Source organism: Monodelphis domestica, chromosome 1, assembly GCF_027887165.1.
Source record: "Monodelphis domestica isolate mMonDom1 chromosome 1, mMonDom1.pri, whole genome shotgun sequence".
NCBI lineage: Eukaryota > Metazoa > Chordata > Mammalia > Didelphimorphia > Didelphidae > Monodelphis > Monodelphis domestica.
Window position 1 is genome coordinate 673,461,089 of NC_077227.1, and position 69,964 is coordinate 673,531,052.

Below are 69,964 nucleotides of genomic sequence, written 5' to 3' on the forward strand. Positions count from 1 at the left end.
CAAGTTGCATCCAACTCTGTGACTTCCTTTAGGGTTTTCTTGGCAAAGATACTGGAATGTTTGCTATTTCCTTCTCTGGTTTATTTTACAGATGAAGAAACTGAGGTAAACAGGGTTAAGTGACTTGCCCAGGGTCACACAGCTAGGAAGTATCTGAGGCCAGATTTGAAGCTAGGAAAATGATCCTGCCTGATTCTCAACTAGGTATTCTATCCACTGGGCCACCAAGTATATAAATGGATTTTAAGCCTGACTCACAACTTGAAATGGGACCAAGTTAGGGCTCAAGGACTAATATTTATGACAAAGGAACCAAAGAATTTTATAACACCTATGATTACCCATCTTCTCTTAGAAACAACCTCAGATTCAGGATTGGCTTCCCAGAGTAACTCTGCCTTGTTTTTCTTATCCTTAAAATAAGGAGGTTGGACTCCATGGTTTCTAAGGTCTCTTTCTGCTCTTGGGCCTTATAATTCTATTTTGGCTGGAACTATTAATAATTGGAATATTAAAAAGGCCTCTAGAAGAAAGCAGTTGGGCTGAGTCTTCAAGAAGTTAGAGATTAAAAGTGGAGGAAGTGAGGAAGGAATATATTCATCATTTATTTTCATCAAAGGCCCTTGATCCCCCACCACCCATCTCATAGCCCTCACTTTTTTCAACTAAGCTTAGCCTTTTCCTTTCCTGTTTAAGAGAACTCAATCTTTCTATTTTATGGTGTGTCCCATCATCTTTCCAAAGTTGCATCCTCAAAGTCATCCTGGATTCTTCTCTCTTCCTCACTGAATCAGCCGCCTTCCCTAATAAATTACCTTTATAACATCTTTCACATCTGTTTGCTTCTCCCTATTCCTATCACCAAGGCAGAGTTCTGGGCTGAAGGCCAGAAGATTCATCTTCCTGAGTTCAAATCTGACCCCAGACACCACCTAGCTATGTGATCCTGAGCAAATCCACCTTATTTGTCTCAGTTTTCTCATCTGTAAAATGAGGTAGAGAAGGAAATGGCAAACTGATCCAGTATCTTTACCCAAAAAATCCCAAATTGAGTCACCAAGAATTGAACAATTGAACAACAACAAAAATGGTTTGTAGGGAAGTTTTATTCAAGGTTTTCTAAGTGGTTAAGGCTCATACATTTGAGTTTTCTGACTTTTTGTGAAAGCTCCCTTCATTTCCTCTAGGCTTCCATATTTATATTTACTTTCTATGGATTTGTATAGACTTATCTATGCACTTTTCATTCTCAACCCCAGTAGAATACAAAATCCTTGAGGGCAGGAACTATTTTGTTTTTCAGTCTTTGTTTGCTTCTTTATCATTAGTTGATAACACCAAGCTTCTAGGAAGCTCAAAGTCACACTTATTTCCCCAACATTCCAGAGAGGTAAGAACATGACTCACTCTGAAGGAATCTAATGGTCTCTGGAACTTAGCAGGCATTTTAAAAATGCTTAGTAATTGAAAATGAATGCAGCAAAATTACAACGAATAAGCTAGGCCCCAAAGAGGGGACCAGTCTCCTTTGCAGAGATAAGAGTGGAAGGCTGGAGTGAGGAATCACCTGTTTGGAGGATTGGATATAACATCAGATTTTTAGGTTTTGCAGATTTTTTTTCCTTTAAAAAAACTTCATCACATGGGTTAGTTCTTTGGAAGGGAAGGGAGGGAGGCCTGTTGGAAGAAATTTAGGAAATATTAAAAAAAAAAAGATAAAATTTATTTTTTAAAAAATGTTTGAATTGACTAGAGAAACTCCTTTTACAATCATACCTTTGCCTGATGTTTTTGATGTCACTTCTGGCCTTCTAAATCATATTTGCTTTTTTCTGTAATCAAAAAAATCAGACAGAAGAACTTTATATCACTATGCCTCTCAATTTTGTGAGTTTGAAGGAATGACCTGCTGTAGAAAATTATCTACAAAAACCTGTCAATTTATTTTTTTCTTGTTTCCTTTAAGGACACCATCAATGCATATGGGAAAGATCTCATTAAGATCATTTAGAGATGATAAAGTAGATAAAAAAGAAAGTAGATGCTTTTTTTATAAATCAGTCTGGTTTTGTGTTTTTTGGATATTAGTGCCAGATATTATTTTATCTTATTTTGGGATCTCAAACTCTGAAATTATTCTGCAAAATATGATCCTCAAATAATCCTTGAAAGTCTTTAAAATTACATCATGTAAAATAGATTTTTTTTCTTGTAGGTATTTAGTCAGTTCTAACTGCTTTTCTTAGATTCATCTTCATGATAATATTGTCACTTTCTCACAGAGTATTTTGGGAACTGTGGGGATATAATACAGATACACTGGTTCTGCTATTGTGTATACAAACAGATAATAGTGAAATACTGGCAGCTCTGTTTCATTTTGTAGGTATTTGTTATCCTTCCAGTTTCATCTACAAATACTCTTGGGTTGAATTAGCTCAAATATGTTTCATGTTAAAGCCCCTGCAGGCTGATTTTTTCAACAACTTTTGAGTATTTGAGGAAACCATTTATTTTATCATTTTCTCATTCTCCTCTGTAATGCTTTGTATATGAACTTACACTCTAAACCAGAGTTGACTTAGGCTACTTTGCCTCTTGATTGGGAAGAAGATCAAGTATATCATGGCAAAGGTGATCTTTTGAGCTGTTGGATCTTCTCAATGTAACTGTATTCTGTCAGTTAAATATCTCCAAGAAATAGTGGTAGTCAGCAAATACATCACTTGCTATTTTTTAATTTAACTTGTTTAATCAGAATGTATTGTCACTGCAATGCTTGCAAGTCTTCTTTTCTCTATTTTGTCTTCTACCTTGGTATTCATTTTGAGCTTTATTTTAACTAACTGATCATCTGACCACTAGACAAATGATTCCGAAATAATTTCTAATTGAGTACCAAATTATTTCATATATGTTAAGATTGTGACAGAGGCTGATACTAGAGAAAAGTGCCAGGCTGAAGAGTATGTGAAATTGATCACCTTGATGTAGGAGGGACCCCAGGAGTGAAATCTGGAGAAGGAGTAGACTTTGGCTGGGAAAGCACTGAGGCTCTCAGTCTTGAGAAGCCAAAGAGAGAAGTTGGGAAAAAGACTTTCTCCTGAGGGTTAGCCACTTTTCCTGCTGGTGACTGGAAATCGTTCCCCCCAACATTTCCCAATTGAAGGGACTTTCTGAAGAGAAACCTGAACAGACTTTTCCTCAGCTCCTATTTCCCAGGGGGGGATCAACCTGACTTTCTCTTAAATTGTTTTGCAGTCTCTGGTTCAGGGAAGAGAAAATCATTGGAAGTTTGGTATTGATCTATGCTAAACCCAGGACTGGTATCTTTGAGTGTTATAGGATTTAATGGGTAAAAATCTTTGGCTTTTGAATTTAAGTTAGTTCTCCCCTTTTTTGTCTTTCTTTCCCCTTGTAAAAAATATACTCGAATACAGGACTACAGTCCCCACAGGCCTTTGCTCCACTTCCCCAAAATGCTTTGTAATCTCACAGAAATTCTAAGGTGGGCTGAGATCGAGGAAGGATTTAAGCTGGTAGCGAAGGTTTTGGGGGCTCTTTTCGACTTCCGTTTTGGAGCAGAGGCGACTCTTCCATGATGTGAGGTTATTTTGTCTAGGCCTCTGGCCTAGGCACATGTTTCTTACTTGTATATTCAATCCTTAATCCTTAATAAACCTCTAAAAATATAATACTCCTTGCAGAGAGAAACTAATTTCTACATGCCTCAGTCTCCCCATATTCCTAACTTTCAATCATTACAGTTGGCGACCTAATGGGAAAAAAAAACAAACCTCTCAATCTTCTGATTTAATCTTTAATAGCTAGTGCCTAGAATTTTTTTTAAGCCAGTTTCTCCAAGATGCCTTTTTAGAAAACTATCTTGATCAGCTCCTGCCTGCGGCCCTCTCCGGCTCCTGCTTCTGCTCCTGGCCTCTCACCTGGTGCCCAAGCTCCCGGCCCTGTTTGTCTGCGCTCTGGCTTCTGGCCCTGCCCACCCCCTTGGTCTTTCTCTTGCTCACCTGGCCCACCTGATTCAACCAAGATTTCAATCACCTTGTGACCTGCCTGCCCAACAAACCCAGTTCCTTGGAGCAGATCGCTCGGGACTCATTTCTATCAGCTGGTAACAAAACGGGGGTATTGGCTCCACGTAGGCGGCCTGGGCTCCAAGTGGACTGGGGCAGGAGGAGGGGTGATATCAGGGGAGAGAGGAAGGGGAGAGGAGAAGAAACAGATTTTTCAAACAGAAACTTGTTATCAATGGGCTATTTAAAAGGATACCTTTTACTTTTCTGGTAATAGCATTGACTTCACCTTCACAGGGAGAAGATTCAACTAACTTTGAAGGGGAAAATGGGTGGATAAGCAAACTAAGAGCCAGGCCTACAGACATGAGGTCCTGGGTTAAAATCTGGCCTCATATACTTCCCAGCTGTGGGGCCCCGAGAAGATCGCTCAGACCCCATTGCCTAGCCCTTACCACTCTGCCTTCAGACAATAGACATTTAAATGGATAAGATCCCAAGGAATTTAAAGACTGGAAATTTTGAGGCATTTCAAACTCCAATGGTTTATACAAATCTCTGTACTCTATTGCATTTTTCCTGATTGTTTTAAGATATAACTTTGTGATGTTAAATTCATATATTACTGGATTGAATATTATTATGTTACACTGAAGGTTGATTGAATTTATTTTGAATGTACTGAGTTTTGAAATTCTGTTGTTTTTCCCCTATAACTATTGAACAAATATTATTGTAATTAAGCCCATATATGAAAAAATAGCCTTTCAATTTTTGCCTTTGTAAGATTGTCATAGAGATAGATGGACTTCATCAGAACTGGTTATAATTATAGAACAACCTTTGGAAACTTAATGTGCTAAATATCTCAAATGATTTTAAGGGTTTTTTACATATGATTTTGTAATTTTTTAAACAATCTCTGGTTATTTTTGCCTGCCCCTACCACGAGGTGTAAGGCCCATTCTAGTAGCTGAAGTGAAATACATTTTATAACCCCCAACCTTCCCGCATTTCTAAATATGTGAATGGAAGTTGGGGCAGTTAATCTCAGGGCATTTGTAGCCCTATAAGCCTCCAAGAAAAAGGAGCACCCCTTTATTTATACTCTTCAGCTCACTACTTTACTTCTACCAGAATGATATATAGATTTCTTGATTATGTTCTTAACCCAAGATGAGTTTTACTTTGTTTAAAAATATGTTTAAATACCAAGGTTGAAAGATTTGCTATGATTGTAAAAATTGTGACAAATATCCATCAATTCATAGGCTTTTAAAAAAATGTCATACAGCAACTTATGTGAAATATGAAAGTGTGTTTGTTTGCTATTGTAATTAATTGGGCTATTGAGAATTTTGGGGATTTTGGTAACTACATATTTGTACTACTGTATTTTTAAAGATGAAAAAATTGTTAACCTTGTTCAATTCATTTGCCTTCTACTCACAGTGATCATGGCCAGATACAAAGAGGAAATGGATCTCATTTTTGGTAAGAAAGCCTTGCATTTTATATTTTCTTAGCTGAAACAGAGTGTCAATGATTATAAGCTATATTTTTAAATTTTTTAAAGCTCTTTTATTATTATATTTTTCTTGCATGTGCAATATACTATTTGTTTTTTTTCTCTCTTTTTTATATTTAAATCACATGTCACCAGCATTAAGATCTTCTTTAACTTTTTGACTTTGTAGTACTATAAGTTTGAAATACATTTGTCAGAGAATGCCCAAAAGGCTTGTGACTATAAAAATGATGCCACTAATTATTTAAAAAATTATGGGACTTTGCGTAATGATTCTATATGATTCCAGGACAAGGTATACACACAAGAGCCATTGCACAGAGCCAAAGAAAACCCAATCCAGGATGGATTGATGCACTTCTAGGCCAATACAAAGGTCTTGAACCTAGTGTGAAGACTGGAGGTTACTATGTTTATCATTGCTAGACATAGGCTTTCCTTGTATCCACGCTCACTCTGAAGATACTCACAGATGAGTATCCCCAAACTTGGCTCCTACTTGGCTTCTATAATCTGGTCCCTTTCTTTTCTGCCTCATAGTGTGGTACCTTTCTGTAGTCCTGGCTACTGACTGGGTAAATGCATCATTGCTTTGATCATTTTGATTGGGCCTTGATTCAAGGACCTGTTATAAATTTATTTTTCTTTTACTTGGAATTTTTACACATAAGACTTTGATAGTCTATATTTTCATTCAGAAATTTTTCTTTTCTTTTGGATTTTTCTGATGTTTTTGTTCATTTCTCTCTCTTACCAATTGATTCATATACCTCATACCTCAGCCATGCATCCCTAAGTGATCCTATATTTGTCAACCACCCTCTTAATGGGGGGAATGTAAAAAATATCATTATTTAAATTGCAAAGTTTAAATTCCTTTTGAGAAGAATTTTAGGTAAAGAAGATGCTACCTCTCTGAATCCAGAACTGAACTGTTGGAGAAGCCACCATGAAGAAGCCTCCAGACCACAAGTTGCACAAAATTGAACTTTGGGTACGGTTGATTGAACATTTATTTGTATGTATACTTTCATACCAAAAGGGGACTGCCCCCTAACTGGCTTTCTGTCAATGCGTCCAGTAATTATTGTTTTTTTTCTCTTATCCTCAAATTATTGTAATCTTTAAATTGATTATGTTTTTATGATCCTTTGGGGAAGGACTTCTTCCCAGAGGATCAAATGGAGAATTGTAAAAAATAGACTCGAATACAGGACTACAATCCCCACAAGCCTTTGCTCCACTTCCCCAAAATGCTTTGTAATCTCACTGGAATTCTGAGGTGGGCTGAGATCGAGGAAGGATTTAAGCTGGTGGCAAAGGTTTTGGGGGCTCTTTTGAACTTCCGTTTTGGAGCAGAGGAGTCTCTTCCATGATGTGAGGTTATTTTGTCTAGGCCTCTGGCCTAGGCACATGTTTCTTACTTGTATATTCTTTAATCCTTAATCCTTAATAAACCTCTAAAAAATATAATACTCCTTGCAGAGAGAAACTAATTTCTACCTGCCTCAGTCTCCCCATATTCCTAAATTTTAATCTTTACACCCTCTTATTTGTATAAATGTATCAGCTCCAAAGCCTCTTGTAACAATGTCTCATTTAATCATCTTGTCAGAATGGTCTGGATACTTAATTTTCTGTTTGAAAGATTTGCTAGTGCCATTTTATTTTCCACTGCCTAGATCCATTCTGCAAGCTAAAACATTTTCCAAAGAGGATTTAATCTGTTCTTTGCATTTTTCCATGCAGTTTTGTGTACCCATAGATTGTGAACCATAAATGTCATGTTTCATTTCTGCTATTATCTGTGCAACTTCATTTTCCACCTCAATTATAGCTTTTTGTTTTGTACTTAAGTTGCTTCCTTAGGCATCTTGCCCAACTATCTGTTTCTCCACCACCAAAATTTTAAAGTTTTCTTTTTCCTTTCTACCATCTCCCTTTTTTCCCTTTATGCGTATGCCCTCATGTTTCCACCCTGAGGTACCTCCCAAATTCATCTCTTTTTCACTAGATAATGTTAGAGCCTGGCATCATGTGTTATAATGTTTATTTCTCACTACAACTTCTGAATAACAGGGTTTTGCTCCAGAAGTTATTGCTGCTTCTATAGATTTCATTTCTGGGGTCTCCTGTTCTCTAAGTCTGCAGTGAGAGCAACACTGCTTGCTATTAGAGTACTGTCTCCCATAGTTTTTGTTATTATATACTTTTCCCTGATAATATGCATTTTGACCTTTCCCATCTCACTTATTTTGGCCCTGTTCATAGCGATATTTCAGGCAGTTTCTTACTATGTGTCCTTGACAAGAACACAAAAAGCAAGTCCTGGTATCTCTTTTCACCCTCTGTTGGCTTTTGGGTGTCCGTCTATATGGTTAGGTTTGTCTGTTAAATGTCTTAATTGTAGACAAGTTCTTAAGCTCCTCTAATTCTTTCTGCCTTAATATTTCAGAAGTCTCTTGGAGCTTTTTCTTTAGATTGTCCTTTTCTTTTTCTTGATCTACTTGGTTATCATGAAGTTAGGTGGCAGTGTCTCTAAGTTCATTAAATGAGATGGTGTCAAACTTAGGGTAATAATTCCTGAAGAGATCCCTCAAGTGCTTATCACAGCCCTTGAGAAATTGTCTCCTCATGTGTGCATCTGATTCTTTTGAATTAGGGTTAAAACCTAACAGTCCCTTGGTTTTTTTTAATAAGGCAATCAATAAATGTGCTTGAGTATTCACTTTTTTCTTGGGATAATCTGTCAAATTTCCCCCATGCATTGGGTCTTTCTGACAATTGCTTCATTCCCTTCAATAGATCCTCACAGCATTTTCTTAGATAAGCCATTGATCTTGGATTAGAAAAATCCAGATCCTCAAAAACTTCTGGCCAGCTCGTGAGTGAAGAATCTTTTCTAGTTTGCTCAATAAAGTTTTATGTTCCTGGTGTGTAAAAAGTTCAGATAAAAGAATTTCTATATCCTCAAAATCTGGTTCATAGAGGCAAAATGCTCTCTTTAGTTCTTTAATTGCAAGATGAGGTTCTAATAAAAATTTAGGCATATGTTTACATAAAGAGTCTAAGTAATGGGTGGTGAATGACTTATGAACCTTTGCATGTAAAATGCCAGAGTTATCAGTGACCTTAGATACATCATGCAAAAGCATTATCTTTTGAGCCTTTGATGCATTTGTAAGGTTGTTCAGCAGATGTATTCATTGGTGTCTGTATGTTGTTGGCAAGGTCATTTCCCCCTACTGCTCCTAATGGTGTCCCAGTATTAGTATTAGTAACTACATTGTCCTTATTAGTCTGTTCCATCACGTTCCCCATCTCCTCATTGGTTCCCTTCCCCCTGCCTTATTTCATGTAATCCTGGTACATCTCAGTTATAATAGGGATCTGACCAAGCAATGTCTCTAATCTATTATCAATTATTATACAATTTAAAAAATGATAAAAGGGAAGTTTTGTGCCCCAATGGAAGTTTGGACTTTTGGTGTGGAGAGGGGGAAAGAGAGGAGAACCCCCCCCTTCTCAAAGTAGGGTTCAGGGGAGACAGCAAATGTAATGTTGGCTCAGAGAGAGGAGAAAGGGTTTGAAGATTTCCCCTCTTCTGCCTTCCCTCATTAGCTAAAGCTTCTCTCCCCAATTCACTCTTGTCCCTCTTGTCCCCCCTCCACTACTCAAAACCGAAAGGTCTCCCCTTGATCTGTTAACTAACACTCAGCTTGGGGAACAGATAACTTTTAATGTTTACTCAATCAGGTAATACAAAAGGAATAATGGACAGGGAAGAATGGGAAAAGGAATGTGGGGAAAGGGGGTCCCCATCTCTACCTAAACCCTTTCCCCTCCCTCCTCGAGTTTGGAGGGAACTCAGGGCTTGGCAGCCTGAGCCCCTGAGAGAAAGTCAAGTTGACTCACCCCTGGGCAATAGGAGCTGAGGTAAAGTCTGTTCAGGTTTCTCTTCAGAAAGTCCCTTCAATTGGGAAGTGTTGCGGGGAACGATTTCCAGTCACCAGCAGGAAAAGTGGCTAACCCTCAGGAGAAAGTCTTTTTCCCAATTTCTCTCTTTGGCTTCTCAAGACTGAGAGCCTCAGTGCTCTCCCAGCCAGAGTCTACTCCTTCTCCAGATTTCACTCCTGGGGTCCCTCCTACATCAAGGTGATCAATTTCACATACTCTTCAGCCTGGCACTTTTCTCTAGTGTCAGCCTCTGTCACAAGATGTAACTGTTTTCTTTTTTTTTTGTATGTTATTCAGTATTTGACACATCAACAACTGTAGATAATCAAAGGAAACAATGGGATTAAACTGATTGCCTTATTATATAAGGTGATAACTAAGATACTGTGAAGATTAAAATTAACTCTCCCCTGATTGTGAAGATTAATATTGTAACCCCTGCCTAGTTTTAGATTTTAATCACCAAAAGAGTAAATACCCTACTTAAAAGTTGAGTATGGAGATTTGCCCAATTTTATATCTAATCACCAAAAGTATAAACACCCCACTTAATCATTAAGTGGGAGGTCTGTGACCCATGTGTGTGATAGTGGATGATGAATCAGAATCGACTGACTGTCTCCTGGGCAGTCCTAAAGCAGGATTTGAACTATGATTGGTAGGCATAGAATTAGGGGAAGGCATAGGAAGTGACACAAGAGAAAGTATCTTTAAAAGGGAGTTACAACTTCCTAAATGCTAGAAAAAAGCTAAAAAAAAGACAAAATGATGGTATAAGAAAGAGAAAAGAATACATTAGGAAAAGAAAAAGTGAACAAATTTTGGGTAAATTATCTCCCATAAGGAGGTGCATAAGAATCAATACAGTGAAGAGAAAGATGGGAATTTGATGAGCAATGCTTGAACCTTATTTTCATTGGAATTGTTGCAAAGTGGGAATAACATTTTCATTCAATTAGCTATAGAAACCTATCTTACCCTATAGGGAATGGAAAGGAGAATGAGAAAAGGGGATACAGACAAAACAGAAGGTAAATAGTCAGAAGCTACTAGGGGAATGAGAGTGAAAAATCTCCCAACCCCTTACATGAGGATTAGATTTTAAGTTTAGCAGTAGTTTTGAGTTAATCATAATTGTAATTCTAGGATATTTAAATAATGTTAGCATCAGTGATGATTTTAGAAGGCCTTTTGTGATTATTTTAGAAAAAGTATTAAGGTTTTGAATTAAGTAAATAAATACGTTAGCATAGGCCTTATTGTCAGCCTCACCCTTCAAATTTGCTATATCATGCACAATCAGCAATAATTATGATATTGAACTAGGCTTGACTTGGGTTTGAAGCTTGGTACCACCCAACACCACCCAACACCACCCACTCTTATCTTTATGTCACTTACTCCAGACTTACCTACTCCCCTCCTTTTCCATTAAGTAACTTGTAAGTCATTGTCAAATGACTTCTATCACCAATAAGAAGTATTTCCTAGTTGCCCTAACCAATGAACATTGCTTTCATCTGCCTCTATTTTTAGATGGTATAACTATTGTCTTGGTCTATTTTTGTACTTCTATAAAAATTGTCTAATCCTTTAGTGATAAAAGAAGTCCTCTCACAATGGTTGGGGTCTTTTGGTCTTGACCAGAAGTCTGGCTTTATTGGGAGACCAGCCCCCTCTGAATAAACCTATTTCTTCATGGCTTGGAGACTTAGTTTCCTTTATTTGCATTCCTATGGTTATAAATTATGCAACAGAAGACAGTAGTCAGGAACAAAAATATTTCTAAACAGGGAAAGAGTGAAAGGAGAGAAAGAAAAGGATAAATGGGGGGGGGGAGGAAGAAATAAGATTAAAGGAAATAGTTTGTAATCATAACTGTGAATATGAACAGGATAAACTTGTCCATAAAAAGGAAGAGGAGCACAAAGTGAATTAAAAGTCAGAATCTTACAATGTTCTATTTACATGAAACACAGGGAAACACAAAGTAAAGGGTTAGAACAGAATCTATTATGTTTTAGTCAAAGTTTAAAAAAAAAGCAGGGGTGGCAATTATGATCTCAGATTGATTGTAATGGAATATTATTTCACCATAAGAAAAAAATAGATAAGATGATCACAAAAAATCCTTAAAGACTTATATGAAGTGATTGAAAGTAAAGTGAGCAAAACAAGGAGAATGTTGTACATAGTAACAACAAAAAGTACAATGAATGGTTAACTGTGAATGACTTATCTATTATCAGTAATGAAAGGATCCAGGACAACTGCAAGGGACTCTTGACAAAAAAGGCACTCCACAGTCATAGATGGAACTGATGGAATCTGAATATATATTGAAGCATGTCATTCTTCACTTTATTTCCTCCATGAATTTTTCTCTAGTGTGATATGTCTTCTTTCCCAATATGATAAATATGGAAATATGCATTGTATGATAACACATGTACAATCTATATTATATTTCTTGCCATCTAGAGGAAGGGGCAGAGATGGCAGAGAGGGAAATAACATCTATTGCAAAATGTCAGAAAATGATTATTGAAAATTATACTAAAATGTAATCTGGAAACATTTTGTTAAAAACAGATAAAAAAGGAATTCCAAGTGTCAAATATGAAGGAATGAATTATGAATATGTGAGACAATTTGTCAAAGGTATAAAAACAGTAGAATGTCAAATTGTATGTAGAAAAATCAAGAAAGCTAAGTTCCTGGGGGAACAACTGAACAAGTTGTGGTATATGGAATACATTTGTATTATAAGGAATTATAAGTAGTAAGATTTCAGAAAAGATTGGAAAAGATGGAAAGATTTACATGAACTGATGCAGAGTTAAGTGAACAGAACCAGAAGAACATTGTACATAATAATTGCAATAATGTATGATGAACAATTGTGAATGACAGCTATTCCCATCAGTACAAGAATCCAAAACAATCCCAAAAGACTCATAATGAAAAATGTCATCTGCTCCCAGAGGAAGAACTGATATAATCTAAATGAAAATAGAAATGTACTATTTTCACTTTCTTCACTTTTTTGTTTTTTGTTTTCTTATTTTGTTCAAGTTTTCTTCATAAAATGACTAATACAGAATTTGTTTTTCATGATTGCTCATGTAAAAGCTAAAAAAAGAAACAACTGTGATTTCATTGGTGTGAGAACTCATTCACCTACACAGAAGACAACCTACCTTTAACTTAGAGTTTTAGAGAGTTGCCTGAAGCTCAGAGTGACCTAGCTATCTTCACATAAGTAGTGAACAACAGAATCAGGATTTGAACCTGGGTCTTTCTGACTCCAAGCCAAGTATCTCATGCTGTCTCAGAACGAAGTAAATTAAAATAAAGACAGATTAAAACTATTACCTCAACCTGCCTGCTCCTCCATCTATTTATGAAACTCTAAATGTAGGTCCTCACCCAGTCATGTGGAAATAAAGTGCTCTAACAGCAGCTAACAATAGAGGATGAACATATATATATATATGTATATATATATATACATATATATACACACACATATACATATATATATATATAAATCTTTGCACGAAGACATGTGTGTAAAGAATGTTTTTGTGTGAGTACAAGGAATTTTTTTCATATGGCATTTTATAAGTATATACATACATAACATTTGTACTTATAAAAATACCATATGTAATGAAAACTATGTGTAAATATTTATAAAAATACCTTCATCTAAGTAGGCCTGTAACATTTAATATTTTCAATAAATTCAAGTATAAAACGTGTACGTTAGTGCCAAATAGAACATATAGTTTGAAAAATGAACCCTGAGTAAAACTGTCAGGAGTCTGGTGTTAAATTCAGGTATCAGCCAAAGGAAACTCTGAAGCAGTTGTCATTTAAAGAAGGGAAACACTGCTAGAGTCTTATCTTCATTATCTGCTTTCCTTGTAAAATTTCTAGCAAGAGTTCAGCATAGTTTCTCACTTGACTTTCAACCTTATGGCCATTTGCCTTGCTATTATTTTCTTTGAAGCTTTTCACACTCCACCCACAAATTTTGTTTAGAAAAGTTGTCCCATGCTTCTTGTCACTTAGTCTGCAGCTCTGATGTTTTTTAAAAGGACTCTGGTCAACAGGCCAGAAGTACCTAGAAGAGTAAAGCACGTTCAGTGATGTGATGCTAAATAGGCTGTTGCAGCCCAAGTATCCGTGTGGATGTTTTCCCATATAATCTTATTTTTTTTCTTTAATCTTTGCTTTCTATTTAGTATCAATAGTGTTTATTAGTTCCAAGGCAGAAGTGCCAAGGTAAGGGCTAAGCAATGGGGGAAAGTGACTATTGTTCAGGTTCACCCTATTAGGAAGTATCTGAGGCAATATTTAATCCCAAAACCTCCAGAGCTATCAATCCACTGAGTTACCTGGCTGCTCCCTTTCTCATGCAATCTTGTAGGACAAAATGTCTGTCCAGTCTGAATGTTGAAGGCAGTGATTATCTTTTGCTTCTTTTTGTATTCCCAGTATTTAGCACAGTACTTGGCACAATGGTTGTTCTTTTTCACTGGTGTCCAATCCTTTGTGACTACCTTTGGGAACTTTCTAGGCAAAAATAATACAATAGTTTGCCATTTCTTTCCCTAGCTCATTTTACAGGTGAGGTAGAGTGGCTTGCCCAAGTTCAGGCATTTAGTGTCTGAGTCCTCATTTGAACCCAGATCTTCTTGATTCCAGGACCAGCACTTTCTCCCCTGTGCCATCTAGCTGCCTTCTGGTACTTACAAAAATTATTTGATTGTATTGATTGATTATCTCAGGGCTCAAAGGCTAGACCATGACAATTCCCTTCTCTGGTCTTGCTTCCTCCCAAGTACAGCCCCAGAATAGCAGGGACTGCTAACCTAGATTTACTACCCATCACAGATTAATTTGGCAGGCATAGATAAGAACTGAAAATCTTTCCCTTTCCTCTCCTTTATCCCCTTGTCAGATAAAGGAAAGGGGAGAGTTGGCTCAAGCAATTGCTATGGTTATAAAGTTCATACACTGGGAGTAGCTTGTTTCCTCTAGAAGTGGGGGTGGTAATAAGGGGAATAAGCAGGAGTTTGAAAGTGATAGGAGGGCACAGGTGCTCCGGCTTCAACGGCTTCGCATACCCGTAAAACCACCCATTCGAGACCAGCTGCAACTCCTTCCGGAGTAATCATTACCCACGAACAGCCCCCGTCCACCATGTCCTCAGCCTAGGTGCAGGAGGGAGGAAGGTTCTTCGTGCCCGAGGGTGCTACCATGCTGGGAGAAAACGCTTTCTCTTTGAAACTCACAAACCTAGCAGGAAAGAATAGGAGCTTTTCCAGTTGCCCAGGCTCCACCAGCCCTAACCCTGAAAAATCCACCTCTCCGGGTTTTCATGGCCTCTTGAAGGGGAAGGCTCGAGAAACTGACAGAATAAGGGCTTCCACGCGGGAACTAAACCTGGAAAAGGGATGGGAGAGTGTGCGCAAGAGAGGAAGGGAAGACGGATAGGGGCCAAGCCAAGCAGGGAGGCGATAGTTTGAGTCTCCCTGGCATTACTGAAGTTGTGTCCTTGCTCTCCAGCACTCCGTTTTCCCTGGTAGGTTCACCCACCTCATTGAGATCCTACATGAAATTAATGACAGGTTTGGTTTGTTGAGAGAGACAGACAACCCGGGGCCCTCTAGGAGGCGGCTTTTGTATAATGATGGTAATATCCTAGCTTTTTTTTTTTTTAAGAGATTTAAGGTTTGCAGAGCGGAGGGGTGGCGGGGGGGGCGTAACACACACCACTAACAAGGTGATCAGATGCCTTGCAATCATTATCTTGGGGGACAGTCAGACCAACTCCCTGGAGACCACTCCTTAAATAAAGCCATTTTTACTACCACTCCTTTGGATGTGAGGAAACGTGTGCGGGGAGGGTGGGGAAAAGGAATGGAGAATTGTAGCTTTTCCTCCCAGCTAGGTGTTTCGTTCTAAAGGGATCCTCCAGTGTTGGGGATACAACGGAACCGCGAGGGACTAACAATAGAGCCCCATTGTTCTCAAGGAGTGCGCCCTTTTCGGTATAAATGAACTCCCTCTAGCTCTGGGACCAAACCTGCTGCGCCCTCTCTTTTCAACCAGGGTCAGTGGGGGAAGGGAGGGTCGGTACTTGACCCTGGCAGCCGCAGGACTCAGCCCAGGTGAAGTGGGTTTGGCTCAGAAGCCGCTTTCCCCAGGGCTCCTCCCATCTTCGCTTTGGCTCCTCCCCTTCCCCGCGTTTCTTCCACTCATTTCAGGTTCTGTCCCCGGCGTTGGAAGCGAAGCTCTCTCACTCTCCCTCCCACCTTTTCCCTCTTGGCCTCGGCGAAAACGACCAGAGGGCTGTGCAGTCAGCCTGTAGTCCGCGCGGCTTGTTGGGAGTGGGCGACCCTAGCCAGCTTCGGAGGACAACACAAAACTCAGTGCCAACTACCACCGTTCAGTACCTCCACCTTTCGCTCCGTGCCTTTCTCCTCAAGGGTGAAAGGAAACAAGACAGCGGCACCGGTTCTCTATAGCAACTGGGGCTGCAGGCAGAGAGAGCTCTACAACCCAGCGGGGGAGTAAGGTTGGGAGCTGCCAGACCCAAGGGACCGCGGCAGCTTGGGCGGGGCAGTCGGCTCCATAAGCCGAGACCAGAAGCTCAGCCGGTGGCTGTGGATCACCAGGGACAGACATCTCGTAAGTTGCCTGCAAGCTTACCACCCTTTTTTTTCTGTAGGTCCATAGGGATCCGGAGCTGCCAGGTCGGATTCCGGCTTGCCCTGGGTGTGGGGGTGCGTAGGACTGGGATTCTCTTCGCATGCAAGGGTTGCAAGGCTTTGGTCTTAGGGAGGAGAGCTGAAGAAATTACCTTGTCAAAGGGATCAGTCTCCAGTGGTCCTTAAAGAACACAAGGGGGCATAAAGCAGCTCTAGGGGGAGAAGGTTTGAAGGCATTAAGCCAAAGCTGTATGATTTGTACCCACCGGTTTTCAGGGTGCGGTTTCCTGGGTACAATGCATCATCGTGGGCTAGGGACAGAATCATTCTTGGATGCCTATTGTGTTTTCTGGTTTGGTAACAGCCCCACACTTGGCTATGAGGTTCTTTCTGGGCCAAGGGCAAAGGATAGAATTCTGCAGGCTCACACTGCCCTGTGATGTAGGGTTGGCATTGCCCTTACTGTTTCCTCCTTACGAGGTTAGGATTTGAGAGAGAGAGGAAATATAGCCTGGTACTCTAACCTGCTGGCCAGAGCCTCTGAATTGTGCTTTTAAAACTGGTTTCTGAACAGCTGAAGCAATTTGAAAGAACCCCCCCCCCAAAAAAAAAAAAAACTTCTAAGTGGCTTGTCTTAAAGGACCTTCATTCAGATGGAGAGGAGAGTTTATCTAATTAGAGCCATTTACTGAGTAGGGATTATTATACCGGCTCTCTTCTCTTCCATCCACTCCCCCTTCCTGCTTTGAGAGGCATGTGTTTCATCATAAAAATAGAAAGGAGAATATTTTTTTGGCAGGACGTCCCTCTTACTGCTCAGTGCGGAAGGGGTCAGTTTAAAAATAAATACATACTTGAATGTTACATTACCTAACCAGACTACGGCTGTGACTTTAGGCTACAGTGTAAAGAAACATCAAAGCCAAGTATACAGCTGTGTTGAAAGGAGCAAACCCCACATACTCCGAGGCTCTGCTGACACCAAGTCATTTGACTTTAGGACAAAGCAAAACAAGAAACAGTAAGCCAACGAATTAAAAATGCTTGCTCCAGCGGCTCTTTAGGATCATGAAACTGCCAGTTCCTGATATGTTGAGGTGAACAGGAGGCTTTATGTGCTCCCTAGGGAGGAAGATGCTAGGAGGAAGGAGCTAGGTGAATGTTAACTAAACAAGGGCTCAAAGCTTGGAGACCTCTTGAATCAGTGAAGAATTTTCTTCTGGGTGCTATATATCAACAAGCAAACAGTGAGAAATCTCCTCCCTTTTAATAAGAGGAAGTCCTAACATCACAGGAAGACAAAGGCATCTGCAGAAGGTACAGTAGCAAAAAAATAATGAAAGATTTCTTGGTGTCTTGGCTATCCAGAGTAATGACTTGAAGGAAAGAGATGTCTATTTATGAAAGTTCTTTTACTTAGCAATTAAAGAAAAGGTACTTCTCTTCCTACTACAGTTTTGGAGGTTGATCAATTAATGATTCTGAGACAGCAGCAACACAAGAAACCTAGTGTTTCCCCTCAGGGAGCTGAGGTTGTTCTGTGGTGAAAAACATATACATGTGTTAGTAAATACAAATGTGTGTGTATAGTGTATATATGTGTGTATGCATATCATAGAATCATTTAAGGAGGAGGAAGGGGGAAAGTTGTGCTAGAGAGAATATATGCTTGGGAAACTAAGCAAAAAGAAATTATTAAATTTGTGTATTTCAGGCATTGGGGCAGGTCTTTCATGGAAGGTTGTACTTGGAACAGGTCTTTCATTGAAGGTGGTCCTTGAGATGATCTCTGAAAATAGCTGGGGTTTCCAAGCAGTGGAAGTGAGAAGAGCCCTAAGGAACTGTGTCACTAGTTATCACTTCTGGTGGAAGGAAGGAGTGGAGGGGAGAAAGGAAAAAAAAATTATTTAAATGTGTATATAATAAAATCTCCAATGACATTTTAAAAACCTAAAGCTGAGATATGAGAGCTATGTAATTTTTGGAGCTGGCACTTGAAAAGGAATTATAGAGATCTGTGTTTTCATACAATCTATATAGTAGTTTCTTGTGTATCCTATCAACTGTAAGTTTCCCAGCAGGTTCCAACACCTGCTGAGTCTACCACTGGATTTCAGGTTAACATCTATCCTGGGTTCAGAGTTTAGAACTTTTACAAGAAAAATATCAGAACAGACAAGTTTCTCTTATTTCTGGGATATAATCTACTTATGAAACTAAGCATTAAGACGTTTGCAGGGACATATCACATTCTTTATACAATATAATACACAATATTCAAGATATGATTAATTCCATCCCCCCCCCAAAAAAAAAAAAAACCCTGATCATTAAAATACTATTTCATCCAAGAGTTCAGTAAAGTGTTCTCAAGGATTTTTGGAGGTCATTTTATAAAAAATTTACTTTTGATACAGGATGAGCAAACATTTCATCCTTAAAAATTCTGCACAAGTGCCTCACCTAAATTGAATTGCTCTATTTTCTATGCAGCCTTTTCTTTAATGTGATATTATGTTTAACAATCCAGCATGTTCCTAAAAGCAGCTTTCTTGCTGACAAAGCCCATGGTGTTAGCCAGCTTTGCCAATAGAGTTGTTTTAACTTATTCTCCAGAATTTTTACCAGACCTCAGAACTTTCATGACCATGACCTCCTCTGACACTTGTCAGCCATGGCCATGATGGCCATGAGGAGGAGGAGCATGAGAGGATCAGAATCGCTGTTCTGGAATATATCTTTCATTGTAATTTAAAGTATTGCTTGAGTCTGGTTTCATTTAGTATTAGCCCAATTTCTTTCAGGCCATCACTCAGTGGGCCTGTTCTGTTTTTTCAAGGAAGGAATAAGAACTTAGAACTATATTTAACTGTATTACTTAAAAAAAAATACAACCACTGTCAGAATCAGCCACTAAGTCTTCTTGCCAAGTATTGAATTCTTGGAATTCTCCAAAAATATCCTAGCATAACAATCTAGTCTAGTATTAATTATGTGGGGGGGATATTTTGAGAGGTGGTTTAAATGGAATTACAACATTTTTTCCCAAAAGCAGTATCACAGGTACACCAATTTTTATAGGAAGCAGAATGGAATAGTGGAAAAGGTCAAAGGGCTGGGTTCAAATATCACTTTTCTGTGATCTTAGTCCAGTGCTTAACTCTTTTGACTTTAGTTTCCTAGACTGTATAACAGAGATCATTGGATTTGGTGACCTTGAAGTCCCTTCCATCTGTAAATCTATTCTACTACTATGATCTCTCTCTCTCTTTTTAAACCCTTACCTTCTGTCTTTGAATAGATAAGGCAGAAGAGCTGATTGGTAACTGAAATTAAGTGATTTGTCCAAGGTCACATAATTAGGAAGGCCAGATTTTATCCTAGGACCTCCTATCTCTAGACCTATCCACTGAACCACCTAGCTTCCCCTCTTGGTTTTCAAAGGTAGCTTCTGAGCATAATCAGCATACATTTATTAGGTATTTCATCTTTGCCAAATGCTGACCTAAGCTCTGGCAATACAAAAAAAAGGCAAAAACCAGTCCCTGTTCTTTAGGAGTTTGTTGAGTCTTTTTTTTTTTCTGACTCTCTTCATGGTCTTTGGGGGATTTCTTGGCAAAGATACTGAAGTAGTCTGCTTTTTCCTTTTCCAGCTCACTTTTCAGATAGGGAAACTGAGGCAAATTTGATGAAGTGATTTGCTCCTGATCACACAGCTACTAAGTGTCTGAGGTCAGATTTGAACTCAGGAACATCCTGAATTCAGCTCTCTATCCACGTCACCACCTAGCTGCTTACTTAGAACTAAACAAAGGATATGAAATAAAATTAGAGGGAGGCAAAGGAGCCCCCTTAATGCTGCATATGACTCCCTTGATGCATGCACAGTTATCTGGGGTAAAGTGTGGAAGGGAATAGAAAGAGTTATGGACCACTGAATAAGAACCCCATTTATGCCACCCACCCACATTATTTTAGCTTCTGTCTATGGAGCTATTGCTGTTCTTGTTGTCTCCTCGCCTAATGAGACTAATAGTTAACAGCCTTAGGCAATGTGATGTAGATTAACTAGTTAGTAACTATAAAATACCTTATAAGTGTCTTTCTTGTGGATGTGGGAAGCTTACTGTAAGCCGGAAGGGATCATGAGTGGCTTGTTGATTATCATTGCTTCATCTCTAAAAGGGCAGTCTCTAAGAAAAATGAAGAATAACAATGATGGCTTTGGAAAGAGTGCTGTGCCACAATTAAGAAGGAGGGCATTTAGGGGAATTCAGTTGGAGATGGAGTCATAGTGGGGGGCAGGGCTGACTCTTTTCAAGACCAAGAAAGCAAGGAGAAATAGTTTTCTTGGAATAAAACAAACAAGTCTTTAAAAAGAGCTAGAAATAGCTCTTCTGCAGATGTTTCTGTCAGATGTTGGACTCCCAAGATAAGATACAATATAAGGAAGGATGGAGAGCGACTCAAAGGAGGGAAGATCACTGACACTGTCCTTGTAGATATTACAATATGACAAATGCCACAAAACTGGGTAGATAAGGGGCTGGTGTGAAAGATACAGAAAGTCCTTTGAAACTCCTAGGACTAGATTGGATAACCCAAGTGGCCTGTTTTGGCCACTGTTATCTAACATGCCTTAGGTTTGTGATTAGCAATGACATTCTACCAAGGCAGGCCATAGCTATATAGGAAAGAAAAAACTTAAAAACAGCCCCAGTCTTTGGAAAGGAATGGAAAAGTCCCTGGAGCTGTCCAGCTCCATTTGGGTCCTTTTGTTCTTTCTCTTTCCCCCTATGAAAAAGAGAGGGAGAAAAAAATTAGCTGACATAATTAGTCCAGCAGTATTCTAAGAAATAGTCTTTCTCTCCAAGAATGCTTTGGGGGAGGGGGTATCTCAGTGAATAGAGAGTCAGGCCTGGAGAAGGGAAGTCCTGGGTTCAAATCTGGTCTCAGACACTTTCTAATTGTGTGACCCTGGGCAAGTCACTTAAACTCTCATTGCCTAGCCTTTACTGTTCTTCTGCCTTGGAACCAATAGACAGTATTGATTCTAAGACAGAAGGTAAAGGTTTAAAAAAAAAAAAAAGAATGCTTTGCTGTCTGCCTTCACTGAACTCCAACAAGTAGGGTTTCCTGAGTATATTTGGTACTTCTGGGTGACTTGGCTTATATACCTTTTCCCTATTCCATTTTAAAAAGCATAGATTGCAGTGAAATTAAATTGAAACATTGACTTTCAGAATAAATAGCAAGAGATGGAAACTGACAAGCCTAGTTTTAAAGTCAATCGTTTTCTCTAGAGAGAACTGATGATTTTCACTAATGCCTAGTGTTTGCTATTGGGCATATGAATTATAAAGGAGGCCACAGACTGGCTTAGGTGAAAAGAAAGGGATTTTTCACTATTGTTGTTTCATGTATATGTTTATGTTTAGGATTAATCACCTGGTTTTGGAATCTTCATTAAACAATTGTACAAAAAAAGTACACTTGAGCAATTACCTGGTATGATAATACATTGATAGGAAGCCACTATTTAGATTCTGGCCAACACCCAGACATCTTTTTATTTGACAAAGCTAGCAAATGAGTCAAAGGTAGGCTGATGTAAATAAATGAATGTCTCAGAGTCCTGGGAACTGGGGTATCTAGTCTAGATTTGCATGAGTCAAGCCACTTAATTTCTCTGAACCTCAGTTATACATCTGTAAAATAACTTACATTAGGTTAAAAAAAAAAAAAACCTGTGTTAATATCAATCCTAAGTGGCAAGAACTAGGCAACTGAGCTTAAGGGACTGGCCCAGGGCTACACAACTAGGAAGTGTCTAAGGTCAGATCTGAACCCAGGTCCTCCCAATTCCAGGCTTGGTTTCCTATGTTATGTGACCGAGCTGCCCTATTACACTAGATTTCTAAGCTCTAACTTTAAAATCTTGTAATTCATGTTGTTAGGAAACTTATGGAAATTCAGGAGAATTTATGCCTGTTGCAACATTTCATGTAGTAAGGCTAAATAAAGTTAAGGTAGTATGTAAACACCTACACATGAACAAATAAACACAAATGGAGGTTTTACAAAAAGTAAATAAAGCAAATGCAGAAGGTAATAGCATAAAGGAGATGAGGCTATTCAGACAATTTATATTGTTAAAAATAAACTTTTATAATTTATTTGAATCATAAAAATTCTTGAACACTTTAACTGATCTGTTCATTGGCACTGGATATTTCCTCCATGGTTGTGCAATGGAATTCATCTATGACTTTTTTTGTGCTGTTCTTGTCCACTGTCTTTCACAAGTTCTCCTTAGAGGGTCTTAGATGTTCTTGAGGCCTTTTCACTTTCCTTGGGTACAACCCTCGGTCTGCAAATCTGTTAACTTTTGCTACTTCACCCAGCTCCTTTTCGAATCACTCATTTTCTCATATTGCCAATTGTTACGCATTTTTAGAAATAGTAGCTTATTTTGTGCTCACTGTCTATTCTCCATTGCTCCTTGAGTCATCCATAACTTTGAGTCTTCAGAGATTGTGGGATTCTAAAATTTGTGATTATTCAGTCTTCACTTTTTAAATGGGGTTTTGTGCTGAAAACAGCTTAGTATCATTGAAAAAGCTACACAGTTTTCTCAAACGAAATTTTGCCTAATCTTGACCTACTGAATTCTGGGCTCAATTTATTTTCCATCTGCAGTGCCCATCTCATATACTTATGGATGAACTAATCCAATGGAATGAACAGACTATAGTCTGTGAATAATCTAGAAAAAAAGGAATTTAAAAAATTTGTTTATTCCCATAAATTTGGTACAGTCACATTCTTGAGTAATGATGACTCTCCTTGAGAACACCTAATATTCTGCAGAGTTGTGTACCCTTAAAATATCTTTTTCAAATAGAAGCTTCTGGAAGATTGACCATGCCATTCATAGAGAATCCTTTTTCCACTTGTACTGTTCTCAGGACAGTGGCAAATACTTTTGGCAGGCTTGAGTCTTCCTACTCATTTTTCCCTTGGCATTAATGAGACTATCATTGAATGGACGTTTTCCTGTGGTTACATTTATCAATGAATATTTTAAGAAGTTACCATGTATCTGAGAGATTCTTTGTGAGAGAAAAGCCTTTAAGATTTCATTTTGCCCTCCTGGGTCAAATGCTTTTTCAAAGCACTGAATAGAGTGCCAGCTCTGGAATCAGAAGAACCCAACTGTAAAGTCAGCCTCAGAAATTTGCTAGTTATTTTGTGACCCTGGACCACTCATTTAATCCTGATTGTCTCAGTTTCCTCATCTATAAATTGAGTTAGAAAAGGAAAAGGCAAACCACTTCAGTATCTTTGCAAAGAAAACCCCCAATGGGGTCACAACCAATTGACAAATAAGTACAAGTGACACCTGCATTCTTTCTCTATACTATTTATTGGTCATGTGAGTATAAATGTTATGATTTGCTGCCCAAAAACATTTATCAACTCTTAACCTTTTTCTCAAAGATACTTAAGGTATACATGTGTAGGACATTATTATTATTATAAAATGATGAGAAAAGTGGCATAATGAATAAAAGATACTTACGGTATATGTGTAGAACATTCTTATTATAAATTGATGAGAAAGGTGGCACAATGGATAGATTGTTGGAATCAGGAAGGCCTAAGATCAAATAACTGAGACATTTAGTAGTTGTACAATCCTCTGCAAATCATTTCACCTCATCTATGAAATGAAGGGGGCTAGACTCAATGGTCTCTGAGGTCCATTCTAGTTCTAGACTACGATCATGAAACTGTAGGGATCTAGATGAAATTATTGATGTCCTCTCAATCCCAGTTTTTATGTTGTAATGCCATCCATATTTTAGTTCCTGTTCTTTTTCTATCCTCCCTTTTCTGATAAGTCTTGGGAAACAATCCCCTCCACCCCAGAGCTACCAAAATGTTGCTGTCTCCAGGATATAGATTTCTTTCAGTGTGTACAGTAGTCCCCTTGTTTCTCCAAATTCATCTTATGTGTTACTTCATATTCCTCATATTGCCCATCTGGGACTAATGTTGGGGTCCAAAAGGGGTAGGTCCATTCTCGTTGGTGAAAATATATAATATAAAAATATTGATGGCTGGTTTTTTTCTCTTTGCTGTTTTCATAATAATTTGTTTCATCTTTGAATGTTTCTGGGTGATGTGGCATATTGAACCTCCCATCAATTTTTTTGAACATTTGTTATTTCCACTGTCTTATAAGGCAAGTTGTGTTGTTGCCCTTGTATTACACTTGAAAGTGTTACTCATAAGCTCCCATCATTTTGCTCCAGAGTGTTTTTTATTCAGTCGTTTCAGTCATGTATGACTCTTTGTGACCCTATTTGGGGTTCCTTAGCAAATATACTAGAGTGGTTTGCTCTTTCCTTTTCTAGCTCATTTTATAGGTGAGGAAATTGAGGGAAACAGGGTTAAGTGTTTTGTCTCTAAGTACACAGCCAGTGTCTGAGGCAGGTTTGAACTCAAGAAGTCTTTCTGACTCCAGGCTGGACACTATCTACTGCATTACCCAGATGCCCCTAAATGGGTATTCCTATAGCTACTATGTAATATTATCCATTTATTTACATAGTATATGTAGCATATAAATATACATAGAATACAGATGTATTCTATTTTCAATAATATAGTATATGTATGATATATATATATAGCATATATTATAAGTGTGTAACATTATACATTTATTTCCATTTGGCAAGGTCAATGTTTGCTGACTATAGTGGTTTCTTTTCTCTTTTGGTAACTTTTTCATGACTGCTTTTCATCAGTTAGACTTCTAGAAAATGATAAAGTTAACCTATTTTATAATTGTCCCCCTCATTTTCCACTTTTTAGCATCAACAGGTCAGGTTGAAGGTGTTGGAATTATAATTTTTGATGATGATTTTGACCTTTGTCCCAGCTAATTGATAATATAATGTCACCTTCTCCACCTCACCCCCTCACCACCCTCAACACCTACATAGTTGAGCAACCAGTCATTGTTCAGCAAGACTCCCTTCCAAAAGCCTTCATGATAGCCTGGGGTTCTGAATAGTTCACAACTCCAGCCTCTTATTTGCCATGGCTAAGTCATATTTTCCCAACATGCTTTTCAATACAGACATTAACAGATAGATTGACTTTCTCTGAAGAATATTGTCAGATTAGTTGTAGAATTTCTGCCTTTTCAGATAAGCTACAATCATCCTTATGGTTATCTTTGTGCATGCTTATTGTGAGCAGAGCAAGACACGATAATCCAGAACTTCAATGAAAAGATGTTTCTTTCTGGACGAAGGCAATCAACCCTAAGCCATTTACTTATCATACAGTATGCCAGCCCATTGATCATTGGCAAAATCTCATATTTAGGGTACTAACAGCAGCTAGTTGGTACAATGGATAGAGTGCCAACCCTGGAGTCAGGAATATCTGAGTTCATATCTGACCTCAGATACTTATTAGTTATGTTGTAACTCTGGGCAAGTCAATTAACCCTGATTGCCTCAGTTTCCTCACCTGTAAAATGAGCTGGAGAAGGAAATGGCAGACCACTCCAGTATCTTTGCCAAGTGTGGAAGAGGCATGAAGAAAGAGGATTTGCAGGACAAGCAGGCAAGAAACAAAGCTTGGGGACCTGCTCTGCAAAATCAAGGTGAAGATTCCAAAAGGAATGTTCCCAGGAGGAGGCAGTTGAAACTGGCCAGGGAGAGAAAGTGGGGCTTTGGCACTCTCTGGGGTTGACTGACCAGGAGAGAAATCTCTTCTCTGGGTTCCTGATCAAAAGAGGCTGGTTTTTCCTGACCTAGGCAGAGAGAGAGACCTTTGTGGCTTTTGACAGAGTCTGGACTTGAATTACTCAAGCAGAGATTATCTGACTAAAGAAAGAAGAAAAGAAGAAAAATACTTGTCCTCCATCTCTCTGGCTGTCTTGGTGTCACAATTGTGACTAAACTGACATTTCCTAAAGCCTTCATAATTCTCCTTGTAGATTAGGGACAAACCTCATCCCTCTCACCTCAATCCCCATTATGTTTGTTACCAATAAACCCCCTTCCTTGAGAAAAGAAGAGTAAAGAATATTCCTCTGAAATCTCATAGTTCCCCCTGGGTTACTTAGAAGGTGGCTGACTAAGACTGGGGGTGGGGAAAGGGTGGCAGGAGGGCTTCAGGTGGAAGACTGGGAGGTGAAGGGTGGAGGCTAGGAAATAGTTTGACTTATTAGCCATTAGTGATCAATAGGCAAACCCCAGAGCACCCCACAAGCAGCATCTCTTCATCTCTCTCTATCTACATCTCTCTTCGATCTCTTTAACAAATAGGCATTCCTGAATGTTCCCCTTAGCAGCTCTCTAGGCAGCCAGAGTACATTTCAGTTATTACAACCAGAAATAGTTCCACACAAATCATCTATTTATTACACAAGAATACCACAAAAGGAGTCACAAAGAATTAAACAACTGAATAATAACAAAAACAGTTAATATTTATATATAGTCCAAGAACTATGATTCTCCCCTTTTCCTCACTTCACTACAATCATCATTGAAGGGGTTTCCCATAGGACTGAGACTACTTGTTATATTTCTTTGTTTTATAGGTTATTGCCATTGCCTGAGAAACAGGTTTATTAGTGATGAAGAACAGCTGGGAGGTTAAATGAATAGAGTGTTGGGCCTGGAGTTAGGAAGACTAGAGTTGAAATTTGGCCTACAACACTTACTGTTACTGTCTGGGTGATCCTGGGCAAGTCATTTCACCCTCATTTATAAAATGAAATGGAGAAGGAAATGGCAAATCACTCTAGTATCTTTTGCCAAGAAAATCCCACATGTGGTCATGAAATGCTGAAAGTGACTGAAATGGATCAACAACAATTGGTGTTAGCCCTCATAATTAGCTGGCACATAATCCTTGTACAGTGGACTCTATCTTGAGGCATTTTCAGCATCATAAAATTAGACAGATACTAACTTTGCCTTCAAGAAACCATAGTCACTCCTATATTACAATGGGGCAGTAGAGCAGGACTTTATGGAAGAATATAACACCTAATAATAACATTTGCTAAATTTGATCCTATTATTAAATTAAATAAGTCCTATTAAATAGGACTAACATTTCAAAATCTTTTTTTTTATTTTTAATTTTACCAAGAACCAATAAAAAACTTCAAAAACAAGTTAGACTAATAGGAATGTAGACGTTGTATAGTATATAATAGAACTCCTAGTTGGGGAGTCAGCACATCCTGGACCTTGTCTCATTTATCCCACTCTGTAAATGTGGGTGAGTCACTTTTACCTCTGAAAGCCTCAGTTTCTTCATCTGTAAAATTAGATTGAATTCTCTATTCTTCAAAAGTCCCTTGTAGAATTAATATCCAAATATTAGATTGTCTTATGTAAAGGCCCACAAACCCACCAGACCAGACACCTCATTATCTGTTCCTTCCTTGAAACAGCCTTTGAAGTTGTTATCTGGTGAAAACATGCCCCTGTCATTTATCTGGTTTCATTTAAGTATTGGACATCATCTTAAATGAAGGCAAAACAAAAACCTTTGATGCCCTGGCCAGCTCCGGGACATTAAATTCCAGTGATGCCACCAAGAGGTTGCTTTAGAACTAATGATAACAGCTAAACCTTAGGTACTTAGACAGGCCAGCCATCAGAACCCAAACCCCTGTGAGCAAGATTTAAACTGGTTAGAGAACTGTGCTAAGGAGGATTAGCCTTGCTGAGTTTCCTGGTCACGGATGGTACCCCATACCTGAGAAAGCTATTTCAAATATGTATGGCATTTTGGTCATAAGTTGGATTGGTCTCTCCTTTATCCAAGGATCTATACCCCTTACTAAAGAAATACCACGTCAAAGCAAAAGGCAACATGGAATAATGATAACAACTTACATAGCTCCCACTCGATGCCAAGCTCTGTCTCAAGCACTTTATAATTATTCTCTTTCATTTGGTCTTCACAAAAACCCTAAGAAATTAGTGCTATGATTATCCTTTCTATTTTATAGATGAGGAAATTGAAGTACCAAATATAAATTAATGGAGTTTTCTTTGTTGACCTATTAATTTGCTGACTGGGGATCCTTATTTAACTTTTGTTGTTGTATCATTTCAGTCTTATCTGAGTCTTCATGACCCCATTTGGGGTTATCTTGGAGTGATTTGCCATTTCTTTCTCCAGTCCATTTTGCAGATGAGGAAACTGAGGCCAACAGGGTTATGTGACTTGCCCCAAGTTCATATGGCTGGTATGTTTTTGAGGCCAAATTTGAATTTGAGCCTTCCTGACTTCAGGTCTTATTGTCTTTCTACAGCACCACCTAGTTATCCCTGTGGAACAGTGGAAAACATTGGATGGACAGTCAGTTTTACATCTACATCTTTGTGACTCTTTAGACTCAGTTTTCTCATCTATAAAATGAAGGATAGGGCTAGGTAGACTTAAGATTACTTTTGTAACAGTTAAAATTTAGGAATTTGGGGAGACTGAGGCAGGTAGAAATTAGTTTCTCTCTGCAAGGAGTATTATATTTTTTAGAGGTTTATTAAAGATTAAGAATTAAAGAAAATACAGGATAAGAAAACACGTGCCTAGGCCAGAATGGAAGAGATGCCTCTGCTCCAAAATGGAAGTCCAAAAAGAGCGAGCCTATTCACAACCAGGTTTAAATACCTTCTCGATCTCGGCCCACGTGAGAATTCAGTGAGATTATAGGGCATTCTAGGGATTGAAGTCCTGGATTCATGTCTATTTTTTACACTTCCAACTTTAAATGAAATAATTGATCCTATGAAATTGTGCCATCCTAAGGATGAGAAAAGTAAGTGGCATTGACTGTAAAGATAATTTTAGGATTGTGACTTAAAATAAAATTTAATTGGTTGGCAAGGGAAATCTAAAAATACCCACGTCAGTCTGGGAATTTATGGTAATTTAATTAATATAGAGGGAAGGAGTTTAAGGAGGAGAGAAGAGGATATAGGATTTCTTCTGCCTGGCCTGTGCCAGGGGGAATTTAAAATCCCCACCTCTAGGTCTCTGAAGAAGATTAGAGGAGGAAAACTCAACCAGAAACTCACCACTGAACCGGACACTAGCTTGTAGCCATGCTAAGATGCAGAAAGGCCCAGCACGCTGATATTAGCCAACTCTCTGCCACCAAAAAAGTGCCAGAGATAGGAAGTTATCCAAATATATAGATCTTTCACCCTTGTGTCTCCTCTAAATTTTTGCATCTACCAATCCCATCAAAGGCTTTTCTCCAGGACTGCCCATATTTTTAGTTCTCATCTTTTTGATTAGATTATATCTTTAGAGTTACTTAACACTTCTTTGTTAAGTTCACCTTTTGTTAGTTACTTGACCTTTTTGTGATTAATTTAACCTTTATAGTTACTTAACACCTTTTTGTATTAAGATCTTAAAATAGACAGCTTAAAGTTCTAGCTTCACTATAAGGTAAGAGTTAAGTACCTTCATTGTTCAATCAGGAGATTATAACTTTATCTTCCCCTAAAGTAAGGTTTTAGTAGGGTGGAGTAATTTAGAGTTCCCAAGACATTCCTGATTTTGTTAAACTAAGTATATTCATTGTTACAATCAGGAAATAGCTAAATCCAATCTTCACATTATCATTTCTGCTCCAAGGTCCCATTCCTCTTTGTGAGTTCAAATCAGGTCCAGAATAGCCATTCCATTTGTCATTTCCTTCACCTTTCTAAGGATCAAATTATCGAGAAGGCTTGTCACAATGCTTAATGACTCTGATTTTGGCAGAAGGAGCTGAAGCAGATGTCCCCTATCACCATAATCTCATATTTCCATGCCAGGTTTGTGATCTGTTTCTAGAACTCTGATTCCAATTTCTCCTTCTGTCTCGGTCATCTGTAGTGTATCCTCATGACTGGATTGCTCCTGCTAGTTTCTATATTAACATATTCTAGTTGTGTGATCCTGGGGCAAACTAGTTACCCTCTCAAGGCTAGAGGCAACTCTCTTAGAATTCTCTGGTCTAGTACCTATTGCTGTCTTCTCTTTACACCAATCCTTACCAAATGCTCCCTGTCATGTTCTTCAGGTTCCTGGTTCTTGTTATAAAAGGCTATTCTCTGTCGTGTTCTTTATTACATAATTCATACCTTTTTGGAACTAGAGTTGTGATCAAGCAACCCACCCCTCCAGGTGTCTCATGTGGAATTAACTTCTTGTGTTAGGATTGCTAATTTAACTGTTCTTCAATCCTTCACATTTAGATCTGAGGCCATGGGTTTTATAGTTGGCTGCCTTCAAGGATATTGTCTCCCATGAATGACTGACTGGCCTTAGGTGAGTCATCTTTTACCAAACCTACCCTACTCTGATTCTAAACTTGGCAGAACTAGAAGAACAGTTTTTTTTTTCTCCTCCCTGTCTTTTGTTTGGTTTAAAGCCTTCTTAATTAAATTTATAAGAGTCCAGGTAATTTTTTCCCCTCCCTAGCTCTTTTTCTGTGCAACCCACCCCTGGTCAGGAACCTTGTGTTGCTGTATTTTAAGCCAGGGTATGAAACCCAAACCTTGTTCTCAGACATCTTCTTAGTCAGCTGTTCATTTCCCAGATCCTTTTCTTTTCTGAATCCTCTATATTCAAATGACTGTATGTTAAAAACACTTGTGTCCATGAGGTCTTAAGTTTTTTGTTTGTCTAGTAATTTTATAATGCTTAGCAATGTGTTTTCTAGGTTTATTATGATGGTGTTTCACCACACACACACACACACAATGAATTGCCAGAAGTGAATACTTATCAAATTTAATGAATTTAGGGGAACTGTTGTCCTGGCCAGGATATTGCAGAAAGAATTTTCTGTCATTTAGTTCTCGTTGACAAGTAGCTGCCTCAGTATCCTTAGGAAGTTTGTCATCATCATTACTCACCCTTCTTCTGCTGACTCTCCTGGATGATCTCACTATTGATGACACTGGTGCATTTTGTCAGAACCCAAAAAGCTACTTCCTCACCAGGTGTTCCAACTCCCTCTACTACCAGAGCCCCCCATCTCTATTGTTGTTCAGTCATATCCAGAACTTTGTTATCTTGGCAAAGATATTGGAATGCTTTGCTATTTTCTTCTTTAGATCATTTTAAAGATGAGGAAACTGAGGCAAACAGGGTTAAAAGACTTGCCCAGGATCACATAGTGTCTGAGGTCATATTCGAACTCGGGTACTTCTGACTCTAGGTTTGGAACTCTATCTATTGGACCACCTAGCTCCCCAAGGATCCCTTCCCCAGTGGACATCCTCCTTCTTAGGCTTCTTGGATTAGCATTGGATTAGCACTTCTACTCTCTGGAAAATCTAAATTTAAACACTGCCATAGGTATTTACTAACTGATCTTATCAAGTTATCTGACCTACTGTAACAAGGGAATCACTTTAAAAGACTGATATATATTAATTTAAGGTCGCCAAGGAATCAGCTATGTAATTCCTAAATGGAAAACTCAAGTCAGCCGTCAGCCTTTTTTGGAGTTTAATTACAATAGGAGCAAGAAAGGAATTAGAGATATATATATAGAGAGAAAGGGGAGAGAAGGGAATAGGGCTTAAATACCCCTTCTGTTTAGGCTGGGCCAAAAGGCCCAAGCCCTTAGATAGCTGGGGCAAAGAAAAGAGATCAGTCCCTTTCACTCACGTGTCCAAAATGGAGAAACAGTCTCAGAGGCCCCCACCTTCAGCTTCCTTCAGAGCAAGCTTCCTCAGAGCCCAGCAACCACCGACCAAAAACTCCACCCTCCCCAGTCTCCAGACCCTCCTATCTTTAAGGACACCATCCAAGTTGCCTCCCCTCAGTCCTCACATCTACCAATCACTCTTCATCAATTTCCCTGTCAATGGAGGCTCTCGCTTAACCCAGGACCGCCCAGAGGTTTCTGGCTTTTGCACATGTCTGTTGAAGGTCATATTTTTCAAATGATTAAATCTTTACTCCTTTGTTCCAGCCCTTTCTAAATCCTGTTAACTTGAGTATGGTAGAGATTGGAATAATTAAATTTTGATCTAGGCTGCAGCCCTTACTCAATCTTATTAGGACTGAATAGGGTGGAGATTTATTCCAAGTATCTCCATTGTATCAATTCTAAAATCAATCAAGACTCAAAGAAATTCCTGTTCTATGCTTAAGCATAGGTCAAAGTCCTTTCCATTGTTTAGCAAAAGGTTTTCTGTCCTAAAGTAATCTTAAGAAGGGAAGAGAAGGAACCTCCCATGCCAATGGAGTTCCCATTCCAATAGACTATCAGTAAGAAATTTTCCAAGTATGAAATATCCCAATGGTGAAATTTTCAACAATTATAAGTCTAAGGAAATTTGAGGTTTACACTACCCAATCTCAGTTTCCTCATTTGTAACATGGAGGTAATAATAGTGGCAGAAAGGTTGTTGTATGTATCATATGTGAACATATATAAAGCTCTTTGCAAAGTCAAAGATACATAAATACTAACTATTATTATTATCATTATCTGTCTCATATTTGTCTATCCTCCATACTCCTTATGTAGGTTAAATTCTCCTTTTCATATCCTTTTTCTTCTCTCTGATCTCCTAAAAATCTTTCTTTCAAAAAGCATTTCATTCTCCCTGACAATTGAGATAACAGAAAGACATTCCTCCAGCTTGCTCACTTTCTACTGCAGGATGATGCTTCTGAGTATCTTGTGTGAGTTATAATAGTGTTAACTTTGATAGTGCTTCAAAAGCTATAAAACATTGCCTCTTCATAACGCTGTAGAGAGACATGCATATAAGTGTATATATGTGTGTGGATATTAAAAGTGTTATGCCTGTTTTGTAGCTAAAGAAGCTGGGTTCTGAATTAAGTTACTGGCCCTTGGTCATCTAACTGGAGCAAGGGTACTTAATCTGAGATCTGTGAACTTAGAAGATGAAAAAAATAACATCCTGATTTTCACTAACCTTGTGGACCTTTTGGGCACTCAATGAAGGTGATGGACTTCTCAGAATAACGTTTTTTAAATACATACAACAAAATACACAGAATCACAAAGGAAACCAATTATATTGAAAAATATTTTTAAAAAGGTAGAACAAGTTAATGTACCCCAAGTTAAGAACTTCTACTTTAACTGAAATTTTTATATTTCCTTGAATTATGAATTTTAAAAAATATTCTTCTGGGAAGAGGTCTGTAAAGTTTTATCAGATTCCTCAAGGGATCTCTGGTACAAAACAGACTAAGAACTAATGAGTGAGAACATTGAGATAAATTTGGACAAAGGTCTTCTGACTCTAAATCTAATACCACATCCCCCTTAGCCCATGCTCCATATATACATGTATATGAATATATATATAATATGTAATGTATACATTATTTATCTATGCATTATTTGGCATTGATGGACACCTTCCTTTCTTATCTTTTCCTAATATATAACTTATTTTAAGAGTAGCTAGGTGGCCCAGTGGAGAGAACTGTGAAGACTGGATTTAGCTATATCCTGATTGTAACAATGAGGGTACTTAGCTCTTCCTTTATTGGGAAGATTGAATTGTAATCCACAATCTACTTTTAGATTTTAATCCCCAAAATCCCCAGACTTCTTTCCATTTAGATGGTCACCATTGGTGAGTGAAAGGCTGACTTAGTTTCCCTGCCTTTCTGGAGGTGTAAAGCCTCTTTTTCCCTGATTGGAGCCTTAGTATTTTTTACCTGGCTCAGAGGAAGCTGGTACTCCCTGGTGGCCCACATAGATTTGAGGAGATAAAACGAGGGAAATGACAGGTTCAGAATGGAGAGAAACCAGAGGACTGGGGGTGGGGGGTGGTGGGGGAAGCACTACTAAAGACTGGGAAAAGAACAATAATAACTAAGCTTCTCCCAGAGGAGAGTAGGCACAGAGAAGAGTAACTGAAGACCCAGTATTGACTAGAGCAGCCGGTGGGTGGGTGGGTGGGTGGTTGTTCTCTTTTTCCTGTTGTTTGTATAAAAACTGGGACTACTGTATAAGGGGCAGATGGTAGAGGAAGTCTTCAGAGCCTTGCCATGGGGGGTTTTGGGAAATGCAGTCCCACATAATACTTTTTCCCCCTTCACCTCAGGATAAACTGAGACTGTGGTGAGACTCCAGACAGGGGAAAGTGCAGGAGTGTGAGTGGTAGAATGATATTCTGCTTTGCCAGGAGTTTAGGGACTAAGAGTTGAAGCAGTGACAGAAGATGTTGATTATAGTACCATTGGTGGCAAAAACTTAGCCTATTCTATATAAAAAAAAAAAAATTAATGTCTGCTTAAGTTGTTCAGTTGCTTTCAAAGTCATGTTTTGCTCTCCATGACCCCATTTGGGGTTTTCTAGGCAAAGATACTGGAGTGGTTTGCCATTTCCTTCTCCAGCTCATTTTACAAATGAGGAAATTGAGGCAAACAAGGTTAAATGACTTACCCAAGGCCATGTGTCTGAGGCCATATTTGAACTCAGATGAGTCTTTCCAACTCCCAGTCAGGCGCTCTATATATTGTGCTACCTAACTGCCCTGGATAATGCATTTTCTAAATGTGTCATTTCCCCTCCAAGTACTCAATAATCCAATGACTGACCCTGCTGTTCCTCAAACAAGGTATTCTATTTCCCAATTCTAAGTGTGTTCACTGGATGTCCTCAGTACTGGAATTCTCTCCCTTTTCTCTGCTTTACTGACTTCCTTTAAAAATCAGCTAAAATTCCCCCTTCCCCTTTACATGATGCTATTCTATTCCCCTCCTCCTTAATACCAGTCCCTTAGTTTCTTCCATCTGAGATTACCCCTAATTTATCCTGAACACATCTTGTTTGTACATATTTGCAGATCATCTCCCCTGTTAGATTCTAAGCTCCCTAAGGACTGGGATTGTTTTTGTCTTAATTTGTATACCTAGCTTAATACTGCCTGGCACCAAGCAGATGATTACAAAGTGCTTGTTGATTAGACTAGACCAAAAACTTTATGGAGGCATTTTGTATCTTCCTCCAAGCAGATATGAGTAGTAAAGTAAGCAAAATGCCATCATGGTGCTTTGAATATTATAGGTGCATTTAATTTAATTTTCTTGGGAGAGTGGGGAGAAGTGGAAGGAATATTTTTGGTTTGAAAGAGTTAATCCATACTTAAAATAATAATCTTCCTGAAGATATGGTATATTTTAATGAGAAATTTTCAAAGAGTAAATGACATGTCACCATTACTTTCCCATTGCTTTGTGATAATCACAATTTCTGTTAAAGCCTTAATTTGGGAACCTGAACTCATTTTTTTGAAAAATATTTTGTTAATTGTATTTTGATATAATTGGTTTCCTAAAACCCATCAATTTTATATAGATTTTTAAAAGTTCTGAAGTCTCTATAGGCTTCCCCAGAAAGTGCATGTGTGTGCTCTTTCTGTCTCTCTCTGTCTTCTGTCTCTCTCTGTCTTCTGTCTCTCTCTGTCTTCTGTCTCTCTCTGTCTTCTGTCTCTCTCTGTCTTCTGTCTCTCTCTGTCTTCTGTCTCTCTCTGTCTTCTGTCTCTCTCTGTCTTCTGTCTCTCTCTGTCTTCTGTCTCTCTCTGTCTTCTGTCTCTCTCTGTCTTCTGTCTCTCTCTGGCTCTCTCTGTCTTTGTCTCTGTCTCTCTCTCTGTCTTTGTCTCTGTCTCTCTCTCTGTCTTCTGTCTCTCTCTGTCTCTTTCTCTTCTGTCTCTCTCTGTCTCTGTCTCTCTCTGTCTCTGTCTCTCTCTCTCTGTGTCTCTCTCTGTGTCTCTCTCTGTGTCTCTCTCTGTCTCTGTCTCTGTCTCTCTCTCTCTCTCTCTCTCTCTCTCTCTCTCTCTCTCTCTCTCTGTCTCTCACACATACACCCTAGTCATCTTATCATTTGACAGTTTCTTAATCCCTCAGAACCCTCCAGGCAACTATCTAAGATTATACATTACAGAGGAGGGGATGTCAGAACCATTAATTATGGAAATCATATAAGTCAATGAGCTAAATATTGCCTTAGAAAACCCCAATTAATATTATCTATTTTTATTGTATTTTCTTTATTTTAGTAAACTTTTCCCCATTACATTTTAATGAATCCAGCTTCGTCTTACCTTGACACTTCTTTTCTAGGCCAGCTCCTTTATTTGACAGATGAGGAAACTGAGTTACAGGAATTAAGTGGCTTCTCTCAGGGTTAAACAATTTGTTGTTGTCTTTAATAACCCAGGATACCTATATCTTGAACCTAGAGACTCTGACTACTAATCCAGCACTCTTGTAATGGGCATCATACTGATCTTTTTAGACAGCTGACCTATATCATAGTAGATAGGGTATCAGTATACATGGATATAGAGAGAGGATTTTTTTTTTAGTGGCATTTTTCTATCTCCCCTGAAGGCTAAAGCAGGATAACCTAAAATATGAAAGGCATTCCACCAGAATGCTGTTTATTGGATATTTGGCAATGGCTAGATTTATTTATTCAACTTGACTTGCCCTTGAATTCCCATGTTAGATTTTTCTTTCAGTCTTAATACTTTTAAAATTTAAGGAGGCATCTTATCCTCCCCCACCCTCAATAAACTCCAGGTGGCTCCTTATCACCTCCAGGATCAAATACAAAATCCTCTGTTTGCATCTCTCCCCTCTTTCCAGGCTTCTTACATTTACTTATTCCCCTCCGTCTATTCTTCAGTCTAGCGACGCTGGCCTTATAGTCGTTCTATGAACAAAACACTCCATCTTTCTGCTCCTGTCATTTTCTCTGACTCTTCCCCAAGTCTAGAATGTTCTCTCCCATATCTGCATTCTGGCTTTTCTTGGCTTCAAGTCCCAACTAAAATCCCACCTTCCACAGGAAGCCTTTTCCAATCCCTTTTAATTCTAGTGCCTTCCTTCTGTTAATTATTTCCTTTTTATCCTGAACATACCTTGTCCACACACATTTGTTTACTTGCTGTCTCCCCCATTAGATTATAAGCTCCATGAGGGCACAGATGGTATTTTATGCCTTTCTTTCTTTGTAATCCCACAGTGCTTACCACAGTGCCTGGCATATGGGATGCACTTAATAAATAAATGCTTTCTGTTGCCAAAGTGGGGGACTATGGGTACGGAACATTGTAGAACCGTGATGAGGAACCTATGACACACGTGTCAGCACTGACACACATAGCCATTTTCTATGACATGTGGCTGCATGGGACTGCATGCCAAGGACTTTTTTTCTCCAAGAGACACACCACCTGGATTGTGCTTGGTTTTTTGGTGAATTTTGACACACCAAGCTCAAAAGGTTGCCCATCACTGCTGTAGAATAATCAAACTGTTTTGATGCATTGGTTAATTTTGGTGATCCCCCTGGCCCCCTTTTATTCCTTGTCAGAAGGGGTGACTCTTTGGGAAGGAGAGAAGAATGGAATACTATGGGAAATTCAGGTGATGTAAAAAACATAAGATATCAGTTTGCACAAATTGGGTCAGATATAATAGGATCGTGAGGATGAAGTCTAAAGAAAGGATAGTAGAGCTCACAGTAAAGGCAGAATAGGAAGCTATTAAAGCTTAAATTCCTGGGTTTGTCTCACGGTCTCAGACACTAGCTGTGCAGTCCTAGGCAAGTTACTTCATCCTATTTGCCTCAGTTTCCTTGTCTGTAAAATGAACTGGAGAAGGAAATGGCAAATCACTATGGTATCTCTGCCTAGAAAAACCCATATGGTGTCAGAAAGAGTCACATACAACTGAGTGACTTGAACAGCAAAAGCTTCAAACTGCATCAGGACTTTGGGACACTATACATAAGGGCACATAGAAATATCTATACGAAGGAGGTCAGGATGTCTTTGGAGAGTTGAGTCACAAGAAAATAAGCACTGACTATACTGAAAGCACAAAAAACAGAAAACCAGAACAAAATTGTACTCCTAACCACCCCTCCCACCTGCCTCTTTTTTTTACCCATGTGTGTTTTAAATTAACATTTCAACCTATTTTGTAAGATGGAAGAAATGCTTTTTCTTCCCTCTCCACAGAGAATAATTTTTTTTAACTTGAAAGACAGAACAAACATGCCTTTCTTAAAATAAGTGGAATCTTTGAATACCAGCATCTTTTCTCCCCAATTCCCCTCCCAACCCTCACAAGTTGCCAATATAGTCAACTTTCAATTTCTCAGTGACTGATTTATCCAGCCTGGCAGTAATCCATACCCCTTGCTTCTCCTCCTCCCTTCTGTTGGCCTCTCCAGTGTCTGTCCTCCCCTTTTACCAAGGGAGGAGGATAGGGAAGAGGAATGAAAAAGGACCGACAGTTGGACCATTTGCTACCTGCCGTGTAGTTATCGTTCATGGTTATAGTCTCTGTTCAACCACAGATTGGAAGGAGTAGTCTGGTCCAGTCCACTCTTCTGTACATCACCACTAGCTTGGTTGTGGTCATGTGCCAGCCCTCTCTCCTCCTTGTTCAGAAGTTGGCTCAGTCTTGTTGATGCCCTCATGCCTTGGAGGCGTGAGGGGGAGAGGGAAGGGAATGGAATGGGACTTTGCTTTCTGCCATAATGCTTTCCTGTGCATTTCAGCTGGAGGAGCTGCCCTAGAGCAAGGCCAGACACTTCTTTCTGACCTTGACTGCAGTAGAAAGACTTAGCTGAGACTTGAACTCGTTGACAAGGTCTTTCGATCAGTGCCCAGATCCTTTGGTAGGCATCTGTTTTCAAAGGCATCTAATTTCCAGAATGAATATTATCTATGGTGTCATCCGGACGAGGGAAGAAAGAAAAGAGCAAACATGCTCCCAAGCACTCAGAGAGGCATTAGAGATTGTGGGGAGTTCAGATTTCAGGGTCAAGAGGAGGGTTTGAGAGAGCAGAGGAGACATAAGAAGATTTAGAGATTGGGGAAGATAGCTGAGGCAAAGGAATGATAGTAATGTGTGTGAAAGAGCTGAGGGGAAGGAGAAGAACAAAAAAGGACAAAGGGAGAAAAGTCTTAGTGTGCCTTGAGTGATGCCAACAACAAGAAAAAAAATAAATACCAAAGACCCAAATATCTACTCCTCAGGCTCTACTAACACACTTTAGTAGTTCAATAAAAATAAAATGAATATGATCTTAGATCCAGAGCGATGAAGAGATCTCAGTCCATCTGTTCCAATCTCTCATTTTACAGATGAGGAGACTGAGGCCAAAGAAGGTTGTGATGTGCCCAAGATATCTGTTACAAGGGAATCACTTTAAAAGACTGATATATATTAATTTAAGGTCGCCAAGGAATTCAGCTATGTAATTCCTAAATGAAAAACTCAAGTCAGCCGTCAGCCTTTTTTGGAGTTTAATTACAATAGGAGCAAGAAAGGAATTAGAGATAGAGAGAAAGAAAAAGGGAGAGAAGGGAATAGGGCTTAAATACCCCTTCTGTTTAGGCTGGGCCAAAAGGCCCAAGCCCTTAGATAGCTGGGGCAAAGAAAAGAGATCAGTCCCTATCACTCACATGACCAAAATGGAGAAACAGTCTCAGAGGCCCCCACCTTCAGCTTCCTTCAGCGCAAGCTTCTCCAAGTCCACTGCAATCACCCCGACCAAACTCCTCAACCCCCCTCAAGTCTCCAGCCCCTCCTATCTTTAAGGAAACCATCCAAGTTCCTCCTCTCAGTTCTCCCATCTACCAATCACTGTTCATCAATTTCCTGTGCCAATGGAGGCTCTAGCTTAACCCAGGACCGCCCAGAGGTTTCTGGCTTTTGCACATGTCTGTTGAAGGTCATATTTTCAAATGATTAAATCTTTGATCTAGGCTGCAGCCCTTACTCAATCCTGTTAGGACTGAATAGGGTGGAGATTGATTCCAAGTATCTCCATTGTATCAATTCTAAAATCAATCATGACTCAAAGAAATTCCTGTTCTATGCTTAAGCATAGGTCAAAGTCCTTTCCATTGTTCAGCAAAGGGTTTCTGTCCTAAAGTAATCTTAAGAAGGGAAGAGAAGGAACCTCCCATGCCAGTGGGGTTCCCATTCCAATAGACTATCAGTAAGAAATTTTCCAAGTATGAAATATCCCAATGGTGAAATTTCCAACATTTATAAGTCTAAGGAATTTTGAGGTTTACATATCTCAAATAGTCAAACTAAGTCCTCTGATCACTGATATCTTCATTGTGCCATGCTAATTCTGTTGAATAGGTTATTATTATTATATGAAAAAGCAACACATGAATCAGTAATTTGCTGGGGAGGTAGGGGTTGGATCAATGGAATTTTTAAATTCCCAACCATAGCATTTATATGGTGCCTTATATGTTGTCTCATTAAATCCTCATGACACCCTGGTGAGGTATAAGGGAATAATAAGCACTTCTATCACCTCTACTATGTGCCAGGCACTGTGCTGTGTGCTTTACAAATATTAACACATCTGGTAACCTTTCCATTCTCCCAGACTGCCTTTCTTTTATCCATACCACTCCTATGTGGTACCTAGGTATCCTCAAGCATATGTCCATATGCCCCATACTATGCTATTGTATTGTAGACAGAGCCACTAGTCTTAAAGTTAGAAACACCTAGGTTTGAATTCTACTTCTAACATTAGCTCTGTGACCATGGATTTCCTGAGCCTCAGTTTCTCCCTCTATAAAATTGGGGATAATATTTTATTTACTACTTTAGAAGATTGTTGTGAGGCTTAAATGTGAATGTATGGCCAATGCTTTATGGATTTTAAAGCAGCACAAAAGTTGCCCCCCAAAGTCATCTTAGCACAGTATTTAAAGCCTCAATACTACACTGAGACTTTTGGGACACCCAATGTCAATTGTTGTCTGTAATTCTCCCAAATCCTATGAATATGTATGGCTACTCCCTCCATGCTTTCTTCTTCTGTTAAACTTATGAATCTTCCATAGGATAAGCACAAACCTTTTTTTTTCTACCTTGAGAATACCAATTGTTCTCTGACTAGGCATAGGGCTTGTTCTTAGTTATATAAGGTATCAGAGCTTTCTATTAAAATCTCTTAGACACCCTTCCAGTGCTGGAACTTCTACAGTTCTGATTTTTATCAACTCAAAAGCCATCTGTGGCTCCCATTGTTTGTTCATTGAGTCAAATGCAGCTTCCTTAGCTTGTCATTCCAAGTTCTCTAATATCTACAGTTCCCACTACACTATTCTCCAACTCTAGGTTCTAGTCAGACTAGTTTGCCAAAGTAGAACAGAAGTGCTAATTCAGTACTGTTCTCTCCCCCACTCCCTCCACTGTTCCTCACTCTGAGAGTTGTAAAGGATAATTTTAGCATTATGACCTGAACTATATTAAGTATTTTGTCACCATGGATATCCCAAATATAAAAAAAAATGCTTAAGTCAGTTGGAAATTTATGGTGATTTAATTAATATAGTGGAAAGAAATTAAGAAGAAGGAAGAAAGAAAGGGTGTAGGATTTCTCCCACCTGGCTTTTGCCAGGAGGAAGACCAGTGGCTCTAGGAAGGGAAGGTTTTGGAGAGTAAAGGAGGGAGGAATCAGCCTGAACTCCAAGAGGCTCAGCCAAGATGCCTGAACCTGAATCAGCTCAAGGGCAAACTCACCACCAAAACCCAGACAAATAGCTGCCACCATGACAAGATGTCAGAATGCTTAGCACACTGCCCTCCAGAGCCACCTCTCTGGGGAAAGAAGGAAAAGAGAGGAAGTATAGATGGTTTTACATCATTTTCCTGCATCTCATCTGTACCAATGTTAGCTTAGCTTGACTTAGGACAGCCCAGGGGTCTGTCCTCTGTTTCTGCACATGTCTATTGAAGGCCATCTTCTCAGATACTTAATCCTTGAGTATGTTGCAGACATTCTTGACCTTGTTAAACTAAGTAGGGTGGAGAAATGTAGCGTTCCCAAGACTTGATTCTATTAGACCAAGTATCTCCATTGTTATAAATCAGGAAATAGCTAAATCAAATCTTCTAAAGTAGGTGGAGTAGTTTTAAAATTCACAGTCTGTCCTATTCTTGCCCATTTGTCTATTATTCATGTCCTCCAAAATTCTGTCTTTGGTCCTCTTCTGTCTATCCTTTGGCAATCTTATCAAGGCTATAACTATTATCTCTATGTGTACCTCCCAAATGTTCTCTTTCTCACAAACTCCAGATCTCTATTTCCTTCTTCCTATAAAACAGTTATTTCAAAGATAAAAACGACAAATCCAAACACTATGTGTGGACTAGTGTATGGACACTAACCACATGGAGAGAAAGAACTGTGGGAGCAGAAACGTAGAAGGAAAACATTTGATTTTTCCCTTGTTTTTATGGATATTGAATGTGGGATTTTGGTTTTTAGAAGATTATTGCAAAAATGATTAATATAGAAATAGGTAAGTGATACGACATGTATAACCCAGTGGAATTGCTTATCATCTTTGGTGGGGGTGGGGAGTGGAAAAGGAGAGGGAAAGTAATGAATCATTTAACCATGGAAAAATACTTAGAGAAAATTTTAAGAAAAAAAAAAAGGACATTCAATCCTACAACATAGTGTATTAGGTGACAGAAGATTCCCCTATAGACCCACAGGGGTACATTCTCCCAAAACTTAGTGCAAAACTTTGGGGGAACGTGTATGAAGGTATGTGTGGGTGATGGCAGCGTCCAAACACACATGCATATAATCTGAGTGACCAAGGAATATATGTGTAGAAACCGTGGTCAACACACAGGCTGTGGCTATAGGACAGTTCACCCTGATGTTGTTGTCTTCTAGGAGGGTTTTTTGTTGTTTTTGTACTTTTTCTGCTGAGTATTTATTGCCTTTCTTTTCTCTACTATTTCCTGGAGCTGCTCTCTACCCACTATTGATATTCAGCTTCAATAGCCTTTGTGGGCCATTATCTGTTCTCTTATCCAAAGGCATTCAGTGATTAGTAAAGGCAGCTAGGTGGTCTAGTGGATAGAGTTCTTCAAGTCAGGAACTCTTCTTACAGAATTCAAATCTAGCCTCTGACACTAGCTGAATGGTTTGGGGCAAGTCACTTCACCTTTTTGCCTCAGTTTCTTCATCTGTAAAATGAGCTGGAGAAGGAAATAGCAAATCACTCTGGTATCTTTCCCAAGAAAATCCCCCAAAATGGGGTCACACAATTGGACATGACTGAATAACAAGAGTAATGATTAGTAAACCTCTCCCTTTCAAGGGAGGGCCAAAATTCTTTTACTCAAATAGCATAAAGGCTAATGGGGATCACACACCCCCAGACAGCCATTACAAGCCAGCAGATAGGCTCTGGTTAAGGTTTTCTCTACCTTTATCTGTCCTTCTTGTATGTTCGTGCAAAATTTCTGAGGCCAGCCAACCATGTGAGTTGTGATTGGAAAATTCTTTAATTTGTATCAAATCTGATCATCAGCTTTCTTTTAAGGGACAGCATCTAACAAAATCACAGAGACAATTTGGGACTCATTTTATGAGGTGTCCCTTCTATACCTATGACATGCCTTCTTGCCATACAAGTGAACTAGGAGTCAGGAAGAACAGCAGGGTTTTTGTTTTTTAGTGGAACTGTATGAGCTGCTGGCCTTGAACTCTTTTGTTGTTTGATTATTTCTAATTCTTTGTGACCCCATTTGAAGTTGTCTTGGTGAAGATTTTCTTTTCCACCCAAAGACTTTATTTTGTTTTTCCAATTGCCAGCAGAAACAATTTCAAACATTTACCCTCTGCCTTAGTATTTATCCTAAAACAGAGCAGCAAAGGCTAGGCAATTTGGGATTAAGTGATTTGCCCAACGTAACACAGCTAGGAAGTATCTGAGGCTGGATTTGAACTCAGGTCCTCCCAACTCCAGGTCTGGAGCTCTATCCATTGCAACCTAGCTCCCCCTCAGAAACAATTTTTCACATTTGTTCTCTGACATTTTGTGATCCAAATTCTTTCCCTTTTTCTCCACTGAGGTGGCAATCAATCCCACTTTTATTTTTTGCCATTTCCTTCTCCATTTTACAGATGAAGAAGTTGGACAAACAGGGTTAAGTGACTTGCTCAGGGTCACACAACTACTAAGTATGTAAGACCAGATTAGAACTCAGGAAGATGGGTTTTCCTAACTCCAAGCTTGGCACTCTATCCACTTTGACACCTACCTGCCCTGCCCTTGACCTGAGAGCCTTTGTTTTAAATTTGTACCTGTAACTTCATACCATTTAGACACATATCACCTGGACAGAATTGTTCCTCTCTGTTTATCATTTCTGCCAACCAAAAACTTGGCTAATTTTTCTATGCTAAGAATTCTAAAAATGAATTGTTTGTGTGAGAATGAAAAAAGGAAGATCAATAGAGCTTCTGGTCAGAGTAGATGAGTGAATGAATAATAACTGAAGACTGAAGGCAAAACTACTCAGTTCTTTTGCTTCTGTTTTTTGTTTTTTTTTTCCTGTTGGAAATGGGATGAAGGTCCAGTGAAAAAAAGTCTTTGATAGAGGAAAGAGGAGGGGGGAAATGGTTAACTAAGGCAGTATTATCTAGCTGTAAGAAAACTGTAGTTGGAATCAGAAGACCTGTTGGGGATTCACAATTCTTATACTTGTTAAATGAATAAACTTGGACCAGGCATCTAACTTTTCTGTGTTTTTGTTTACTAATCTGTAAAATGAGAGTGTTGGGCTAGATCTCTGAACCTTTATCCAACTTCAAAATTTTTTAATCCTCTGACTAAGTTCAAGTTACTGGGACAACTCTTTATCCCCAAGTCTTGAAAAAAATTAGCAAATGGGTTGCTGCCTTGTTATTAGAAATTCTGAAAAATCATAGCAAATATAAGATTGGAGGTAGACAGGTGTCCTTTTATTAAGATTTTATTTTCCCAATTACATTGTATTGCTGAGAGTAGCTGAGTCTTTCTCAGTTGATCATTGTACATGTTGTTATTGGGTCCAATTTTCTCTTGGTTTTGCTTATTTCCACCTGCAGAAGTTCATGTAGTTCTTCCAGCTTTTTCTGATATTATCTTGGTCATCATTTTTTATAGCACAATAGTTTTCCATCACAATAATAAACCACAATTTGTTCAGCTATTCCCCAATTGATGGACATCCCCCTCAATTTCTCATTTTTTGCCACTCCGAAAAGAACTGTGTATAAATGTTTTCCACAAGTAAGTTTTCCCCCACACCTCTGCTTTTAATCTCTTTGGGATATAGACCTAGTAGTGGTATTATAGGATCTAAAGGTATGCACAGTTTTGTTTTGTTTTGTTTTGTAGCCCTTTGGCCCCAATTCCAAGTTGCCCTCCAGAATGGTTGGATCAGTTTACAACTCCACCAACAATGCATTAGTGTGCCAATTTTGCCACATCTCCTCCAACATTTATCCCTTTCCTTAACTGTCATATTGACTATTCTGATAGGTATGAAGTGCTACCTCCGAGTTGTTTTAATTTGCATTTCTCTAATCAAGAGTGATTTAGAACATTTTCCATATTATTTTAGATTTGTTTCTTCATCTGAAAACTGCTTATTCATATAAGTTCATATAACCTTGCTATTTGTCATTTGGGGAATGAATTATATTCATATAAATTTGACTCAGTTCTTTAATTATTTGAGAAACAAGAAGTTTCTGTTTTCAATTTTTTTAAACCTATACCTTCTGACTTAGAATCAACACGGTGTATTGGTTCCAAGATAGAAGAATGATAAGGGCTAGGCAATTAAGGTCAAGTGACTTGCCCAGGGTCACACAGCTAGGAAATGTCTGAGGTCCAATTTGAACCCAAGACATCTCTAGGCCTAGCTCTGAGTCCACTAAGCCACCCAGCTTCCCCCAAGGTTTCTATTTTCAAAAGAAAAGAGAGTATAGAGGTCTTCATACCTTAGGACAGTGTAATAAACTTGAATTCTTGACAGAATTCTAAAATGAATTATTTAAAAGATAAGTAGAAGGAAGTAAGACAGTTTCATATATACATATAGCTTTGTCAAATGATGTCTTCTCTAATGGGGAAAGGGGAGGAAGGGATTTAAATGGATATTTAATGTAACAAACAAATTTTAAATTTTGAAAAGCAGGGACAGAATAAGCATTATATTAGCCATTATAATATTCTATTAAGCATATGTATAATATATATAATAATTATGATAAGCAGAATATTAGCCACTATGTGCCAGACACTTTACAAATATTACCTTATTTGATCCTCATAACAAACCTGGGAAGTAGGTGCTATATTATCCCCATTTTACAGTTGAGGAAATTGAGGCAAACAGAGAATTGTCTAGGGTCATAGAGCCAATCTGTATCTAAGGTCAGTTTGGAATTCTGGTCACTCTGGTTCTAGGTATAGTGCCCTGTCCACTATGCCCAACATGGTCCCCGCCATTTAAAAAATAGTTTGTGAGCTTTTAGAAAGAGATTCAAAATTTACTAAGAGCCGGCATGGATTTATCAAGAACATGCTATTCTAAATGGCTTTTTTTTTTTTAACAGTTACTTTAAACAAGTTAATTAGGGAAATGTGATAGACATGGATTTCAGCAAAGTACTTAATAGCTGTGGTGTGTGTGTGGATGCAACAGAAAGAAGCAGTTGGTAGAACGACTACATCTGGAGTAATCCTTAGTACCATTGACAGGCAATGTGGTAGGAAATCTCCATATTTGACCCTGTGATGCTAGGTAGTTTTTTTTATTTTATTTAATTGATTAAGAAAAATTTTCCATGGTTTCCATGATTCATATTCTTTCCCTCCCCTCCCTCCATCCCCCCCCCCCCAGCCAATGTGCAGTTCCCCTGGGTTTTACTTGTGTCATTGATCAAGACCTATTTCCATATTATTGATATTTGCACTAGGATGATCCTTTGGAATCTACACCCCCAATCCTAGCCCCATCGACCCATGTGATCAAGCAGTTGTTTTTCTTCTGTGTTTCTACTCCCAAGGTTCTTTCTCTGTATGTGGATAGTGTTCTTATAAGTCCCTCAGAATTGTCCTGGATCATTGCATTGCTGCTAGTAGAGAAGTCCATTAAATTCACAACTATGAATATTCTTGTACAAGTCTTTCCCCCTATTATCTCTTTGGGGTACAATCCCAGCAGTGCTATGGCTGGATCAAAGGGCAGACATTCTTTTATCGTCCTTTGGGCATAGTTCCAAATTGCCCTCCAGAATGGTTGGATCAGTTCACAACTCCATGCTGGGTAGTTTTGTTGTTATTTCATGCCATTAAATTTGTGGATGATACAAAACTGAAAGGAGTGAAGAAGTAACCAGCATGTTGGATAAGATTTAGAAAGATCATATTATGGGAAGGGGTTTAAGTCCTCTGGTGAAGTGCCCTACAGTTCTGTCCTTGACCTTTTACTATGGTTTCTGTAGATTCATGACTTAGTCATCCTCATCACATTTGCATTTGATAGAAAGTTGAGAGTAATAGCTAACAAGGGACAGCTAGGTGGCATAGTGGGTGTGAAGTTAGGAAGATCCATCTTCCAGAGTTTAAAATTTATATACTTATTAGCTATGGAATCTTGAATAAGTCATTTAATCATTTGCCTCAATTTTCTCATCTATAAAACGACCTGGAGAAGGTATTGGCAAACCACTCCCATATCTTTGCCAAGAAAAGCCCAAATGGAGGCATGGAGAGTTGGACACAACTAATAAACTGAACAACAAAAATAGCTAATGTATCAGATGACAATTGGGATTCTTTTTTTTTTTAACCCTTACAGAAGACAGAATGTCTTGGAATCAATACTATGTATTGGTTCCAAGGCAGAAGAGTCTTAAGGGCTGGGCAATGGGGGTCAAGTGACTTACCCAGGATCTTGAAAGATAATCACAATCTGGAACAATGGACCAGATATGAAATGAGGCTAAAGGCCAAGCCTTATCCTTGATATCAAAAGATCAACTGCACAAAAAAAAAAAAAACAAACAGTCCTTTCCCTAAACTAAATTGATTGAAAATCCAGTATGAACCAAATTATACCAGTGAATTAAGCAAAAGAAAAAAACACCTAATATAATCTTTCCTCCACCAATAGAGGCATCATGACAAGAATGAAGAAAACAGTGCATTTCTAGTATATTCTGCCCTAGTTGAAAGCATTATTTTGAGGACTTTATAGGTCATAAATTACCAGATTTGGGATCCACATAAAGTAGGCTCTCCAGAAGCAGGATGGACTATAACTGTAGGATGAAGGTTTTATGACAACTTGTCAGAGCTGTTATAGGAGACACTCCTGTTTTGGAACTTGTTGGACTATATAACCTGTAAAGTCCCTTCCAATGATGTCTAATGACTGGTTTTGTGCCAATTGCAACTTGACCATTTCCATTAATTGTACTACCATTCGTCTAGTCTTCCCATATATAAAATCTTGATCTTCACCTCTCATACATACTTGATACCAGTATTTGATTGAATCTCCCTTTGCAATATTCGTATGTAGGACACTCTTTAATAATTGTCCTGTCACCACCCCAATTCCAGGCCTTCATTTCCTAAACTATTGTAATAATAGACTTTCTACTCTTGGCTTTGTCCCACTCTAATCCATTTTTTTCTTTAAACCCCTACCTTCCATCTTGATATCAATACTAAGTATTAGTTCCAAGGCAGAAGAGCAGCAAGGGCTAGACAGTGGGTGTTGAGTGACTTAACCTGGTCCCAAAGCTAGGAAGTATCTGAGACCCAGGACCTCTCATCTCTAGGTCTGGCTCTCAATCTGCTAAGCCACCTCCCTTTCCCTCTAATTCATTTTTTCATACATTCTGCTAGATTAAGCAAAAATCTTTGGTTCTCTTTTACCTACCAACTAAAGTTCAAACATATAGTCTATCCTGTTTTCCTTGGAAACCATTGAAATGTCTCAAATACCAATATATTGCCAAATAGCAACTGAATAAGTAATTGACATTTACATAGTACTTTAAATTTGGCAAAGCATTTTACGCACATTATCTCGTTTGAGTGAATCAAATCAATGGGCAGTGGAACAAAAATGTTACAGAAGTTTGAATGCCACAAAAGTTGAAGAATCTCATTCTACCCTATATCCTGTTTATCTCCAGCTTGTCCACCATGTTTATGGGTATGCTGGGTACAGCAGTGTAAATGATTTGGTACAGCAGTGATGTCTTATGCTTTGATTTGAAATTCATAAAATATCATGATATATATATATGCATATATATATACATACACACACAAATATATATGTATTGTAAGTATTTGTGTGTCTGTCTTATCTCCTCTGTCTAAAACCATGAATTCTTGCATCTTTGTACTCTCCACAAGTCTTATTCACTCAACATACTATGTGATCTTAAGCAAGTACCTTTCTTTGCCTCAGTTTCTATGGCTGTAAAATGAGGGGATATAACAAAAGATTTCACAGGTCCCTTGCAACTCTACAGCTTGAATGGGCCATATTGATGCACATCACTTATATTAACTAAAAGTTTCTCTTTAGCCTATATGGGCCAGGAATCCAAAAGAAGATTTTTGGGGGCTTTAAAACTTGGTGAGCTGGACATTAGTGGCTGTGAGAGAAACCTAAATAGATATGGGTACAGAGTTCCCCAAGATAGCCAAGTTATATTTAACCTTTATTACAAAGGGGAGCAGTGGTCAGAAACATAAGGGTTCATGTTTTACCTTTGCAGTAGCCTGAGTAAGTTTTTAAACTTACCCAGTTCCAGGAAAGTCTAGTTGTAAACCATGTTGACCAGCATAGGTAAAGGGAGTTTTTGAATGAAATCACAGATGCCACCTTTATCCACAAATGGGAGGAAGGCTGAGCCTGTAAAAAGTAAGCTCCTGTCCTGGGTACTCTTCTATATTGACCTTTTGGTGCCTAAGAGAACACATTCCCGAAGGACCAATCCCTGGACAGCTTGGAAGGCAGAAATATCTTTCCTATTCTTCAAACATTCAAATGCTTTCTTTCTAGGGCTTATCTGTTCTCTAGCCTCATCCTCATTTTCTTCTCTATGCTAAATACATCTTTAAAAAACCCCCAACAACAATTAAGAGCAATATAAATGCTGTTATTGTTATCTTTATCATCTTTTTTAAAATATATCAGAGACCCTTTGGCAGTCTGAAGTCTATGCCCCCCTTCTCAGAATAATGTTTTAAAATGCATAAAATAAAACTCATAGAATCCTATAAAGGAAACCAAGTACAATGTATTAAAATAGAGACCATAGATAGATTTGCAATCCCATCTGTGCTAGTGACGGGCCTAATGAGAAGGCATTTTGAATGAATGATGACTATAAATAGTATTTTGAGATAGTTACATGCAGCAACTGTAATGTGATATGACAATCATCTGATTAGTGACAGTTACTGTTAATGCTAATGGAGTTTGTTGCCTATATTCACAATAGCAGGAAATGATAAATTTCATCTGGGAAGTTAGGGGATATAAAGATGTGATTTTCCACCCCCCCCTCCAAGTTTGTAGACCTCCTAAAAGCTATCTATAGAGTCTTAAAGAGCCAGTTTTAAAACCCCTGTTCTCATCCAACACCCTTATTTTATTTTATTTTATTAGAAAATATTATTTAGTCAATTTGGAACATTATTCCTTGGTTACAAGAATCATATTCTTTCCCTCCCTCCCCTCCCCCACCCCTTAGCTGATGCACAATTCCACTGGGTTTTACATGTGTCCTTGATTAGAACCTATTTCCATGTTGTTGATGTGCTCACTAGGATGATCATTTAGATCGGGGTCCCCAAACTTTTTACACAGGGGGTCAGTTCACTGTCCCTCAGACCATTGGAGAGTCAGATTATTAAAAAAAAAACTATGAACAAATCTGTTTACTGCTGTCTGGGTTAGTGAAGGCTGCAGCTCTGGCTGTGGTAGGCCTGTCACACCTTGCACAGGCCCATCACTGCCACCACTATACCAGGCAGCAGTATACACAGTGCGGAATCCCCTCCCCCAGATCACCTCTCACCATGCTGATGTCTTCCATTGTGCAGCCACATAATCCTTGGCGCCTCGTTCTCATTCAGTTACTCTCAGAACAAGGCACTACGCAAAGGATTATGTCACTAGAGAGAGAGAATATGTCACGTGAGAGACTAGCAGCGCCACCACATACAGTACTCCTCTCACTGACCACCAGTGAAAGAGGTGCCCCTTCTGGAAGTGTGTTGGGGGCCAGATAAATGGCCTCAGGGGGCCACAGTTTGGGGACCTGATTTAGAGTCTACATCCCCAATCATATACCCATCGACTCATATAATCAAGCAGTTGGTTTTTTTCTGTGTTTCTACTCCCACAGTTTTTCCTCTGAATGTAGATAATGTTCTTTCTCAATTCCTCCAAATTGTTTGCCATTAATGGAGAAGTCCATTACATTCGATTGTAGCACAGTGTATCAGTCTCTGTGTACAATGTTTTCTTGGTTCTGCTCCTTTCACTCTGCATCACTTCCTGGAGGTTCTTCCAGTTCACATGGAATTCCCCCAGTTCATTATTCCTTTTAGCACAATAGTATTCCATCACCAACAAATACCACAATTTGCTCAGCCATTCCCCAATTGATGGGCATCCCCTCATTTTCCAATTTTTGGCCATCACAAAGAGCACTCCTATTAATATTCTTGTACAAGTCTTTTTCCTTATTATCTCTTTGGGGTACAAACCCAGCAGTGCTGTGGCTGGATCAAAGGGCAGACAGTCTTTTATCACCCTTTGGCATAGTTCCAAATTGCCCTCCAGAATGGTTGGATCAATTCACAACTCCACCAGCAATGAATTAATGTCCCCACTTTGCCACACCCCCTCCAGCATTCATTACTTTGCATAGCTGTCATGTTAGCCAATCTGCTAGTCAACACTCTTATTTTAAAGATGATGAAACCTGGGACCTGGGGAAAAGTTAAGTGTTCAAAGGTTTAAGCCAAAGTAAGGTGAGAATTAAATCCAGTTCTGGTGACTACAGAAGCTGTGCTCTTTCTACAAAACCACACTGCCTCTGTATGGTTAACTAGATAGTGGATAGATTTAAATCTGACCTCAGACACTTCCTGGATGTGTGACTGCCGGGCAAGTCACTTAAGCACAAATGCCTTGCCCTAACTACTCTTTTGCTTTGGAACCAATACACAGTATTGATTCCAAGACAGAAGGTAAGAGTATTTAAAAAAAAAATAAATGCTAACTTCCTTCCCCATTATCTTCTCAAATTTCACATCCTAGTCATTATACACATAAATAGCTCAATCACCATTAAACCCTTACTGTATGTGTGTGTGTGCATGTGTGCGTGCAAGGCACTGTGCAGTAAGGATCTCTATCCTTTCTCTGGCTTTTTCTCTTTTTTTTCTGGGCCACTTTACTTTCCCCGACATCTGTCCTTTGCCAATGCACTGCCAAAGATCAGGTCTTCTCCATGTGGTTCCCTCAAGAATCCTTCTGAAAGTGATTCAGTTCATAAAAATTATTAAACAACACTGCCACAGTTGGTACCTCTACCCCTTCCCTCTTTTGGATTCACTTATAACTTTAGTCTGGCATCACTCTCTGTCCCTGTTATACACCCTCCACAAGTCAACTGCAAATAGTCCTCATTCAGCTTTTGAATGGAAGGAGAGGGGAGGGGGGATACACTGCATGGTCGTCACTCTGGCTGCCATACTAGGGACTTGATCTCTCTGGGGAGGCATTAATCTGGGATCTCCCACCACCTTTTATAGAGGTTGGCTCACAGTGGCTGCTATCTGGGCTTTAGCCACTAATCATGTTAACGACTTTATATTTGATGGCAGAAACAGAAATACCACCCATGGAAGCACACTGCCTTATGGAGTAGGCACTGTAGAGAGGGTCTCTTCTGGAGATTTACTTATGCGGTAGTTAATAAAGACCAGGGAGTCCTTTCTGGTATTGTTGCTAGGGCTGGAATTAGGATTTAAATGTTTCTGCTCCCTGACTCCAAAGAGAGAAGCATGATTTTATACACTTCATTCTGTTTGGCTACAAGCATTTTTTTTAGACACTAGACCTGTGAATTCACGGTATAGAGAATTCCTCATGAAGAAACTACAAATTTGGATGCCCCCTAGACCTGTGAACTTTAAAAAAACTACTCCACCTTACTTAGACCCTACTTTAGGGGAAGATAAAGTTGTAATCTCTTGATTGAACAATGCAGGTGCTTAGTTCTCACCTTATAGTGAAGCTAGAACTTTGAGCTAAGTCAATTTTTAGATCTAATACAAAAAGGTGTTAAATAACTATAAAGGTTAAATTAATCACAAAAAGGTCAAGTAACTCACAAAAGGTGAACTTAACAAAGAAGTGTGAAGTAACTCTAAAGAGATAATCAAATCAAAGAAGGTGAGAACTAAAAGTATGGGCAGTCCTGGAGGAAAGGCCTTTAATGTGATTTGTAGATGTGAAAATTTAGAGGAGGAGACACAAGGATGAAAGGTCTATATATTTGAGATTTTTCGTCCCTCAAGGACACACTCTCTCCCTGATTGGTGGTAAAGAGTTAGCTGAGAGCTGTGTGCTGAGCCTTTCAGCATCTTAGCGGGCTACAAGCTACTGTCCGGTTCGGTGGTGAGTTTTTGGCTGAATTTTCCTCCTTTACTTTCCAACTTTTCCTCTCAGAAGCCTCTAGTCTTCTTCAGAGACCTAGAGGCAAGGAGTTTAAAACTCCCCCTGGCATAGGTCAGGTAGGAGAAATCCTATATCCTCTTTCCTCCTTCTCCTCAAATTCCTTCCCTCTATTAATTAAATTGCCATAAAATTCCAGACTGAATTGGGAATTTTATTTGGTGACCATTTAAATCTAGATTTAAAGTCACAACCCTAAAATTATCTGACATCCCCTCCTCTGTAATGTATAATCTTAGATAGTTGCCTGGAGGGTTCTGAGGGATTAAGAAACTTTTTTCTGGGTCACATAATTAGTATTGGAGTCAAGCCTTGAATTTAGGTCTTCCTGATTCTCACTCTACCATCTTACCTCTTAAAAGAACACTTAAAATTTTGTGATTGCACCCCAACAGATGAGGGCCTTTCTACTGACTCCTGACTGGCAAAATAATCTGGAGAAGCAATACAATATCAACTTCATAAAATACATTTATTAAATATCTGCTGTGTTCACAGCTCTGTGCCTTAGGACAGAGGATACAAAATTGATCTGGAAAAATTCACTTCATGAACTTAATATCATTCCAAAAGGATACAAAATGTATATAACCAAATGAATGCAAAGTAATTTCTACAGGGAGAGAATGCTAATAGTAGGTGAGGGCAGGGGAGAGATGGAGATCAAGAAAGCCCTCCTTTCAGGATATGATGTATGAGCTGTCTGGAGATAAACTAGGTTTCTGATGGAGTTATATTTTAGAGATAGACATCATTTATGCAAAGGAAGGAAAATGAAATGTCAGGTATAGGGAGTAGCTAACAAGGTCATTTTCTTGAAAAAGAAGGTTCTTGGGTTTTGAGCTAAAAAGGAAACTTAGAGGTTATCCAGTCCAATATAGTCCTCTTCTAGTAAAGGAACTGAGACTCAGAAAGGTTCCACAACTTGCCCAAAGATACTTGGGAAACGGAAGAGCTAGGATTTGAACCCAGGATCTGATAACTCCAAATACAGTGGTGTTTCCACTAAAATTATGCAGGCACAAGATTTTGGAACCCCTTAGTTAGGCCTCCTTTGCCTAATGCTAGGTCAAGGATTCTGTATTTTATCCTAGATAGCAGGATGCCATTGAAGTTTGAGGAGGGGGCATAAAATAATCAGAAAGATGATTTGGTGAAGAAAGAGATTGTAGGCAAGTACCCCAAATAGACTATTACAGTAGTCCAGGTGAGAAAGAATGAGGAAGTGAACTAAAAGTAGAGACTAAGAACAAAGAAGGGGCCAGTTGTGAAATACATAGATTTAGAATGAATAAGATTTTGCAAGTGATAGGATTTGGGGAATTGGGATAGAGAATTTCTCTTCGAATGAATTTGATTCGAATTTTGCATATAGACTCAGGGAGGGATTGGGGAAGATTTAATGAAAAAATACTTTACAAATGATAGGATATTGGAGCAGTGGTAGATAATCTCATGAAATGAATCTGTTTGATCTAATTTTTGAAAAATGGGAGGGAGGCAGGGACTAGGAAAGATCTTATGGGAAGAGGCTGAAACTAGAACTTGAAAAGGATTTTAGTAATGAGAATGATGATTAATAACTAACATCTGCAGGGTGTTTCAAAGCGCCTCTCTAGTGTCAATAGGCAGAGAAGTGGAAACAGTGTCCTGATCATTTGTAAATACACATAAGTTTGACAAAATGAGACAAGATTGGGGAGTAAATTGTGGTCCATTGAGTTACATGTAGAATGCAGACCAGGGAGTAATATGAAATAAGGCTAGAAAGGTAGTCTGGGGCCAGATTGCTGAGGACTTCAATTTCCTGGTTCAGGACTTTGTAGTTTGTCCTGTAGGTAATAATAGCCACTGAAGGATTTTGAAGAGAGTGGTATAGACTTATTTTGCTTGGCTTCAAGAGGAGCAATGGGTAGAAGTTACAGAAGTATAAATTTGGATTTAAGAGATGGGGGAAAGTCCTAAAATTAGAGCAGGAATGAACTGCCTCTGTTGGTCTTGAAACAAAAGCTAGACAGCCCACTTGTGCTTGTTAAGGTATAGGTTGGACTTCCATCATTGATCAGTAAGTTGCTCTTTGGTCATTAATTGTCATTGATTAAAAATTATTAATTGGGATGATTCATTGTGGCTTGTAGAGCAGTTAAAGAGCTCTTACAATTGTTCTAGGGACATAAAACAGATTGAGACAACTCCTACCTGCAATTGAGCAAACATCACTTCCTTCAATGTGACACATAATCTGGCTCCTAGCAGAGAGAGTCTGGAAAGTAAACTCATCAGGGGCCTGATGAGATGAGCTTTCAAAGCCATTGGATAGCTTAGATAAAAGCTATCTGAGAGCCACATCACCCAATATGATATTTTCATAGAATCCTAGGTCTAAAGTTGGAAGGGACCTTAAGGAAGTCTTCTAGTCTAATGCCCTCACTTTACATATGGGAAAACTGAGGCCCAGAGAGGTTAAGGGGCTTTCTCGATGTCACGAATGGTAAGTTGCAGAACCAGAATTCAAGCATGGATCCTTTTGAATCCACTGTCACCCTTTTCCATTGTCCCATGTTCCTTTAATTTTATATCTAAGTATAATAGAGGGAGAGTCAACCTTGGAACCCAGAAAGACCTAGATTTAAATCCTACTTCTGACAGGCACTGGCCATGTGACCTAGGACAGGTCATTAGCCTCACAATGTTCTAGCACAACTCTCTAAGATTATGAGTAAAACATGTCTAATATGGAAATGTTTTACGTGATTTAATATGTTTAATTGCTTTATAGCTTATCTTCACAATGGGTAGAGAAGGGGCAGGAGAGAGGGAAAGAATTTGGAGCTCAAATTTTTTAAATGAATGTCAAATTTTTTTAAAAAGACTAAGCAAAGAAGAGGGTGCAATTTTAGAGAGAGTAGGAGAGAGGTGGAGAGAGAGGGAGGCAGATGGGGGGCAGGAGGGGAGAGATTCCTTAATAATTCCTTATACCAGTGAATTCACAAGCCCCAGTTTCTTTTGTTTGTTTAAACCCTTACCTTCCTCTGGGAAAACTGGAGCTAAGGGCTAGTAGGCATTTGGGGTTAAATGACTTGGCCAGGGCACATAACTAGGAAGTAACTAAGGCTAGATTTGCCTCTCTTCTGTTTTTAATAGAGGAAGAGGAAATATTCTTGAATCCATCATAACTGATTATTTCTGACTGCCTACATTTCATTCAGACCCCAAATCCTGCAAAACTTTTTTTTTTTTTTTGCTACCCAATAAAGGTCTTTAGTTGTTCATTTCCTTTTGAGGGCAGACAGCAAAGGGCAAAGTATGACTAGTACTGTAAAACAAAGCTAACAGAGAGGTGTATAGTATTATTTAGGAAATGGTTACCCATTTCCTCCTCAATTAAAAGCTCATTAATTTTGATATCTAAGAAATTTTAAACCAGCACCTGAAATTTCTGCAGAAAATGATTGACCAACCAAGGAAAAGGACCAGAATCTTGGGTTTTTCCCAGGAAATTGTGTTCATTGAATGAATGAATGAAAAAGCATTTATGAAATGATTTGTTACATTTAGCAAAGAATCCAATCCTTTTCCTTTTTTATGCTGGGATCCCAAGTCTTTCTCAGGGTATTGACTTAAGAGAACTGGAAAGGTACATACTCATTCTTATTAGGGATTCAGTTGTTGTTCAGTCATTTTTAGTCATGTCTGACTCTTTGTGGCCCACTGAGAATTTTCTTGGCAAAGATTCTGGAATACTTTACCATTTCCTTCTCTAGCTCATTTTACAGATGAAGAAACTGAGGCATATAGGATGAAGCCAGTTTCTAAGGTCAGGTCTTTCTAATTCCAAGGCCAGTACTCTATAAGAGGACAGTCCCTGCTCATAAGGATGTTATCCTTTATTTTTTGAGAGGCAAAATGGAGAAGGAAGTTCACCCTTGGATAGATGGAGAAGTCCAGAATCTGGGTGGATAGACGGAAGGTCCATGTTCTGATTTAGTGGGTTTGGTTTTAATGTGAACATGGGATATTTGTGTTTCTTTTTTTTAATTAAGATTTAAGATTTACTGGGTTTTCTTATGAAGGGAACTTAAATATGATTAATGAAGGGACACAAATCACAAAATTCAAGTGGAACTATCTATGCCATAACTTCCTGGGGATTTATTTAACAAAACAACAGCAATATAGCACAAGACCAAGTGAGCTATAGTGAGTTAATGATAATCTTTGGTTTTCTTACAGGTTTTCTTATCTCCCAGAGACGCTTTGACCACCCTGTGACTGATTGACTTGGCAGTTGGACTCACCTGTCTAGAACCTCAGGAAATCTTCTTCATGGACTGCTCTTATGTCTGAGGCCTTAATTGTTAATTAAGCCATTGAAGAAAATAATGTGATAGTGTTCATATTGAAGCTCCTTTTGGAAAAGTACTCATTCACCCACGAAGAAAGTGGCTTTTTTTCTTCCCTTGCAAAACAGACAGTTTCCAGTCCAAAGATGCCAGCCAAGACCCCAATTTATCTGAAAGCTGCCAATAACAAGAAAGGCAAGAAATTTAAACTGAGGGACATTTTGTCTCCAGATATGATCAGTCCTCCACTAGGAGACTTTCGCCACACGATTCACATTGGAAAAGAGGGCCAGCATGATGTGTTTGGGGATATTTCATTTCTTCAAGGGAATTATGAGCTATTACCTGGGAACCAGGAGAAAATGAGAGTTGGTCAGCTCCCTGGGCATAGTGAGTTCCTAAGGGCAAACAGCACCTCTGACTCCATGTTTTCAGAGACACCTTCTCCAGTGCTCAAAAATGCTATCTCGCTTCCTGCTATTGGTGGTTCCCAAGCTCTCATGTTGCCCTTCCCTGTGACATTTAATACCAAACAGGATTCCTTTGGTCCCTCAAAGCTCCCAAGACTTAGTTGTGAGCCGGTCATTGAAGAAAAACCTCAGGAGAAAAGCAATCACTTGGAAAATGGGACTATGGACCCTGAGGATGCCCCATGGAAAGGCAATGGTACAGCATCCCATTATAGTAATGGCAGAGATAGCCATTCATCCAGTCTCTCTGAACAGTACAGTGACTGGCAATCAGAAGATATGTTTGACAGTTCTGTTCCATGTGAACTGATCAAGGAGAAGACAAACTCAGAGGAATCCCTCTCTGAGCTCACAGGCTCTCTGCTCTCCTTGCAGCTGGACCTTGGGCCCTCCCTTCTAGATGAGGTTCTTAATGTAATGGATAAAAATAAATTATAGAACCACAGGCATGGTCAATGGTACTGGCAAAAATCTGGCAAAAGCAATCCCAGTGGAAGAAAACCTACAAAGAGCTTAACTAGTGGCATTTGCAGTTATGCAACGGGTTTTTTAAATACGTGTTCCTACAAAATATTTTTTTACCTGCTAGGTTGTTTACTGTTGGATATGCTCAGAGCTCTCCTTGCAAAACAGAGGAAATGAGTCAGAACTAGTTTTCTGCCGGCATTCTCAATGGGCAGATCAAAATTTTGCTGGTAATTGCGCAAGGAATCTGGCTGGAGATGGCGCCTTAGTAAGACTGCCTGGCTCAATCATTATAAGGAACTTTGCAGTACTCTGACATTTTCAGCATGTTATCAGAGAAGCAGCATAGAGATGGAGGAGGAAAGCATTAATTCTCTCCCTCTAATTTAACATCTAAACCTTTTTTCTCAATATAGACAGTTTTCTAAGAATTATTTGGGCTGCACTACACTGTAGCTAGATCTTCAGTGTTAAACTATTTGTATGATTTCATATTTGGACAACTTTATAGGGTTGGGATTTTTTTCCAGTTTATATATCCCTATATATTCTATATCTCAGATTTTTGGACCAGCAGATACACGTTGGGAAGATGACTCAAGCAAAGTATTACTGTAACTAAATTATTTTTAAAGTTAAAATATATTTTTATGTGCCTTTGGCTTTTTATTGCAGAGTCTACATTTTATAGAAATTGCATCTAAAAGTCATCGCTTGCCTCATTTCTGTTTGGGGGGATCCATTGTAAACCGTGTATGTGTGTGTGTGTGAGTGTTTTGAGAAGATGTATTAATACTTAGCATTACTTTTGTTTCTTCATCTATTATCACATAAGCGCATATCACTGCAAGCAACAGGATTGTAAAGTTTTTTTGTTTTAAAAAGGCACTGGTTATATTCACTGAGCTTCTTTGGAGACTGAGCTGCCCCACTTAATGTTTGGGGAAATGTGGCTCTCAATACAATACTTGCATTAATTACATAGGTACTTCATGCAACACAATAAAAAAGTAAAATGCTTAAAAATGAGCCTGTCTTTTGACTGCCCTAGAAGGGTGGGGAAATGGTGTGGGCAGAGTGGGGGTAGGGAAGGAGATAGATTATGAAATAGTTTTTAAGCCTAGGATATAAGAATTTTACCAAAACTCTTGAAGCAGACCAACAGATAAATAGTTTGCATTTGTATATGTTAAAAGATAGGCTTTATTATTCAGTTCCTGAAGCTTTAGAAATTATTCTTATCATCATAAGAAAATCTGTCAGGAAGACTGAAATCCCATTTATGGCCAACACAGACTAATGAAATTTCTTTGTCACTACCAGATTTTAGTTTCCTGCCCCCCCTTCTTCTCTCTTCTTCTCTCTTCTTCTCTCTTCTTCTCTCTTCTTCTTCTGTCTCTCATTGCTTCTTTTTCTCCCAGACATGAAAATATGTCCCCCTCTGCAACAAATTCTCTTCCAAATTGAATGAACTAAGAGACAAAGTTGTCTATCTCACAAGCAAGCATTTAATAAGCAGCTCTCCATGTTGGGCAATGTGTTGGGTTCTGGGTATTCAGACAAAGACAATGAAACTCCCTGCCCTCAAGGGACTTACTTTCTATAATAGTGAAATTATATATATATATAGAGAGAGAGAGGGGGGGAGGGGGAAGAGGGGAGAGAGAGGGAGGGAGAGAGAAGACAAAAGGCACCCTTGGTGAGCAGGGAAAGGCATGAACAGCTTGGAGGTGGGACAGAGTCCAGGTACACAGGAGACCTTTATTCTTTGAGCAGACTAAGAGGTTAAGACCCTCTTTGGTGGGATCCCCAAACTCTGAGAATAATGAATTGAGTGCTAGAAAGGGATTATCACTACTCGGGGGGAAACACGATTTGAAAGTTGACCACCTTGTCCTGACTGTCCCTACCACCTACCCTAGAAACTTTATTTTAACTGACCCTCTAATGGAGAGACTGACCAATGAGATCTCAGTTTGTAAAATGTGCATAATATCCATCTAGAGGCTTTGTGAGCCTTTTTCCAAAAAGTCTCAGTGGAGAGGCCCTTTCTCTTCCCATTTTAGAGCATTCCTGTTAGCATGGCAAAGAAGAGCCTTTTAAAAGGTGGGACCACAGCTTATCTGGAATTGAATGTGAATATATATTTTTAAAAAACCAAACCAGAAACAGATGAACCATAGTCCTATTGGGGAGTGGGCAAAAACTACTATAAAGCTTCTAGGTAGCGGGAAAGGTAGTAATTCATGTCAAGCAGCCAGCTGCTAGCTTTGCAAATCTCAAGGTACTATATAAATGCTAATTATGAATATTAGTATCACCTTGCCTCACCTGGCATCCATGTGTCCCTGCGCACATGTAGCTCTATTTCTTCTTTATTGTGCTTGTTCTTTCCTGAAATTGGGTACATGAGTTTTGGGGAAAAATAGAATGCCTTGTCAACTTCTGAACCACAAAAGGCCATAAAAGCCATCAACATCAGAGCTGGTAACAGCCGTAGCCAAGTTTGGTGAGGAGCCAGCTCTAAGGAGTGACTTTTTGACTTAGCTCAAGGAGGTCATTTCTAGTTTGGCATCTGTATCACTGAGGACACCAAGGGCATTGATTCAAATTAGCTTGCCTTCAACAAAATAGGGGCTGACTACATAGACCACATTTATTCAAAGCAATCAATTTTGCTGAATGGCTTAGCAGTGCCATAGAGTTAGTCTCTTTTTGAAAAAATAAATTTCTATTGTTTTCTTGTTATTTTTTATATCACAAGTATCCTTACCGAGAGAGCCAGTAGTATTTTTAAGACATAAAATAAAAAGATCATGGAAAAAATCAGCAATAACTAGTATATTGAAAAAGTCTTGAAATAAATATAATATTTACCACTTGTGGATTTCAATCTCCGCAAAGTAGTGGGATGGGAGAATCTTCTCATACCTCTTCTTTGAAACCATTCTTTATAATTCCGCAACATTCACTTTTGATTTTTATATGTGTATGTGAGGTTCTTTCTATTTACATTGCCATTATATGTTGTTTTCTTGGTTCTACTTCACAATCATCAGTTCAAGTCAAATTAATTTCCATATTTCTCTATAGTCACCACATTTACCATTTCTTACAACACAGTAATATCCCATTACATTCATGTTCCACAATTTTTTTAGCCATTACCCAATCAGTTAGTATCTACCTTGTTTCCAAATCTTTACCATCACCTAAAAGTGATGTTATAAGTATTTTGATGTATAAGGGAACTTTTTTCTTATCAATAGCCTCCTCAAGGTAAAAGCCTGGTAATAGAATCTCTGGGTCAAAAAATACAGACATTTTAGCTGCTTTATTTGCACAATTCCAAGTGGTTTTACTGATTCACAGCTGCGCCATCTATACACCAAGGTGCCTACCATCCCACAACCCTCCCAACATTGACTCTTCACATCTTTGCCAATTTGCAGGATGTGACCTTTATTTTCTAAAAGAAGATGCTATGCCCTAGGTAAGGAGAGACCACCATGTCTGATTTAGTAGTTGTTTACCTCCTCTTTGTCTGAAGTGCAGGTGGTTAATTACTGGAGGAATGTTCTCTTATGCAGTGGGTTCACCATCTGCAGATATCTAATTTTCTCCTTATTCACAAAACCAAATACTAGTTGGAAAATATATGTAGAATATTCCATGCTTGAGTTGTCATGGTGTCATCATCCTACAGTCAAAATTGTAGAGAGATTGGCATGTGGAAGGATGGAAACAAGGTTTTCTTTATGAGGTGCCATGTAACAAGAGGGCAGAGGTTTTACAACTACCGTGCTGTATTCAATTATCTTCCATTTAGACTTGAAAGACAGATCCCAGTGTCACATCTGTTTGATTCCAACAGAGATCAATAACCATCATCCTTTGAACACCAGCCAGATTTTGTTCTTGGAAAAACCAGTGACACACCAGTGATGGATAAAAACACATGCTGGAGCTCAGACCATTGAACAGAGTGGGAGTTTGATATTCTATTTCCATATCATGCAAACAGAGAAGTCAGTAGTAAGCTGAAGTTAGACCAGGCCAAGTAAATGAAACAAATGTTAAGCTCACCATGAAATAGCTTTGGGGCTATGTCACAAGGCATTTGTGTCATTAATTTACAAATAAGTCATTGGAAGTGAATAACATCAGTTCAGAGGAAGAAGAAAAAGACCACCATGAGCTGGAGTGACCTGAGGCAGTTTCATAAAAGAGAAACTTGATCCTGGGCCTTAAAGACTGGGGTGGTTTGGCCCAATTGCAGGGAAGAAAGAACTCAAGCATTCCAGGAGAGGTGAACATCCAAGGTAGAGAGGGTACAAGGTACAATTCTATTCCACCAAAGATCTTCAAATGACAGAAATATATTCCTTTGAGAAGTAATTGATTCTTTTTCATTAAAAGACTTTGAGCCAAAGTTACATGACCGTTTCCAGTATTCACTCTTTAGAGGATTTCTATAGAGACAACAGAGAGAATGGGCTCTATCTTCTGGAAGTCAATAAGGGCAGATTTGAACCCTAGGACCTAGGCGTGGCTCTCAATCCTCTGAGCCCCTAGCTGCCCTGGTAGGCAAGTGGGAGGGGAATCCATTAGAGGTAAGCTTGATTGAGGTTCTGAGAGGAGATTTACCAATGGGAAGAAGAAGCCATAAATGTCTCCAACATAAGAAGACCCCTCTGGAGAGTTGTGATATTATTTCAGGCATCTTAAAGCCTCCAAGAATTAAAATTTCCTCCCTCTCAGGAATGGAATGCAAGTGTTTCTCAAGATCTAGGTTGTGGCCATGAATAGAGTGGAATTAGTTCCAGAAAAAGTTTCAGCTGAGAACTCCCTTCTGGGTGATGAAGGAAAAGTCAGATGCCTTAGAGGGCAGGGGTTCGAAAGTGGAGGCAACAGGAGGAATCGTATTAGAAGAGCAACAGATTTCTGAGGATGATCCTTCAAGATCTACAGAATCCTGCTGATTGCTCAAAAATATTTTATTAAAATGGCCAACAGTCATGAAATCTGTTTTCTAAAGCTACAATTCACTTGGATCTGTCAGCAGCCAAAAGATAGGTCTTTAGTTTTGGGGGGAGGGATTTGTTTTCATCTTTAAAGGGATTAAACTAGATCAGGAGCTCTTCATTTGGGGTTCATTGACCTCCCCCGCCCCCCACCCCAAGGGGCTCATGGATAGATTTCAGGGGACTTGGGAAATTGTATGAGACCCCCCAAAATTATCTTTATTTTCATTTATCTCACTATAATTTAACATTTCCTTCAATTATGACTTTTAAAAGCATAAAAACATCACAATGAGAAGGGGTTCATAGGCTTCACCAATCTAGCAAAAGGGTCCAGGACACAGAAAAAAAAATGAAAGACCCTTGGACTAAATGATATCTAGGAAAATCTCTACTAGGCTTAATATTCAGTGATTCTTTCACTCTATATCCTTGGTCCTCTTCAAAAATGAAGGGAAAAAACCCAGTATTCTATATCCTTGAGTGTGGAGTTTAAAAATCCCAATAGATATTTTTTTCTAGCACAATTTGTCACTTGTAGCTCTTCCATCAGAACTCTGACTACTCAAAGAGAATCAGCCTCCTTAAAAAACTCAATTAAATTGAGCACGCATTTATTAACTTGCCTGCTGTTATTGAGGTTTTCTTCATGAGATGCCATGTAACAAGAGAGCAGAGGTAGCTCACTGGGTGTAGATAACAAACAAAAATAAACAGTCCTTCCAAGAGCTTACATACTATTGTGGGTTGAGAGATGAGGAGAACTTGCACATAAATACCAGATGTATAAACAAAGTAAACAGAAAATTATTTTGAGGGGCAGTTTGAAGGGAGAGAAAGCACTAATAACGGGGGGTACAGAGAATTAAGGATAGTGCCATCTGGGCCAAGACTTGAAGGGAAGGAGGAATTCTACGGGGCTGAGAAGACATGGAAGACAATTCCAGGCATCCCATCACACAACACATGCAGTCTTTGAAGGCCTAGAAACTGGACATGGGATGTCTTCTATAGCAATCAACATGAAGTCCAATTTGAATGGAACATACGAGAGTAAAACAAGATATAAATACAAAACTGAGTTACCACTAATTATGTATGACAAAAACACTAAGATTTACACTTCATAATTCTAGCTATCAGATTTTATTAATCAAACATGTACAAACAACTTCCTTATTTTGCAGATGGGGAAACTGAGTCTTATTGATATTACCCAAAGCCATACAACTAGTTCACTTTCCACTTTTTCATTTAAAAGGTATGCTCTGGAGTAGAAGCAGTAGAAGCAGATGTTTTTATGAATGAATCTATATTGAATGAAAGCATATGACTACTCATATACTTACTAGATTCAGAAATCATTTATGGTAAATATATTTGAAAAATAACCTTGTTCCTATAAGGCCACTCATATGTCACCTATCTTTAATGAGATTTTGTGGAAACTGGCCATGTTAAAAAACAATTGAATCGGGGGAGGGAAAAGATCTGAGTTTGAATACTGCATTCACTATTTAAGATGTGACCTTGTTGGACCTCTTAATATCTTTGCCCCTTTGTTTTATCACCTATAAAATGGGATTTGTACGTCCTAAAATTTCTGATATCCTTAAGCTACTTAAAAATGTTAAATTAATTTTTATTGTCATGCAAAATTCTATATTGGTCTTTGATGTAAGAGTCACTCATATATAACTAAAAACCCCAAAATAAAATAAAATCATAAATACACTGATGAGAAAAATGACTCCAACATTTCTTTCTCTGAAGTTAGATGGCATTCCCCATCATTGTGCCAGATCATTGCTGAGAGTAGCCAAATTTTCACAGATAATCATCATACAATATTACTAATACTGTGTACCATGTTCTCCCAGTTCTCTTAAGCTACTATTCTTTATAGAGTTTTGCTTGAATTTAAGTTTAAGTGTGATCATTTAGATTCTCAGGCTTTTTGAACTAACCAGAGTCCCGCGAGATGAACAGCCTAACAATTGAGTCCAATGTACTTCCCCAATTTCTGTTGTTACTATGTTTTCTTTTTTTTTCTTTTTTCCATATAGCATTGCTGTACATTGCTAACATTCACTTCTGCCTGATCCCTTTGAAATCCCTCCAAAGCTTTCCTTGAAGTCAGCTGTCTCCCTGTGGAATTCCTTCAGTAACCCAGGAACCACTAAAGATCATACATCAAAAGTGTTTAATGACAGTATCTTCATAGGGATGGGCAGAGTAGACAACAGCCTAAGTAAGAGGATTTAAAGTGTAATATGAGTAAAGTGGCTCACGAAAGTCATTTGATTTTATATAATATTGGCTCATCATTTTTTCTGGCTTAGCAGACAATCAGAGACTTTATCATCATACATGGGAAGCCCTAGCTGGAAGTACATCATCTCTTCAGCCACCTCACCCCACACACTTCTAGCAGGTGCTCTGGAGGCAGATAGAGATCAGCCTCATATACTCCAAGGAATGGCCCCCTTGGATCCAGTTCACCCACATGACAGAGGGACTGGTAGGAAATCCTCACCAATCCAAATATCTTCCCACGAAGTTTTCATAGCAGGTGAAGTTTTTGTTTTTGTTCAGACATGTAGGTTGTGTTTGATTCTTTGTGACTTCCAAATTTGTATGAGGAGGTAGGACACGCTTTCAGAGCTAAAGGCCATCTCATTTTCTGTGTACCCACAAGGTAGAAATATTATTTTTGATAATGACTTCCTTTCCAATGATGGATTCTGTGTTACTACCATCCAGGCTGTCCCCCCTCCGTGTTCCACTCTTTTCCCAGGTAAAATAGTTCCTGGTCTTACTGTCCTCTTAAAATGAGAAGAGTGTTAGGGATTAACATACTGAAGGCACTGTCTGGAATTGTTTTATCAAATCCTTTTTCTTAATAGCTGGAGAGAACTGGGGCAGAATGAGGGTGCTGAATGTTTACTAGAATGTGGGAACATTAATTAACAAGCTAAAATGGAAAGAGCTTAAGCAGAGGCATGGGGATAAGAGCAATGACTGAAGCCCTCCTATGTCTATTTCATGGTTCTATCTGGGACCAGACAGCAAAGAGGTTCAGTTCTTCAAGAATACACTTCACAACTTCTGCAGTGAATAAGGTAATAGATAATAATGAAACTTGGTATTACTTAACCAGTCCCCCCCCCCCCCCGACTTTCAGGGAGTCCTGATTTGTTCCTTTTAAAAAATATTGATGTCTTTAGTTTCTTTTTTAAATAATATTTCCCCCAATTACATGTAAAAACAATTTTTAACATTCATTTAAAAAAAGTTTTTGAATTCCAAATTCTCTCCCTCCTTTCCACCCTCCTTCCTTCACTTCCTTCCCCTTCTCTCCTCTTTCTCCTTCATCTTTCTTTTCTCTTCCACAAAATGACCAATATGGGAAAATGTTTTACATGTTTGTACATGTAAAATGTACAAAAGGAAGGGGGAAAGGGAGGGAAGACAAAGAAATATAAAGTATATTTTGTCTGTATTCCGATTCCATCGTTTTTTCCTCTGGAGTCAAATGCATTTTTCATCATGAGTCTCTGGGCTTTTCTTGGATTACTGTATTGTTTAGAATAACTAGGTCATTCATTGTTCATCATAAAACATTGCTTTCACTAAGTCCATTGTTCTGGTTCTGCTCATTTCACTCTGCATCAGTTCATGTGGGTCTTTCCAGATTTTTCTGAAATCATCTTGCTTATCATTTCTGATAGCAATACTATTCCATTACAGCATATACCACAACTTATTTGGCCATTCTCCAATTGGGGGATAGCCCTTAAATTTCCAAATCTTTGCTACTACAAAAAGAGTTGATATGGAAGTGGGCAGGGCAGTTGGATTACTCAGTGGACTGAGAGCCATACCCAGACACAGAAGGTGCTGGGTTCAAATTTGACCTCAGACACTCCTTAGCTGACCCTGGGAAATTTACTCAATCCCCATAGCCTAGTTCTTACCATTCTTCTTCCTTGGAACCAATACACAGCATCAATTCTAAATCAGTTGTTTTGTTTTGTTTTTAAAGGAGCTGCTATGAATATTTTTGTACAAATAGATCTCTTCTCCTTTGATATCCTTGGTTTTTATATCATACACATACACATATGTTGAAAGGAAAACTGTTTGGGTTTTTGCCATGATTAAGGGGATAAAACTCAGGACAAAGAATTACAAGGAGTTATAAGCATATCAAGGCAGCAACACATTGATGGGGGCTGAGGATCAGCAAATGGCTTCAAGATGGGCCAGCTTTTACTGATAACTTTTGCAATGAGATAAAAACAAGTCCGACTGGTTCCTGTCCAGCAAAAGTTTCCAGGTACAAACAGATCGGGCGTAACTTGGTAGTGACAAATATCAGTGAATACAAAGTTATAGACTGATTGATACCTACTCCCAACACTGATTGGCAAGCAGGTCTGGGAACTGTTATATTAAATTAATATATTATTAATATAATATTAATTAATCAATTTATTAATATAATATGAATTAAAATTAATATCCAATAACTCCAAGTATTATATTTTATAAGATTTATTAATAATCACTTGAAGTGGGGGAAATGAAAAGACAAAAGTAAAACCTGAGTGAAGAGAAGTTTTTCTTTACTGTGTTAGGGGGAGAAGAGAGAAGTAGGAGAGGGGGTGGAGGACTATAGAGACTTTATTTCCAAAACATAAGGACAGAACATGAGGATGAAAGTGGGATTCTGGGAAATGGAGTCCTGGGGCACAAAATTCTAATTACACAAAACAATGGGTCACTGAGTCAGCATAACCTTCAATACATGCATACATACATACACACATATTTATGTATGTAGATATCCATTTTCCCTTTCTCTACTCAGAAAGTCATCCCTTGAAAAAATAATAATTTTTAAGAAGTGAGAAAATTTACTGACATCATATGAAATACACACCATAGTCAAAGTAATCCAATTATTTTTAATGCTTACCTTCCATCTAAGAATGAGTACTGTGTATTGGTTCTACGGCAGAAGAGTGGTAAGGGCGAGGGAATGAGGGTCAAGTAATTTGTCCAGTCACAAAATTAGAAAGTGTCTGAGGTTCAGTTTGAACCCAGGACCTCCCATGTCTAGACCTGGCTCTCAATTCACTGAGCTACCTAGCTGCCCCTCTGGTCCTCCATTTCTATAAATAGGAAGAAAATCTTCTCATCTGTTTTTTGGGGTTATTATTTTATTATTATTTCTTATTTTAATTTTAACTCAAAAAATTTATTCATTACTAATATTCTAGATATGAAGGAAAATACAAAGAAATGACTCTACTCTTAGGGAACTTGCCATCTAGAAGGAGATTCTAACAAAACATTATTTTCAATAGACAAAAATTAGATTTGCCTGAGATAAGGTATTGAGTAAAACTTAGTTTGGAGATCCAGCTTCAGTACTTAACTAGCAGGCACGTGGGCAAATAACTTAATTTCTGTGATTCTCACACAGGTTTCTCAGCTGTAGAAAAGGGATATTTGTACCCTGACTTGGGCAAAAGCACTTTCTAAATCATCACGTGTTCTATAAAGAAGAAAAAGTTCGTTTCTAAATCCTTATTGTCCTGGTTCTATGAATTGTAACATAAACCTTTAAGGCAAATATTGGCATTTCTAAACATGAGTTTTCTGAGTCTGTGAATGTGAGTGTGTGTGTGTGTGTGTGTATCTTTGTCTTTCTATCTCTGCCTTTT

The 69,964-nt window shown here is 38.7% G+C and overlaps 1 protein-coding gene across 4 annotated transcripts; it reads left to right on the top strand.

The window, feature by feature from the left end:
- Nucleotides 1-14,719: 14,719 nt before the first annotated feature.
- On the top strand, nucleotides 14,720-60,234 carry CDC42EP3 (CDC42 effector protein 3). Of its 4 annotated transcripts, none has more exons than XM_056794927.1 (3): nucleotides 14,720-15,109; nucleotides 15,795-16,218; nucleotides 58,164-60,234. In XM_056794927.1, exon 3 carries the CDS (start codon nucleotides 58,420-58,422, stop codon nucleotides 59,179-59,181), a length of 762 nt encoding a protein of 253 aa, XP_056650905.1. In that variant the 5' UTR covers nucleotides 14,720-15,109; nucleotides 15,795-16,218; nucleotides 58,164-58,419; the 3' UTR covers nucleotides 59,182-60,234. The 4 variants fall into 4 exon arrangements, with proteins under 4 accessions (XP_056650905.1, XP_007477091.1, XP_003339831.1 ...); XM_007477029.3 differs by lacking the exon at nucleotides 14,720-15,109 and adding an exon at nucleotides 30,542-30,614 and having other exon boundaries at nucleotides 15,702-16,218; XM_003339783.4 differs by lacking the exon at nucleotides 14,720-15,109 and having other exon boundaries at nucleotides 15,702-17,555.
- The last annotated feature ends 9,730 nt before the right edge of the window (nucleotides 60,235-69,964 follow it).

What these genes read in the sequence shown, in the direction of transcription:
- CDC42EP3 (XM_056794927.1), top strand. Translation starts at nt 58,420, where the DNA reads ATGCCAGCCAAGACCCCAATTTATCTGAAAGCTGCCAATAACAAGAAA.